This window comes from Amphibalanus amphitrite, unplaced genomic scaffold (genome assembly GCF_019059575.1).
Source record: "Amphibalanus amphitrite isolate SeventyFive unplaced genomic scaffold, NRLGWU_Aamphi_draft 000495F_arrow, whole genome shotgun sequence".
Taxonomy (NCBI): domain Eukaryota; kingdom Metazoa; phylum Arthropoda; class Thecostraca; order Balanomorpha; family Balanidae; genus Amphibalanus; species Amphibalanus amphitrite.
This window is the reverse complement of record NW_024881989.1, coordinates 1-54716: the sequence shown is the minus strand read 5'-3', so window position 1 is coordinate 54716 and position 54716 is coordinate 1. Positions and strand designations below refer to the sequence as shown.

The 54716-nt window shown below is 52.5% G+C and overlaps 1 protein-coding gene across 3 annotated transcripts; it reads left to right on the top strand.

Annotated features, from left to right (window-relative positions):
* The first annotated feature begins 27613 nt into the window (after window positions 1-27613).
* LOC122392646 (methanethiol oxidase-like) lies at window positions 27614-49940 on the top strand. Of its 3 annotated transcripts, none has more exons than XR_006258563.1 (10): window positions 27614-27946; window positions 39146-39328; window positions 40130-40289; window positions 40711-40907; window positions 42108-42312; window positions 42844-43031; window positions 44722-44867; window positions 45499-45621; window positions 46399-46950; window positions 49849-49940. XR_006258563.1 is itself a non-coding variant. In XM_043387735.1 (10 exons), the coding sequence occupies exons 1-9, from the start codon at window positions 27794-27796 to the stop codon at window positions 46466-46468; spliced, it is 1425 nt and encodes a 474-aa protein (XP_043243670.1). In that variant the 5' UTR covers window positions 27703-27793; the 3' UTR covers window positions 46469-46473; window positions 46629-46950. The 3 variants fall into 3 exon arrangements, 2 of the variants coding, with proteins under 2 accessions (XP_043243670.1, XP_043243671.1); XM_043387735.1 differs by lacking the exon at window positions 49849-49940 and having other exon boundaries at window positions 27703-27946; window positions 46399-46473; window positions 46629-46950; XM_043387736.1 differs by lacking the exon at window positions 49849-49940 and having other exon boundaries at window positions 27703-27946; window positions 46399-46515; window positions 46609-46950.
* The last annotated feature ends 4776 nt before the right edge of the window (window positions 49941-54716 follow it).

Sequence of the window (54716 nt, the reverse complement as noted above, 5' to 3'; positions counted from 1 at the left end):
TTTTTATGACGTCACAATATTTTCGGTAGGTATTTGTGCTTGAAATCAGTCAGGAGTAATATTAATGATGCTAATTAGCCTATTCCTGACTGAATATGATCCTTTACGTGAGTAAAGTCATTTTTACGTAAACAATTGTTTTTCGTTGTAAACCGGTACAATTTGACCTTATCTGACCTTCCTGTGACATCATAGGTAAATAAATGGTCAATGAGGTTTCTGTGGTTGCATATTTATGACATAATCATAAACACTGGAATATTCACAATTTAACATGTCTTTCCTTACGATTCACGAAAGTGTTTTCTGATTGATCGAGGCTGACCTCTGTTGAAATGTCATAGGTCATATCCACTCAGGTGGCTATCCACATGCCAGATCACGGGTGGAGAATGTTTGAAAAAGTTACCCCGGCCGGCGACCGAAAGTCAGAAAGACGATGATGCTCAAATACCTATTTGTCAACGGTTATCAACAAACCCCTATTCTGTGGCATAGAATAATGGATGTCTGTCGTTTGTACGTTTTTAGGGAAATCTGCTGCACGCAGGTGCGGAAGATTTCGTAATTGTAACAACAATTTTGCAACACGCCTTAAAATTTCGGACGCATGTCACCTAGTGCTAGGTCAGGTCATCAGGTCAAATTTGCTGGATGATCGTGCTAAAAATGCCATCATGCCCTTTGCAAAGCTTATTCCGTGGAAGTTGCAACCTTCCCACACAAAACAAAATGTCAAATTTGACCGTTTTGCATGACCCTCTATTGATTTGAGCTCGCACCTGAAATATTATTCGCGACCGAGCCTTAACCCGCGCGGGGCTGGGGTCTCCAGCCGAACGCGCGGGGCTGGGGGGGGGTAAATTTTACCCCCCTGTTATCTCGCGAACTAATGGTCCGATTTGGAAAATTCAAACGCCAATCGAAAGCTCTCATCACGAACTACTAAAAACATGTACTTAATTTAAAGTTTGAGGTCAAGGTCAAGGTCAGGTCAAGGGTACAAATTGCAAGTTTCTACAGTATCGGCCTTACACCGTAGTTGCCGAAGAATGGAGTCATGGACTGAGACTGATCGCCCAAAACGTGTTCTTAGGCTACCAAGACAATATTCGTTGCATACAATATCATTCAGAGGTCAAGGTCAAGGTCAGGTCAGGTCAGGTCAGGTCACCAAAAAACAAAATATAGAAAAGGGCATGTGCGACACATGTTTTATGGGTCATTTTACTCATAGAATTCAATAGGCACACTCAATAAGTGATATGGACCACCTCTGGATGAATTTCAGGTCGAGGTCAGGTCAAGGTCAGGTCAAGTGAGGTCAAATTTTGAAGTTGGTTGTTAAGGCCTAAAAAGGTGTCTATCTGATGCAGTTTTTCACGGCGAATCGAACGGTGCTATTCTTATTTCCGTACAAGGTCTAGAACTTCCAAAAAAGTCATTTTTCAAAAAAATTGTGTGTCGTGACGTCATAAAATTTTGAATAACTCCCACATTTTTGAACCGATTCTTCTAAAATTTGGTATGTAGGTGCACATAGACCACTTCTCTGACATATATTACGGTTTTTTCGATAGACTCAAAATTTTGGATTTTATAATGATTTTCCCAAAAAAGTCAGTTTTTTGAAAAAATTTAGGCCAAAATCCAAAATTTTCAAAAAACCGAGATAGCCATTTGATAGACAAAGAAAAATTACGTATAACCTTTTTTGTTACGTCTTGATTCCTTTAAAAATGAAGATGTTAGCGGCGTTTGAACTTTTGCCGTTTTTGAGGCGAAAATGGCGAACATGACGTCACTAAAACGTCAATTTCTCAAAAATTTTCCGACGGATTTCGCTCAAATTTTCAGGGAACGTGTCAAATTGATGTAAGAAAAGGTACTGAAAGTTTGGCGGCGCTGCGCGCCGCCGTTTTTGAGCTATCGCAGAAATTCGCGAGGGGGGGTAAAATTTACCCCCCCCCCAGCCCCGCGCGGGTTAAACGAGTATGCAATCGAATGTTTTGTTTGCAGTGTTTAAGCTCCGTTATATTCATGAACTGTGAGAAAAGTTGTCGGAGAACGCTAAAATCAGAGAAATTTGGCATTTGATGATCTATGGTGATTTTATTATTGAGCTTGCCTAAAACATGACCAGATTTCTCTGATCACGTTTGTCGCTCTCTCAAACGTCGTTCCGCTTCTCGCCTCGTAGCCCAGTAACCGAGTTAGAAGGAGCGTGAAAAGCCCACCTCTCGACTCAACGTTTACGATAAGGCCACCACCCTGGCGCGGGTTAAGTTGGGGGAGCCTTGAGCCCCAGCAGCTCGTCCTTCTATCTCACTGATATTAACCTCGTCCTGTCTTGTGATGTTATTACAGTGCCATCTTACGATAACGGCCCTTAATATGATTTAGGGGAGAGTGGGGTAATTTGGCCGGTGGTGTAAATTGGCCGCCCCCACCTGTACGCTGTCTAATAAAAGTGAGTGAAATAGCTCTAGTCTCTATTCATTTGTCATGGGTAGAAATAACTGGAGGAGAAAGGTCAAAACTTTTCCCCTCGTAGTTTTATTCAAAATTAATAAAACGTTAATTTCATTAGAAAATGGTAACTTTTACTTCTGTTTACTAAGTTGTATAACATGTAGTATTTGGGCTCAAAACGAATTCAGACATTATAGCGCCATTCTTGGGGGTGTTCAGCGGTTCCAAGAGCAATTTTATCTAATTCCGTACAGCCGTGATGACTTTATAGACAACAATTTTCAGAATGACAATATGGGGTAATTTGGCCGGGACTAGCGGGGCAACTTGGCCGGTGCGCTCATGGTCTATATGCTGGGACGGCCGAGTTTTCATGGTCAATTGTACCATAAATGACATGATTCATGACCAGCTTTGACTATTTTGATGCCTTACTTCCGATTGGTCAACTGTAAGAGCATGTGACGTCATCAAAGGTTACCAAACGTTTTTTGCTAATAAATCCTTACATAAAAATGGTACAGCCGTACAAATGGTCTCATTCTGTTCAGCTCGCCAAGGCGCATCGAATGATATGCATGATGACCTTGAAAGCACGTGACCTTGAGGTCAAGCGACCATATGCAACGTGACCTGAGGTCAACCTTTGACCTTGACTTCTCAAGGTAAACACATATATCTTTCGATGCGGACTGACGAGAGAGTTACGATGGTACTCGAAGTTTTGGCCTAGCTTGATTACTTCAAAAGTTATTCGTAAAAAAACTGTCTTCGCATTTAGAGCCGCTAATTTGGCTATTTTGACCCCTGTGACCCCTGAGTCAACCTCCAAAATGCAGCAAATGAGTCATAGGACACACGTCATTGCTGGATCTGAAGCTGACTCGCAATATAACAGAAAATCCCGACTGCAGACTAACACCGGCCAAATTGCCCCACACACCCGGCCAAATAACCCTGCTAGTGGGGCAATTTGGCCGCCTTGCAGACCTTTGTAATACGTCACAATTTCAATATAAGTAATTACTCTATCATTTCAAGTTCACTGTCCAGCAAAGTAAAATGAATACGACACCTGCCAGCGTTGAGAAAATGCAGAAATGTGTCGTCAATTTTAAGTTATATCGTTTTCTAAAAAAGCGGCCAAATTACCCCACTCTCCCCTACTTCTGTTTGATGAAACATGTCGGGCTCCGCGATGAAAAGAATTAACCCGGCAGTTGCTGGGGCATTTCGCCACCCACCGTTTGCTGGGGGGGGGGGGGGCGTTAAACGCCCCCAGCCGATAACTCGAGAACCAATAGGCGCAGCGAAACGCACGAGGCGGCAAACGAAAGAGCGCGACGAGACGCTTCAGATGAGTACTTTAAAGTTGAATTTTGAGGTCACAGGTCGGGTCAAGGTCAGGTCAAACACCTGAAATCGGGCTTTCAGTAGCATGGACTTCAGGACTTCGCAATGGGCGCCTCTCGCTATAAACTCTGTCAAAACGGTGCACAATCCATCTTATAAGGCCTACGAGAGTGTCAGCTCCATGTAGGGGTCAGTCAAGCATAGGTCAGGGTCAAGGTCAGGTCAACCGGGTAGGCACATATCCCCGAAAATCAAAACTGATATTCGCAGCCTGTGACACATGTTTTTTAGGTAATTTGGGGCGTAGAACACGATGGTGACATTCATTTTATCATTATGTGTACGTGTTTGGCTCAAAAAGTTCAATTTAAGAAATTCATGTATCTTGGTCGTGAAGTAGTCACGAAAAATTGCCAAGATTCAGTTCAAGATTATGGAAAATGCGGAACGATAATCAATAATCGAAGATAGCCATTTGATTGATCATGGTATTGGCAGTCTAATGGCGTTTACGGCATGTCTGTATGTCTATTCTGTGATTTTATATGATTTTTTGAACATATGCCGTTTTTGGTCGAAAACTCAGAAATCATGACGTCACTAAAACCTCGATATCTCAAAAATTTTCCGACCGATTTTTTGAAACTTTGTCACAATAAACTTCAATCAATTCCCTACAGGTACCCAAAATTTGGCGCGCCTGCGGCGCGCCGTTTTTATGCTATGGCCCGGCGAAAAAAGTGGGGGCGTTTAACGCCCCCCCCCCAGCAACTCGCGGGTTAAAAACATAGAAGCTCCAAAATGAAAATAAAGTAAATTTTCAAGAACTTTTCAAGGTAGATAAGAATAATGAGAGACGCTTTTATAGATGGCAGTTTGTTTTCGTATGGAGACAGCTTTCAGGATTAACAAAAGTGGAAAAAGTTACCCCGGCCGCGCCGGGGTTGGCTGAAAGTTACCCCGGCCACGGCCGGGGTGGCCGGGGTAGGTTCTCCACCCATGTGCCAGATCTATCATAGGTATGCATTATATCCAATTCCAGACCCTCGGTTTTTCGAGAATACATCGCGCAAAAAGCGGCCGATCGCGACGAAACGTTTAGTAGGTACCTACCTACCCCCGAAGTCGAGTTCATCAATTTTACACCGCCTCTGAACATTTAACCCTCGCCCGTATAGGGGGGGGGGGTTGAACGGCCCCCTCGGTTTTTCGCGAATAACTCGCGTAAAAAGCGGCTGATCGTGACAAAGCTTTCAGTTCCCTCGAGTTGATCAATTTTACACCTACCTTCAAAATTGCATGCCCCTGACCCAAATGACCTTTGACCTGGCTGTGACCTACTTTTCGAGACCATATTTGGCCGGAATCGCGATTCGGCGTAGGTGTCGGCTCGCATTAGCCGCGCGTTTGCAGTCTTTTCGTGGTTTCAAGCGTTGAAACATGTGAAATGATGGTGGTCCCATGCATCAGGGAGAGTATCAAGGTCACCTGAAGGTCAGGTCAGGTCATTGACCTTTGATGACCAGGGTTCACTTTTTCGAGTTTTACGTGTTTCTAGGCCAGTTTTTGGAGCTGAGTTCGAATTTAGCAACCATAGGAACATCTACGAAGTAGTTTTGGTCCCTTCGTAACATGTTACAAAGCTGTCAGAGGCTGTTGACACCTACTACGAATACCTGGCAGGACCCCTACTGTTTGACCTGACCTGACCTGACCCGACCTGGCCTAATTGCATGGAGACATCATCTGTAATGAAAGCTAGCCTGATATTCGTGATCAGCACCCCGAAAACCCTATAGCAGCCACACTTTACGGCTTTCTAACAGGTCCCGATTTTCCCGACTTTGGGTCATTGACCGGACCTGGAAGGTCAACCAATGACCTAGGACCTAAAAATTGCATATCATCGGTTTTCTCTCGTCACGGGCAACACGCTCGTTTTTCCGCGAAGCTCTAGCTCGTTCAGGGGCGAGGATGGCCCCACTCCCCTGCCCGCTGTCCGGAGGACGGCCCCACTCGCCTGCCCGCTGTCCGGAGGACGGTCCCGCACCCTGCCCGCTGTCCGGGAGGACGACCTCGCACCCTGCCCGCTGTTCGGGGGACGGCCTCGCACCCTGCCTTCTCCACCGCCCCTGACACCGCCTCCAGGTGGGTGGTCGGGTCGGTGATGACTGATGTGATGACACCCAGAAATACAAACAGGCTCAGAGGCAGCCAGTTGCCATGTGCCCGCTCTGGGCGGCCGGCCTCCCGTTACCAGACGTCATTGACAGACACGCAGACCTACTGACGGACAGGTGCGTTGTGCGTGTATTCCTAGTCGTCACTTCACGGTGAGGTGGGTGCCTCTCAGACACACGGTGTCCAAACTCCGGACTCCATCAACACCAAACTCCAGCGCCTGCGGAATTGGTGCAGCCTCCGCAGTGTACACTGACACACTGATGTAGGTACAGTGTACCTGTATACGTATACATTGAGGACACACCGCGAGACGCGACAGCAACAAATACGACTAGGACTAGGAGATATGAATTAAATAATTTATTCCTTTTTTGACAAGCTAGGCATGGAAGAATAATTATTTTAGCAGCGACATCTTTTTGAAAAGCCCGAGGTAATCCATTAGAGAACCCCCGTCCGGTCGACTGCAGGGGTGTCACCCCGGTCCACTGAATATGGAGTGTCACCGGTCAGCGTCCGGTCAGCGTCCCTCGCACCCGCCGGCAGAGGACGCCGAACGCCCGGTCAGCGCCCGGTCAGCGCCCGTCGGAGCCGCCGGCAGAGGACGCCGAACGCCCGCCGGAAGTCGGCGCTGAAGAGGACGGTGGCCAGCGGGCCGCCGACGGCCGCCGCGCCCATGCTGGCCACCACCACCACCGAGACGAGCACGCGCTGCGCCGCGCTCAGCACGCACTCGGCGCGGGCGTTGATGACGCCCAGGCTCACCACGTACGGGAAGATGGTGACGAACAGCACCACTACGAACACCGACAGTGAGACCGTGGCGACCAGGTCGACCCGGCCGGCGGGCCGGCGGGCGGGCGCCGGCCGGCCGCCGCCGGGTGGGCCGAGCCGGGGCGCGGAGCCGCCGGGTGGGCCGGGCCGGGGCGCGGAGCCGCCGGGTGGTCCGGGCCAGGGCGCGGAGCCGCCGGGTGGGCCGGGTCGGGCCGCGGAGCCGCCGGGTGGGCCGGGCCGGGGCGCCGTGCTGCTGAAGTCCCCAGATCGCTGGCTCGCAGAGCTGGCAGGTGAAGGAGGCGCCTCAGAAGACGCAGACTGGGAGGACGGCTCCAGTGCTGTAGTGCGGGCTCGGTTTGGCGACTGGTGGGCGGGTGGTGCTCTTTTCGGCACGCTCAGAAGCGCGGGGCGCTCGGGTCTGGCAGCCGAGGGCTCCTGGACGGCCGGGCGGCTGGTGTTAGGGTTTGTGTTTGTGAGTGGTCCAGACTGGCTGGCCCTCATCGGACACGGCACGGCCGGGGCGTCAGCTTTCTTGGATATCACAAACAGCCGGACTTTGTCGCCTGTCCGCGTTGCCGGTGGTTGCCGGGGCGTCGGCGCGCTGCCACTGTCCTGTTCCGATCCCTGGGGGCGCCCCGCAGCTGGTCCACCAGACCCTGCCGCGGCCGCGCCGGGCTGGTGGGGCGCGCCGCCGGCGCCGGCCACGCGCCGCTTGGAGCGCACCACGGCGACCAGGATGGCCGAGTAGCAGAAGCCGAGCACCAGCAGGCCGACGGCGTACTCGGACACCGAGGCGGCCACCAGCACCGGGTCCAGCGCCCGCTCGAAGCGCGCGATGATCGGGAAGCCGTCCGGGGACCAGGCCAGCACCGGCTGGCAGCCGGCCTTATCGTCCCCCCTGCGCAGCAGCCACTTGCCCAGGCTGGGCAGCACGGCCAGGCCCACGGCGGCCGCCACGTTGCGCCGGCTGGCCGAGAAGCTGCGGTTGCGCACCACCAGCAGGTAGCGCAGCACGGTGATGCCCAGGATGGCCGTGCTGCTGATGCCGCGCGTGATGACGAACAGGAAGGTGCGCAGGCGGCACTGGACGGGCGCGTTGCGCCAGGCGGACAGGTGCACGGGCAGCGCCGCCCACAGCACGTTGGAGGCGCACAGCACCACCACCAGCGCGTTGATGACGGTGTGCAGCCGCCGGCTGGAGAGCACCGTCACCACCACCGCCAGGTTGAGCACCACCACCAGCGGCACCAGGCAGCCGGTGAGCGCCACCAGCGCGCCGTACAGGCCGGCCGCCCGCTCCGGGCCCGCGGTCGAGGCGCACACCAGCCGCCAGGGGCCGCCGTCCGACCACGGGCCGGCGCCCGGAGCCGCCGGGGGCCACGGGCCGGCGCGCTGCCGGTAGCAGTGCAGGTGCGGGCTGCTGAACAGGCAGCTGGCGTTCCCAGGCTCCGCACTGAGCTGGGCCATCGCCTGCCGCGCTGCGGTCGCTGCTGCGGACAGTCGGCTGCTGTCCGGCTGCCGTCCGGCTGCTGTCCGGCTGCTGTCCGGCTGCTGTCCGGGCGGCGCGCTGCTGTCCGGCTGCTGTCCGGACGGCGCGCTGCTGTCCGGCTGCTGTCCGGACGGCGCGCTGCTGTCCGGCTGCTGTCCGGCTGCTGTCCGGGCGGCGTCGGACGGCCGTCTGATCCTCCGCCCTGCCCTGATCACCCGAGCGCAGTCGCTGTCCGCGCCGCCGACGCCCTGCTGCACCAATCAATCAGGAGGCCGCCCGCTCGGACCATCCTCCAGCCACCTCTCTGCCTGGATTGGATATGCGCTCTGGTGACCGGTGATAACCCACGGACTGGGACTGTGGGACTGCCACCGTTAAATGCCTTGACGATGATCATATCACAAAAGTCCCTCAAAGACCGAAGACGACTTAGCAGGCTGCTATCATCGAATAATATACCGACAGGGAGATGAAATCAGAAGCTCGACTTTATGTAATAGCTGAATGCTTTTAAGCAAATCATTTCAAGGTGCATTATTGTACGTACAGCACAAAAAGTAGGCATGCTTCCCACCATGGCTTAGGACGGTCTCAAATATGTATTCAGTATTGTATTATTCGTCATGGGCAGCGGTTAAGTTTCGTTGAATTATTGCACTCCGTGGAGACGGAGGTGCTATTTGGAGTAGACATCGGGAAAGTATGTGCTTTCTTAGCGAGTCGTTGGCTGGACGACCTTGTATAACACGGACACACCGCAGCGGGCGGACAAAAGGCCCGCAACACTCGCGCCGATATTGAGACGGCTCACCAGTCGGCCACAAAGTTCGCCGGAGCTCCGCGGGGCACCCTGCGGGACACCCTGTCTCCGGGGGAGGCACTGTGGGACAATCTTTGGGACACTGCCTCCGCGGGACACCCTGCGGGACACACAGTCTCCGTGGGACACCCTGCGGGACACCCCACGGCCCACAGTATCCGAGGGACGCCCTGTGGGACACACAGTCTCCGAGGGACAGCCCTGAGGCCTGAGGGACGTCCTGTGAGACACCCTGTGGGACAACCTGTGGGACGCCTTGTGGGACAGTCTGTGGGACACCCTGCCTCCGCGGGAAGCCCTGTGGACCGCCCTGTAGGGCATCCCATGTGGGACAATCTGTGGGACATCTTGTGAGACAATCTGTGGGACATTCTACCTCCGCTGGACGCTCTGCGGGACGTCGTTTCTGCCATGGTCCTCAGTCCATCAGTCTTATGTTCTGCCCGTGTAGGTACTCTGCTGTGTCCTGTCCTCAGCACTGTGTTCGGCTCCGGTGTTCTATCCCCCAGTGGTGCGTTCGGCCCCGGTGTTCTATCCCCAGTAGTGGCAGTGCGGTGATCCATCGGCGTCTGACAGTGCCGACCTGGGCCGTGTTGATTCAATGGCCAGTCACTGTGTGTTGAGGGTGTCTCTGTGTCTGTGAGTGCCACGCTGATCCAGTGGCCTACTGCCAACAGCCAGACTGCCGCCTCTGAGTCGGACTTCTCGGAGACGTTAGACTGCGGTCCACAGACTGCCGCCTCTGAGCGTCACTACTCACAGACATCAGACTGTGCGGTCCACAGACTGCCGCCTCTGAGCGTCACTACTCACAGACATCAGACTGTGCGGTCTACAGACTGCCGCCTCTGAGTCGCACTTGCTCACAGACATCAGACTGTGCGGTCTACAGACTGCCGCCTCTGAGTCGCAATTGCACTGCTCAGAGACGTCAGACTGTGCGGTCTACAGACTGCCGTCTCTGAGCCTCACTACTCACAGACATATAATCTTTTCCAAATTCAAAAAGCCTCTTCTCCTTACTGTGATTGCGGGAGCCCAAAAGAGACCGTAGCACATTTCGTACTAAATTGTCCCCATTTCAACATGCTGCGGTCTGAACTCTTTAGTCAAATCTCTTACATAACCTCAAAGTTCCAGCAAGCAAACAACTCAAAGAAGCTTGACATTCTTCTCAGTGGTACCGATCTAAGTTTGAAAGACGGCATCCAAATAGCTTCTCTTTTTCAAAATTTCCTTATCAATACAAAACGATTCCACCTAACTGCGCCCAGCGGCGGACGACGGACCGGGCGGTGCGTGGCGCCCCCTGGGGGCGGCAGGCTATGAGTGACCCGGTGGGGCCTGAGGTGCCCCTGACAGGCCCGTGGTGCCCTTGCTAGGCCTGTGGTACAGTCCACAGCAGAAGTAATGTGGGGTTTCAGTCATGGGTATGTTCTGCTTCTGAAGCTTAGGAACGATTAGCCAGACTACAATGAAACTTTGAATGTAGCTTATATGTATCGTCACCCTTGCAGCTGCAACTTTAGCTATTGACATCTTCTTTTCAATCACTTCGCATTAAACAATCGCCAGTCAAAGCCAACCGTTGAGTTTGGTAAAACCCTACATTACTTTAGCGGTGGGCTGTACCTCTGGCGGGCCTAGGGTGCCCCTGCTAGGCTGCTGATGCCCCTGGGACCTGACAGGACTGTGGTGCCCCCGACAAGCCTAAAGTACCCCCAACAGGCCCGTGATGCCCCCGACAGGCCCAAGGTGCCCCTGCGTGATGCCGTGATGCATGCGAGGCCGGTGGTGCCCCCTGCGAGGCTGGTGGGGCCCCTGACAGGCCAATGGTGCCCCTGCTAGACCGGTGGTGCCCCTGCTAGGCCGCTGGTGCCCCTGGGCCCTGACAGGACTGTGGTGCCCCTGACAGGCCCAAGGTGCCCCTGCAAGGCCGGTGGTGCCCCTGTAAGGCCTGTGGTACCCCTGCTAGGCCTCTGGTGTCCCTGACAGGCCCATGGTGCCCCTGACAGACCTGGGGTGCCCCTGACAAGCCTGTGGGGCCCCTCACAGGCCCGTGGTGCCCTTGCTAGGCCTGTGGTGCCCCTGGCGGGCTGGTGGTGCCCCTACTAGGCCGGTGGTGCCCCTGACAGGCCTGTGGTGCCCCCGGGCACCAAGGGGGTCATGACCCATGTGGCCCCCCTTGGATCTGCCACTGATGCATAATATATTGATCTGTAAAGGCGTTATGGCTTATGCAATATGCAATTGCAGGCACTTGGTATCCCTCACTTATCCCTCATTGGGGCTCTGGCGGGCTCCTGAGGGCCCACGTCTATCTCCGGGAGCCCATATAGACAGGCTCCTTTGGGTCCTTTCAGTAAACTATAGCATAAGAGGTCTCCATGCGAGTCCTATGCATACATCTGAGGGCGTACCCTGATGTCTGAGGTACCCAACTGCAGCTCCAATGGTCTCTTCTTACACTGGCGGATCCAGGGAGGGGGCATTTAGGGCCATGCCCCTTCCCAGAGGCCTAAAGTGGCCCGTTTTCCCCCTCCCCCAAACGATAATGAAACATAGTTCAATCAGGGCGTGGCCCAGGAGCCGAGTTAGACAGGGCTGTTTTACCACCTCTCGGCCCGCAAAGGGACCCAAGCACTGATTCGAAGCGGGTTAAAGAGACCCTCCCACCTTCAAAAAAGTTAATGAATTGGCATGAAAGTGATGTCGCTAGTTTCAGAAAGGGCGAAAACGAATATCTACCAAATTTTATCGAAAAATATTCACCGGTTTTCAAGAGATTAGACTTTTATTTTTGTTTACTTTTTGGGATATCCGCTGCTGTTCCTAGCGACTTTATTCGAAAGTGCGGCATTTGTTGCGCGCAAAGCAGCCTATACCACCGCATGCTACCAAACGTTTTAGTAAAATATTAAAAATCATTAGATCTCCGCTAACGTCACACATTCAGAGGGGTATCCAAAAGCATTAGCCCCTCTGAATCAAAATGCTGCAATTTTGAAATTCAATATTTCCGATTTAAGGCATTTCTCGATGTTGTGAGTGCGTGCCGAAACCGGTAATTGTGAGCCAGGGACCCCATTTTGGCTATCTCAGCTCAAATCTAATGTTAAGGTGGGAGGGTCCCTTTAACTGGTCGATAAAAACAATGGTAAGTGTTTACAAAGTAATATAAAGGCATGGGTCGGGTGGGCTACCATTTATATATTTTTCTTTTTAGTTAAAAAAAATGCATAGTGTCAGGGCTGTGACGAAAAATAAGTGGCCTAAATCCGATGAGAAAACAGGATTTGGGGTACCCTAGGTTTGGCTCCTGCATGAGTTGCCCCCCCCCCCCAAAACGCAAGCCTGGATCCGCCAGTGTCCACAGACTGCCGCCTCTGAGCGTCACTACTCAGACATCAGACTGTGCGGTCTACAGACTGCCTCCTCTGAGTCGCACTGCTCAGAGACGCTAGAGTGAGCCCCCACCACAGACGTTTGGTGGGACAGAGGGACCGCGATGGGACAGAGGGGCTCACGCCGCGGTGGGACAGAGAGGCTCACGCCGCGGTGGGACAGAGGGACCGCGATGGGACAGAGGGGCTCACGCCGCGGTGGGACAGAGAGGCTCACGCCGCGGTGGGACAGAGGGACCGCGGTGGGACAGAGGGGCTCACGCCGCGGTGGGACAGAGGGACCGCGGTGGGACAGCGGAACCGCGGTGGGACAGAGGGTTTCACAGCGCGGTGGGACAGAGGGCCCGCGGTGGGAGAGAGGGCCCGCGGTGGGACAGAGGGACCGCGGTGGGACAGAGGGCGGCGGTGGGACACGCCGCGGTGGGACAGAGTAGATCACACCGCCCTGAGCCGCTGACGCATTGACCCGTGATACAAATAAAACGGATATAATCACTGAAATGGAGCGGAATCAACAAAAAGCTCCGCCGCCGGCGCCCGCAGCTGTTTCAATAGGAGCATGTGGCGTATAAACCATACAATCTGACAGGAGTGCAGACCCTTTCAGAGAGATAACCTATAACTACCTATAACTGTACAACGTCTGTAACGGAGAGGAGGTTTTTTTCTGTGAGCCGGCCCGCGGGACTCCCCGGTACCCGGTGGCTGACATAGCTCATCAGGCAGAGAGCCGCCGACAATCCGCTGCCGGTGCTCTCAGCCTCGGCGCTGAATCCTGTGCCTCCTCTATATAAAGTAGTAATTGGGAACTCAGAGCTGGTTCATGGACCGGTGTCCTGGGCAGGTGGGACCCGAATAGCGCGCCAAGCCGTCGACATGATATGTAAATAGGTACGGATTTAAGCGGTGCAGTCTGTGCGTCCGGACGTACTAGTACTTACGCCGCGCAGTTTTTGTGTCAGTCCGGAGTACGGCTCCAGGTAGACCTCGTAGTAGTTGATGAAGGGCAGCAGCTGGACGGGCACGCTGGCGCCGCCGGGCGTCACCAGCGCGACCAGCGCGGCGGCCAGCAGCGCCGCGGAGCGCGCCACGCACCGCCGCATGGCCGGACAGTGGACACTGCCGGGCAGCGGACAGCACCGGACAGCACCGGACAGCGGACACTGCCGGACACTGCCGGGCAGCGACGGACGGTGGAGGGCCGACGGTCGGAGGCGGTCTGCCACCGCCACTCGGCTCACCGACCCCTGATTGGCTCTGCTGCGCTGGGCGCCTCGCTCGTGGTCAAACTCAGTCCGCGCTCTCAGTCTCTCGGACCAGTCTCAGTCCGCGCTCTCAGTCCGTCGGGTCAGTCTCGGGCTGTGCAACTCGGGTCGCTGCGGCCGTCCAGTCGCTCTCCACTGAATCTGTCCGCTGTCACACTGAGCCCGAGTCCGCCTCAGTCCGCCTCAGTTCGCCTCGGTTCGTCTCAGTCCGTCTCAGTCCGCCTCAGTCCGCCTCGGTCCGCCTCGGTCCGTCTCAGTCCGCAGTCGGTGCTCGCGGTGCGGGCAGTGTTGGACCCTCTCTCGGCTCTCCTTCCCTCCGTACTGTCCACCTGTGACGCTCGCCCGGCTCTCCTTCTCTCCGGACTGTCCAATGGTGACGGTCCCGGCCGGGTCCGGTGGCAGCGGGAGGCCGTGACGTCACTCCCAGCCGCGGGCCGTGGCCGGGTTTCACCGGCTACAGCACACGGACCCAACACTGGACAGCAACCGACCGGCACTGGACAATGGACATCAGCTGACTGGCAGTGGACAGCAGCTGACCGACACTGGACATCAGCTGATCGGCAGTGGACATCAGCTGACCGACACTGGATATCAGCTGACCGACACTGGACACCAGCTGACCGGCAGTGGGCATCAGACAATGGATATCAACTGGGAGACAGTGGACATCAACTGCCCTATAGCTGGTCATCATATGCCAGAGAATGGACATCGACTGCCCTAGACTGGACATCAACTGTCCGTCGCTGAACATCAACTGTCTGACAGTGCCAGTGGAAACCAACTGCCCTAGACTGGAAATCAACTGCACATGACAGTGGAAATCAATTGTTTTAGACTGGACATCAACTCCCAGACTTGACATTCTCTGGCAAATGAATGGACAGCGTGTTTTAGACTGGACATCAACTCCCAGACACGGGACATGAACTGACAGACAGAGGCCATCGGATGGAAAGGTTTGAAGACCACCGCTCCACTGCGGCTCCAGAAGCCGAATAGAATACGCTGTGAATGCGATAATCCTCGCTCGGGCTGGCAAAGGCACCGTGTTGGTAATGGGTTCATGTATTGCCTAAATGCCTGGGTATGTTGTAAGCACTTCAAACACGGCGAAGGAGGAGGGAAGGCAGGTGGCGTAGCTGCTCAAGCAGCTAACTCGGGCAGAACGTACCGGTCAAGCGGGCAGAGCCCATGGCAATGACCGGTGGATATCGCGAGGCGTTTTGAAACAGGTGCCGCATAGGCGGTGCCATCTCTCGCCGCAGAGAGATTCGGGAAGCAAGTTTCCAATCCAAAGCGTCACATTGGGTATGTTCGACACAGCTTATGAGTGGCGCCGAAGTAAGCCGAGGTTGTCTGGCGTTATGCAGCATTGGTAAGCAAAATGCCCGCCCGCGGCTGAAGGAAGAAATCGGCGGCACTAGCGGATCAAGAGCAGAGGCATGGGGTGCTGCGGGGTAGGGGTCTCCCAAAAAAAGTTTCCATTTCTAAAAAACCTTTCAAAGCTGGCTTTCTTATGCCCAACAGACTTTCTGTGACTTTCTATTTGTTTCACCCGCGCCGGGCCGGTTTTCACCTGAGGCTGGGATGAGTTACAAACGGCGGAAATGGTTTATCGAATCGACCGGGAACTACATAAAGCAATAGAGGCAAATACGCAATGATCAAGAATGAGCCAAAACACATCAGAAAAAGCCCGGATTATTCAAGGACAACAAATCATGCTTAACCCGCGCCCCGTTGGACTCTGCCGAGCAACGCGCCCTGTTGGGGGGGGGGGGGCAAATTGGCCCACCCCCTAAGATCTCGAGAACCACGCAACCTAGCGACAAGCGGCAAACGGTGTTGGATAGCCCTATCAGGGAACTACCTTGTGACCCAATTTTATTCACCTAGGTCAAACCGATGACGTCACAGGTCAGGTCAAAGGTCGAATTTTCACCGTTTACAGACATTTCAAGAAATGCGTTGTAACTTGTAAAATCGAGTAAAATGCATTTCATTGAAAATCATCGATGGGGAAATGTTCTTCAAACACATATTTTGCTATTTGAGTTCACTGATACCAGGTCAGGTCACAGAGGTCAGGTCACTGGTAGGTCACAATATGAAAGTGTCGTGTGATACATGTTTTTATGGTCTATTTTACATGACAAATACGATTATGTGAGTCAGGTAGCCTTTGGGGCCAGCTTAGGTCACGTTTTGGTCAAGGTCAGGTCAAGGTCAGGTCAAAGTGAGGTCAAATTAGTTCAAATTTCAAAGTTGATATTTTTGCATAAAATGGGTATCGATTCGATGCAGCTCGTCACGGAGAGTTCAATGGTGGTCTTTGTTTTGCCCTACGTGGTCTAGAATCGCTAAAAATTGAGTTCAAAAATTTGACGTCATCATTTTTGAACAGTTTTTTTTTCGCAATAACTTGGCCAAAAACGAGATATCGATCTGAAATTTGGTATGTATATAGAAGAGCGCAGGGACTATCACATATATTCTGTTTTTTCGAAATTCGGAAAATTATTTGGATTTTTTTAGTTTTTCTAAAAAATCAATTTTTTGAATTTTTGGGGGTCAAAAACCCAAAATTTTGAAAATCCGAGATAGCAGTTTTGTAGCGCCGCTTTTTGTCTACTAGAACATATAAAGAACTTTGAAATTGCTTGGTAACTGTAGATTTGGTGAGCGTTTCAATATTGCATGTTTTTTGCTCATTTTTGCTCGAACATGACCTCAGTTTGACATCAATAACTCCTGACCTAAGGTGACCTAAGACTTGAAATTTGGTGTGAAGGTGTCAAATTAATGCCCGGGAAGGTACTGAAAATCGCTGCGCGCCGCCGTTTTCTTGCTATTTAGGAAAAACCACAGGGGGGGGGGGCAAATTGACCCCCCCAACGGGGCGAGGGTTAAATGTAACAAATGAGCATCTCATGTGCTTTGTCGAAGGCCATAACGTATGGTGGTGTCTTTAAATGTCATACAAAAGATCAACTTAAAGCTCGTGACCGCCATAAATTGGCCAAAGGCACGGCCCAACCGTGCCAGAGCCTTTGACGACGCTTCCAAACAAATGTCCAAAAAAGGACCGATAGCAATCACACAAATCTGTTAACGCTCTACAGCTTGCAGCAGATACAATGCGCAGTGGAATGATACCTCGTTTGTTTGAATCGATACATTTTTACCGAAGGTAGGCAGCCTACTAAACTTTGTCTCAATTTTTAGTGAACACATATTAGTATATCTCTAGCAAAGCTTATTGCCAAAAACTGCTGGGGACCTGTTATGACCTATGACCTCAGAGGCATAAGGAGGGTCACGGGTGCAGTTTCCGATTCAGTGTGTCAACTCTACCGGCAACCCGATGTTTGAGAGTATTTAGAATGAAGTTTCATTACAAAAAGCGCTTTTCAATTTTCTCCCATCGTGACCTCATGGAGAGGGCGCGAAATTGACCTGACCTTTGGTCACCGATGTAAAATTCCGATCGTTTGATCGTTTTGAACATATTTGTTACTCTCATCAAACATATCAAACACTGAAAGTTTCAAGGCGATCGTTCAGTCGATGTAGCTATGACGAGCATTCCAACCTTTTCTGAAGTGAGGCCACTTGCTGTGCCGTGGCCTGACCTCGAACGACCTGAGTCTGATTTTTGTTTTATAACATGTGCAAAAAAAGATGCATGAACAGATGTACAACGGCGAATTCTGCGAAACACCTCGGGGGTGGATGTCCGAACATCCCCTCCCCCCGACCCGGCGAGGGTCAAAAGTTACCCATGCTTAGTTTGCAGGCTCGGGGTGCACTTTTCGACCCCCCCCCCCGTGACAAATATTCACGACAACTTCCGAACGCTTAACCCTCGCACGACCAGGCCATTTCTCATAACACGAACGACCAGGGGGGGGGGTTGTTACGACCCCCCCCTGGCGTTTCGAAACGGAAGGTCGTAGAGCTTAGCGGAAAAAACCAACGGATTGCTCTCAACGAGATCTCGCGATTGGTGGTATATTTTTTGGTCCTAGGTCAACATTTGACCTACTTATGACCGGTCAAAGGTCAAATTTTCCGAAAAAAATCAAACTTTTTCAACTTTCCGCGGCGATTGCGGCAAAACGGTGGGAGATATCGACTTGAAACCTTCACTATCGTGTTCCTTGATCAATTCTCTATCGTTTGGTATGTATTTCGTTTCCCTAGCTCTAAAAATGGCGCGTTGGGAGCGCCGGAAGTCGGCAAGGTCACAGTCGGCGGCAGAAATTCGAAAAATCAAAATTTAAATTTTTGAAATCTGATTGTATTTTTGGATTTGGGAGGTCCATTTGCTCCCTATAGAAGCTAATATTGCTGCATATTCCCATTGAGGTGACAAGAATTAGCAAAATAGTGGTTCGGGCGCTTTTCAAAAATAGTACCGGACGCTGTTCCTTTTGTGACGTCATAGCTCCGTGACCTGACCTGACCCGGTTAATTCTTGCACCACACGATAGCCAATGCTTGCCCCAACATGCATGGGAAGTTTCATCATGATCCATCAAACAATGTGGGTATCACCGGCAGAAAACCTAGGGATTCGGCGCACACGTTTGGTAACTGTCGGCCGGAGGCTGTACCTCTTATGACGTCATAACTCCGTGACGTGACATGACCCGATCAATTTTTTTTCGGCAAAAGATGCGCAAAGGTTGCCCCAGAGGGTATTGAAAATTTCAGCCCGCTACGACAAGCCGTTTAGCGTGCACTTCGAAAAAACCTCAGGGGGGGTTGATACAACCCTGTGGCGCGCTAGCGCCGGTAATTTAGCTGCGGCGTGTCCGCCCAGCCCGGCCGCCCTTTGCGCCGCCAATCGCCGCCTCGCGCAGTGTTTACTATTTTATCATGAACGTTTGTTTTCCTGCTTTATATTATTGTAAATTCGTTATTATCGTCACTTCTGTTTTATAGTTTTCAACCGTATTTAATATTTGTCCTTGCTTTAATTTGTTGTAATTTCTAGATTGACTTTTCGCCGTTTCTATATGCTCGATTCGTTTTTGATTATGTAAAAAAGTGTTTTAATTTTTGGCTGTGTAGTTCCGCCCCCGTTTACTTCCTGTTCGTTTTGATCTCTATGGCTTTTGGCACGTGCTCTCAGTTAAAATATAAATTTAGTATCGTACGCGGAGTGTCAGAGAGGCTGAGTATTTCGACGAGTTCCTAGTTTTATTTCTCACGTTTTTCTCCCAGTTTCAACCCATATCTAACCATCGTTTCACTGTTTATTTCGTTCTTTCATTGTGGGTAATTTCCTCTCCTCCGAACACGCACCTATTTACCCTGAGACCCACATTCTGGTGACCCCGACGTGATTTGAAGTGATGAGTTTAACCTGTTGATATATCCTGTGCTTTTGTTGCCATTTTTTTGTGCTTTTTGTTGCTAACCTTGACCTTGCCTACCTACTCGTCATGCCTCACTCTGATGATGTGCTTGTGGCTGAGTCCCTGGCCCTGCCTTCTGCTGTTGGTGCTGTTTTCGCACCCGCGTGCAGCCTGACAAACCAGCTGTCTCGCACTTCCGCTGAGCAGCCCCCCGCCGTCAACCAGCACCAGCAGCAGGACGAGAGAGGCGACCAGCAATAAGTCGATACGACCCTGCTGCACAGGATGACGACCCTGCCGCGCAGGACGCAGCCGCCTCTCCTGGGGCCTCTGTCAAGCCGCACCTGGCAGGAGCTCCGCCGGTTGACTACCAGTTGACTGCCTCAGCTGCTGGGACACCAGTCAACGCCGTCACTGTGGACGTCACCGACCTGCACGCCATCTGAACCACAGATGAACGACCTGAAGACCGCCTCATTCTTCGAGTGCAGGAGACATCCTGACTCCTGACGACTGACGTTTGTTTCCTCATGTTGACCTTTCCATTATTTTCCTATCCTGGCCCGCTGTTGTTCCTTCCAGTGTATGTTCGCTGTTGCTGAGGTCTCTGTACCCCTTCTGGCTCATTTCCTGTCGTCTTGTGGTTGACTGTGCTTCCCACTTCCCAGACAATCCAGGTGCGTTCCCATGGTCAACCAGTCCTGACCAGCCACCTCCAGTCCAGACTCTCCTGTGCCAGCGACCCCTCCATCTTGGAGCAGTTCCAGCCTGGAGAGACCTCGGACGCCTGCCTGATACCTGCCAGCCACCACATCGACACTGGCAGATCGCCTCCAACTTGCCAGCCCAAGATGACTGCCGCCTGTACCAGCTTCACACCTGCGAACGACACTGCCTGGACTCGGTGCTGTCCGCAACCACCTGGACCGACGAGCTGCTGGCCGCCACCGGACGCCGAGCCGCTCGCCGTCGAGTCCCGCCGCCACCGGACGCCGATCCGCTCGCCGTCGCGCCGCTCCCGGCCGCCGGGTCACTGGTGACCACCGCGCAGGCCCCCTTTTGTGAATTGTAATGTGATGTGATGCGCTCCGCGACTAAGAGGGGGAGCAGTGTGGCGCGCTAGCGCCGGTAATTTAGCTGCGGCGTGTCCGCCCAGCCCGGCCGCCCTTTGCGCCGCCAATCGCCGCCTCGCGCAGTGTTTACTATTTTATCATGAACGTTTGTTTTCCTGCTTTATATTATTGTAAATTCGTTATTATCGTCACTTCTGTTTTATAGTTTTCAACCGTATTTAATATTTGTCCTTGCTTTAATTTGTTGTAATTTCTAGATTGACTTTTCGCCGTTTCTATATGCTCGATTCGTTTTTGATTATGTAAAAAAGTGTTTTAATTTTTGGCTGTGTAGTTCCGCCCCCGTTTACTTCCTGTTCGTTTTGATCTCTATGGCTTTTGGCACGTGCTCTCAGTTAAAATATAAATTTAGTATCGTACGCGGAGTGTCAGAGAGGCTGAGTATTTCGACGAGTTCCTAGTTTTATTTCTCACGTTTTTCTCCCAGTTTCAACCCATATCTAACCATCGTTTCACTGTTTATTTCGTTCTTTCATTGTGGGTAATTTCCTTTCTTCCGAACACGCACCTATTTAACCTGAGACCCACAACCCCCCCCCCCTAGGCGTTCTAGGGTTAAAGATGGGAGCATAAAGCTTTCAGTACATTTTCCCCATCAATATTCAATAATCAATCTTTAATCAATCTTCAATTTTTTGGGAAAAAAATAGACCATGCTCACTTGCCGTCACCGGATATATATTCTTTAGCATTTTTTTGCAGCACCCTTGCACGACAACTTTGTACACGGCTCATGTGACCTCGAATGGCCGTGGATGGCCTTGACCACAGACTTCTCTCTCTATATATACCTATTGGCTCTCTATACATATAGAGAGAAGTATGTGCCTTGACACACGACAGGCCTCATGTATTCGAGGTGACTGACCAATACAATATTTCTCTGGGACCCGCCGCCGGCGGCGCGCCGCCCGGTCGCGTGCCGCGGTGGGCGCTGGTGGCGTGTGGCCGCCCCGGGCCCAGATCCGGCGCTGGTGGCGTGAGGCCGCCCCGGGCCCAGATCCTGGCTCCGATCGGGGTCGGGGATTTCAGCTGTGAGCGGTACACGCGCCGCCGGGTGGCTCCACGGTTTCACCGCGGCCCAGGCGGCCGATCTCCCGACTTTTTGTGGGCTGCCGTCCGTCTGCTCTGCTGACTGAAGAAACTCATCTAGATGGGACATGTCGCTGCCAGCATGAAACACTCGCCGGCCCCACCGCCACGGACTAGACGATCGCCTCGAAATGGTCCTTGATTGGTCGGTGAGAAGATGTGTGGGGTTATGAAACGTTTCTCCCGGATATATTATAAATATCAGACATCAGTGGCCTTGAGCCCTTCGTTCAGGTGAAATCGCCAGGATTAGATACCTTTGTATTGTATTGTCAATTAGTTAATGAGAAATGTAGCATAACACCTTTTTCGCAAGAGTCTTTTTAAGCATTCTCAAAACATTAAGTGGTCTTCTGTTGCATGCTGAGTTGATAAATTGCACCCGTGACCCTACATCTCTAAACTCGTACGAAGTCATCAAAAGTATTTACAACAATTATGTTTATAACAACGATTTTTTACTTTTAAGCCGCGACGGGACTGCGGGGAGGTTGTTTGGAGTTTGGACCCCCTGCGGTTTTTTGCAGATGCCTGAAAAAATGGTGGCGCTTACAGCCGTTTACATATGCATCTTTTCTGCACATGTGAAAATTTCAGACCCATGTCTCCCAAGGTCAGGTCACCAGCTCACGTTGAGTGACCTTTGATCTCAGAAAAAGTTAGCATGCTCGTCATAGCTACACCGACTTTGCTACCGACTTTGCTCGCGTCTCGACGAGAGGAACACGGTGCTGGCAAAAGTAATGTCATGCTTTTCTTGAGTCCAAAGTTATCACATAAAGACATTATAGGCTATTCGGTAAAAGGGCTGTGTATTCTGTGCTCCCACGGGCGGTGACCCGAGTGGGGCGTTTGTCCGCGCGAGTCCGGCGAATGGGGCGGCAGAGTCTCCCGGTGCCGGCGGAGTCTCAGTCTCCCGGTGCCGGCGGCAGAGTCTCCCGGTGCCGGCGGAGTCTCAGTCTCCCGGTGCCGGCGGAGTCTCAGTCTCCGGTGCCGGCGGAGTCTCAGTCTCCCGGTGCCGGCGGCAGAGTCTCCCGGTGCCGGCGGAGTCTCCCGGTGCCGGCGGAGTCTCCCGGTGCCGGCGGCGGAGTCTCCCACCACACGCCGGCCTGGCCCTGTTCCCCCGACCGACTCTGTGCGGCGGACACCGACCGACTCTCGGCGAACACCGGCCGACTCTCGGCGGACACCGACCGACTCTCGGCGGACACCGAGCTCACGGAGGCGCCACGGAGCGCCAACACCGAGCTCTCTCCGCGGACACAAAAACCGCCGCGCTGCGCCGCCGGCCCACATAAGCCGCCCGCTGACAAACGCAGCGCGCTGACAAACCCGGCGCGCGCCGACGAATCAGGCGCGGTGCGCTCGTCGCCATAGTTTACCCAGCACTACGTAATAGTGGACCCACCGCGCCAACGGTGGACCACCCGCCGTGCTCCGGCTAGACGCTGTCTGATCAGCGCTCTGTTTTGTTTTGTTTTGAATTGGGTCAGGCACTTTCGGTCTGACGAGACCATTTCAGGGCCGGAAGGATGATAGGAATTACATAGGAGGAGACATTGGTCTGGGCGGGCACCCTGTAGAGAGTCACCAGGGCTGAGCCCGTCCAAAGGACAGGCAGACCAGCCCCCGGTACTCACTGCACCCGGTTACGGGTGTACTCCCTTGGGAGCTGCTGTGCGCTCCAATGGGAGCCGCCCGCTGCCCGTCCAGCCCGGAACAGGGGAAGAGGCGTGGAGGAAGCAGATTTGTCTGTCCTGAGGATGGCAGAGAGAGAGAGAGAGAGAGAGAGAGGTGCGATCGGCGCTCAGCGTTGGCCCACTTGTGTCAACAGTGCGGCCAGCCGCTCCCCGCAGCTGTGAGTGGCCACTCAGCTGGGCGCCGTGCCACCCTCCCCATCCGCGCCACCCGTCCCATCCGCGCCACCCGCCCCATCCGCGCCACCCTCCCCATCCGCGCCACCCGTCCCATCCGCGCCACCCTCCCCATCCGCGCCACATGTCCCATCCGCGCCACCCTCCCCATCCGCGCCACCCTCCCCATCCGCGCCACCCTCCCCATCCGCGCCACATGTCCCATCCGCGCCACCTGCCCCATCCGCGCCACCCTCCCCATCCGCGCCACATGTCCCATCCGCGCCACCTGCCCCATCCGCGCCACCCGGCCCAGGGTATATTGACCCGGCCCATCTATGTGTGGACAGAGATGGTCAGCACGTCCAGTAGCTGAGCCGCCGGGCCCCGGGGTAAGCTGTCAGCCTCAGCAACACAGCTACCGGTATATCTTTGGGAAAACATACACTGAGAGGCAGCTTCGGAACAGAGACACGGTTTGTTTGTTTGCTTTGTTGGGTTGGGCCCTTTCGGCCTGACAAGACCATTTCAGAGCCGGAAGGATGATAAGAATTAGGGGGAGACATTGGTCTGGGCAGACACCCTGGAGAGTCGCCGGGGCTGAGCCCGTCCGAATGGACAGGCCGACTAGCCCCCCAAGCACTCTCTGCACCCGGCTACGGCGTGCGCTCCCTCGGGTGCAGCGGTGCCGCTCCAAGGGAGCAGCCCGGATAAGATACCTAAAGGTGCCTGTTCAGCCCGGAGTGGGGGTTGCGACGTGGAGGAAAAGGATTTCAGATACCTAATTTTATGGTCTTAGGTCATCAGTTGACCTTCCAGGTCAGGTCAATGACCCAATAGTCGGGAAAATCGGGACCTGTTAGAACGTCGTAAAGCGTGGCTACCATGGTTTTTTTCGGGGTGCTGAATATCATGAATATCATGTTAGCGATGATCACAGATAATGTCTTTATGCATTTAGACCAGGTCGGGTCAGGTCAGGTCAGGTTAACCGGTAGGGGTCGTGACGGGTATTCGTAATACGTGTCAACCGCCTCTGACAGCTTCGTAACGTGTTACGAAGGCACCAAAACTACTTCGTAAATGTTCAAATGGTTGCTAAATTCGAATTCAGCTAAAAAAAAAACTAGCCTAGAAACATGTAAACCTAAAAAAGTGAGCCGAGGTCATCAAAGGTCAATGACCTGACCTGGCCTTCTGGTGACCTTGACATACACCCTAATGCATTGGAGTAACATCAAATCACATGTTTGAACGCTTGGAACCACGAAAAGACTGCAAACGCGAGCTAATGCGAGCCGACATACGCCGAATCGCGATTCCGGCCAAACATGGTCTCGAAAATTAGGTCACAGGTCAAAGGTCATTTAGGTCAGGGTCATGAAAGTTTTAGGGTAGGTGTGAAATTGATCAATGCGAGGGTACTTAGAGTTTTGTTGCAATCGGCCGCTTTTTACGCGAGTTATTTGCGAAAAACCTTGGGAGGGGTTGCATCAACCCCATGTGCCGGCGAGGGTTAACCCGCGGTTCCTAAGAAGGGAGCACATCCGTAGCCGGGTTCAGTGAGTTCAGTGAGCTTGGAAGGCTAGAAGGCCTGTCCAATTGGACGAGTTCCGCCCCCTTAGACTCACTAGGGTGCCTGCCCAGACCAATGTCTCCCCGTAATTCCCATCATCCTCTCGGCTCTGCAATGGTCTCATTGGACCGAAAGGGCCTAACCCAACAAAACAAACAAACAAGCCGCTGGTGTCCAGCGCGGCCGCTGTCCGCCGTTTGTCGTTACCAGGCAGAGGCCCTCTTCTCGGCTGCAACTTTGCAAGTCACTCGGCTCGGGCGATTCAGGTACTGCGTGGCTCAGCGGCCGGCGCCGGACACCGGCCGGTTCACGGCCATCGCACAGTAGGCGATTTCGCTATTCTAGCACGTCATGGCTTACATATATCTCGAGTTAGACTCGAAATAACTGAGCTTGTTACCTCTCATTTTTGTAGAACATTTCATTGCGCTTCACCTGAAACTACTCACCAGTTGACGTACCCCCTTTATCGACCAGTTATGTGTTACAAAAACTTCAATAACTCAAAGAGTCGCAAAAAGTGGGAGCTAATTTCTACAGGACATTGAGAACAAGAGCTATGCTATACGTTAATGGGATTTTTAATGCCGAATCGTGCGGATGGCAAAAGTTGCGCATTGTCAAAGTATTCTATACAGAATCGGAGCGATGCGTTTGAAAGGATTGATATAATGCAAATGATATACAAATGCATACGCAAGTTCAAAACAAACTTATTTGGCACGCATGATGCTTGAGAAGGTGTAAAGTACAAACTTCAATTACATTCAAACGCGTTCTGGGCGATATTCATGAGTAACAGAGCACAGAACAACAAGGGTCGGGCCACGGCCATACAGGGCATATTTTAAGGATTTTTTACTGCGTCCCAAAGGTGGCGTAGGGCACATGCTTCGATCGGAAAGGGCACATCGCAAGCGAAATATTATATAATGCAAGTGAGATAATGTACAGTCTACAGATACCGTGGTCATTGTGTACTCAGCATAGGCGCGGGAGCCGGGGGGGGGGGGCAGTGGGGGCAGCTTGCCTCCCCAACTCTGGGGCCGTGGGGGCGGTGCCCCCACAGCTTTGAGACGGAATACCACACTTTTTTTTTGCAAATGTTTTCTTTTTTTGTTGAAAAAGCCGAGGGGTGAAAAATAAGTGGCCTAAAACCGGTGAGAAAACTAGATTTGGGGGTACCCTAGGTTGACCTCTATTATGGTGTGCACCCCCAGTCGGAAAGTAGTTCCCGCGCCCCTGGACTGTACTGTGCTGGTGGAGGGGCACTGCAAGCGGGATATTGTGAGCGGGCTGTGATTGCTTTTGGCCAGTCCCGAAATTCGCCCAGTCGTGACGCATTATTTTTCCGCAAAGGACGCACCGAATGTGAATGCGACTGTGAATGGGCGGCGGGCGGTGCCACAGGGGAGGGGAGCGGAGGGGATTAAAGCTGCCACTTATATTGCTTGTGATTACCCGCCTCGCCTCTGTCGGTTCCGCCCAGGCTCAGGGATGTATGTATGTATGTATGTATGTATGTATTGACGATCAAGAGCAATCCACAATCGGTGTGGCGATGGGATAGTCTTACTCTTCTCCAGTTTTAGCTAAAGTCTTATGCTTTTATTTTTTATCAATATAAGTACCTTCTGGATCTGAGGGCAGGGCAAGGAACAGGACTAGAGGTGTCAAAATTTCCCCGAAATCCGGGACTAGCACCGGACCGGCACCGCACCAAGTTTGGTTGGGCTCAGCATGAAGCCCAGCACTCATATAATTATGAGTGCTGAGTGCAAGTATACTTGAGCCCGGCATCAAGCCCGGCGGTATATCCTTTCAGCATTACGCTGTTCATTCTGCAAGCCCGGCATGAGCCCGGCAGCATCGCGTTCAGGCCATGGAAAAGCCCTGCCGGGCCCGATGGTCTCGACCTTGACATCTCTAAACAGAGCCTCAGGGAAGGGCAGGACACAGAGTCTGAGCCCTAAGGACAGGGCAGGCATTGGCCATGAGGCTAAGATAAGACACATTAGGCGCTTCAGGACTGGGTAGGATGCAGGGTCCAAAGGCAAGGCAAGGCGCTGGTATCGGGTATCGGGTATCATATAAGGTATCGGGTTTGAGGGCAGGGCAGGGCGGGGCACAGGGCCTGAATGCAGAGCAGGGTGCAGGGCATGAAGGAAGGGCAGGACAAGGTACAAGACCTACGGACAGGACACTGGGCAGGGCACATACCCTAGGGGTATATGTAGTTAGGGAAGGATATAACAAAGTGAACGACCTTAGAATAGGGCAGGGCAAAAAGGACTGGAGAGGGCATGTATGTGCTACGGCACATAGTAAAATTGTTTTGTGGCGTGCCCTGATTTACTGTTAACCAGAAAGCAATCGGAAAGGCAGCATCTGTTACGCATTTAAAGACCGAGGCATGTTACTTGCTCGCGGTTTTCGGCTGAAACCGTGGCATTTCAATGTGGGACGCAGTGGTCCAAATTTCGCGAGGGCTACGTCCCAAAGGCAGGGGGCTGCGTCCCAAAATGGGACGCAGTCAGTATGTTAAAATATGCCCTGACGGCCAAGGAAAGATACCTATTTCAGCTTATCGAGCTTGGGTGGCGTTCAGATGGGTATGGTTTGGAAGTGCCTTGCATAAGTCAAAAATAGTATTGCTTTTCACCTGCCAGGATATCTGACTACACAATAAACCATCATTCGGCTATATTTTTCACTTTGGTATCCTGGGTCCCTGAAGCGCTAGACTATGTAGAACGCCTGGATGGCCTACTGTGCGTCGGCGGCCAGCACCCCATGGCCCGGTGCATGTGCACAGCGGCGGCGTGTAGTGTGTACTGTGTATGTCTGGGCCGGGCCCGCCGCTGACCTCTGACGTCCTTGGCGCGGTGTGCAGCCCCGGACGGGCGGTCGGGCGGGTGGTGCAGCCAGTCCGTGGACGCCCGCGGCTGTGGACGGAGGGGTCGGCCAGCAGCAGCACACGGTCCGTCCGGTCGGCACACAGACGGCAGCATGTTTCGGTTCGGCGCCAGGACGGGGCCCGGCTACGCCAGCCCGCGCGACGCCATGACCAAGGGGCCGCGCGAGGAGCTCATCTACGTGCCGTGCATCGCGCCGGCCGGCAGACACGACTACCTGGCCACGGTCGACCTCAACAAACAGCAGGTGAGCGCCGAGCGCGGGCGGCGAGCTCCCAGCAGCGGCGAGCTCCCAGCAGCGGTGAGCTCCCAGCAGCGGCGAGCTCCCAGCAGCGGGGGCGAGCTCCCAGCAGCAGTGAGCTCCCAGCGGTGAGCTCCCAGCAGTGGCGAGCTCCCAGCAGCGGCGAGCTCCCAGCAGCGGTGAGCTCCCAGCAGCGGCGAGCTCCCAGCAGCAGTGAGCTCCCAGCAGCAGTGAGCTCCCAGCGGTGAGCTCCCAGCAGCGGCGAGCTCCCAGCAGCGGGGGCGAGCTCCCAGCAGCGACGAGCTCCCAGCGGCGGGGGCGGGGGCGGCACACACGGCGGCACCAGCGGCTCCGACCTGGCGGCCAGCGCCGCTCTCGTCCGCAGTCTCTGAGGCCGGTCAGCAGCTGAACTGCCTCTGTTTACATCAGCGAGGACGCTAGCGAGATCAATACTAAAAAAAACAATACCACGAATGAGATCGCAGCTAATGAGGCATGCCGTCAAAACGGTTGCAAATTCCCCGCTTTTCGGATCCACGTTTACCTTTGCATTTTTCGGTAAATTATTTTTGCAGCCGGGACCGCATCTGACCCTGCCAGGACCGGCGAACCAGATTACAACTGACTCGAATGGAACAGAGCTAGTCAACTGTTGGCCTAGAGGAGTGATGCATAAACGTAACTAGTAGTTGATTATTTAGGGACATATTTGTGTTATGAGGTTATCGGTGGAGCCAACAAATAACTAAACGCACTTACTTTTACTGACGTTTCGGTTTCAAACAACCTTCGTCAGAATAGAATTACAAGTTACGTCTCATATTTCAAAAATGCACATATTTCAAACACACTGAGAACATAGCAGATATGTTCTCTGCTATGTTCTCAGTGTGTTTGAAATATGTGCGTTTTTGAAATATGAGACGTAACTTGTAATTCTATTCTGACGAAGGTTGTTTGAAACCGAAACGTCAGTAAAAGTAAGTGCATTTAGTTATTTGTTGGCTCCACCGATAACCTCATAACGTAACTAGTAGTCTAGTCTAGTGGAGCCGAACTAAATCTGCCCTCAGATTAGCACTAGATTCATCGCATCGCTTTGGTAACCGGTATTGCTAGGGCAATCGCTTCAGATGTGGCTGTTTCCTTCCATTGAATTTCACCTCGGGATGTGCCCCAGGTCCCAGTCCCATTACGGGATATGTCCCGTATCATTCCCTCCATTGAATGCCACCACGGGATGTGTCGCACGGTCCAGTTGCGGGATCATGGCAGCTGTCTGGTCCATTGCTGCGGGTTCGACTCGACCTGATAGCGGCCGCGGAGTCGGCCTCAACTGAACTCAGTCCCACGCACAAGGGGGAAAAGCTCAAAAAATTGAGCGCTCAAAAAATTGAGCGGGCCCCATTATGAAGGAATAGGCGAAACGATGGTATTTTACAATGCCTTTAGCGTCACACTACGGCAAATATCGTATCCAAATAAGGTATCAATGGCAAGAGAGAGCAACAAGGTTTCTTCTCGAACACTCGCCGTGATAATTTATATCGGTGTTTTTGGAAAGAAAATGCCCTAAAGACGCTCAACTTTTTGAGCGCCACTTGTCGTTCGGGACCGCGATACTCAATAAATTGAGCGCCACGACAGACGACAGTCAGCTGGCGCTCAAAAAATTGAGTGCCGGCCAGCATCTACATTCAATTTTTTGAGCGTTCTCCGTGACAGGTGAAGCCGGTACTGGCTGCCATTTTTGATGTTATGTTCGTTGAAATACGTTAAAATGAGTTGAAACAGAAATGCAGGAAGTTGAATGCTACGTGGTACCTAAACTTTTCACAAACCCATGGCATCATGTCACATTTTCCGCTAGTAGTTTTATCGGTCTTTCGGATTCGGCACACCTCAAATAATTATACAAGGCTTGAATAATCCGTATGAATACTGTAATTGATATTCTCTGACTGTACTGGGAGAAGGGAATACGTGAATACAGAGATATCCACCCACCCTTGAATATTGGAGAATTATAGCAGGAAAAACTGTATTGCCACGGTTACAACTTACAAGGCCATCGGCCGCAAACAAACAAAAATACTATACAATGTGGGTTAGATTCACAAACATCATCAAGTGTGGAACACAGAGACGAGCAAAACAACATCACAATTCACATTATCGCATGCCAGCCCGACCACATTGGAACCGGGTCCGGGTGACCTGCGACCGGAACCTGCGTCTTGCCAGCATACATCACAAAAGCAGGAGGCAGTGTCGTACTGCTTTGATCCAAAATATGCCATATAACAAATGATATAAGCGACCTAAGCTCGGACTAAGCTTATCATTATCAAATCCTTAACATGTAAAAGACGAATGGAAACATCGAGTCTCGGACCAGCAGTAGCAACGATCACAGTAGCATTATCACAAAGAACACGCGGCATTATCAGACAGCCGTTTTGCTATCGGGCTACAGGCGGCGACGGCGTGGTTGTAGACCAGCTGCGAGGTAGCGGCGTGCGGGCAAAAGGCGCGGGCACACCTCCATGTGGCCGTGCGGACAGTGCGCGGTCGGCGTCGCATAGTGGGCGGCATCGGGCTGTCCCGAGCCGTCGAAGCCGCACAGGTTGTCGGCGCATGTGGGCGCGCGCGGTCACCACGGCCAGCTGCTCACCGCCAGCACAGACTGCGCAGCGTCGCCGCTCCGCCGGCCAGAACACGCAGACAACCCTTCTTGCAGTCGCACAACACGTCGCCAAACTCATTCACCTGCTCCACCATGTTGTTGATGTCACCGAGTCGTTCGAGTTGTGGCTCGTGCCGTCGAGCATGACCTGCCCGATCGGACACGGGTTAGCGGCTTCTGCTCCAGCGAAGTCTTCATCTTAGTGACGTCTTGCTGATCTCCACAAAGGCTGAGCAGATGACCTTACCCACAGAGACGGCCGACGTCCTCGCCAGCGACCGCTTGGTTGTGCAGACCTGCCAGAAAAAGAAAAGCTGTTTGGTGATCTCAAACGATTTTTTTTCTTTATGCAGTGGAACAAAACGGAAAATATGTCATACAACAGGAACTAAAAAAGAGATGCAGCCTAGGTCGTCTAAGAAATGGGTGCAACATTGATAAAATTCTTCATTGAATGAATTCTGCAAATGCTTTTGATAAAATGTGTGGTGATTATAAGGAGACCACTTTACTATAAAATTGCTCAGGATTCCCTATCTGGACCTGTCAAAAAATCCTGACTGCACACCAACAATGAGCATTAAATCCAAAACCTCTACCAGGTACCTAGGGATAATTAAATTCTGATTCAGGAAAATATTTCACATCATACAAATAAAAACCTTTACTATATTGAAACTGAAAATGTGATGCTGATCCAGTGACCTAAGGGTCTCAAAGTATAATAATGAATTAATCGATTATAAATTTGGTGGTGACTGCCGACTGGCGTCTGGCGGCCTAGACCTTGAGGCTTGAAAGTGGCCTTCCTTTTCCGTTGACTCCGATCCTCCAGATGGAAATGATATAAAGGATCATTTTTATCTTATTTCATATGAGCGAGCCAGTCAGCAAAGTGGCTATCCTGTTTCAGCATTCACCCACACAATAGTTGACTGTCAGTCTGTCATGCTGTCAGTGTTGTGAAGTAATGAAGGAGTGAGTTTTGTTGATTATAAATTGTGATGTTATGTAAAGGACTGGAAAATGAATGTGAAAACTATGGAAACATATTGGCAGAGTATTGTCACTTACTATCAGGACATATGGATAGAGAATACATTCAAATTAATAAGAAATGCCAAATATCCAGGTACTCAATCACTGATAGCAGTGGACTATCATATGTTTTAATGTCAATTATATGAAAGTTAAGACTGAAACTACCTTTTACCTCATCATAACTAATGAAAAATTGTGTGAAGAAAACATTCACAGCCTCTTTGAAGCACTTAGACCACTAAAAAACAAAAATTTTCACGTAAATATGTTGTGTCTCCTTCCTTCAAAACATCATATCGGATGGCGCCACTTTCGTCGACAGTTACTTATCTGCACGCAAATCGAGGAAAACGTGAATTGATTGACGTTTACGTGTTTCCAAATTTAAAATCACAGCATATTCAAACTTTTCAGTGTACCTTTAAACATCTAAGTACAACTAAAACGATAAAAACTTACCCTCAACACAAGGACGACGACAACCACGCGACCGGAGACGTCGCGACGAAATAAACAAACGGCGCCGCCAAATGAAAAATATTCTCCGATATGGGTAATGTGAAATTGAATCGCAATCATTTTGGGTAGTATGAAAAATGCTCTTTCCAACAGAACCCTAGTAAAAAACGTGAATGGACAAAAAATAACTTTTATTTCGACATAAATATTGGCCTGTTTTTAAGTCATCCTGGTATGCCGTAAGATTTCGACCTATAAATTGGTGTTCCCCCAATCATTGAAGCTTGAGCAGTGAAAAATATGAAAGCCTAATCTGTTTTGCATCATTAGTGATTCTCCTAGGGTGTTGCCATTTCTCCCTAGGTGTTGCGAGTTGCTTTTGCAAAACGTGTTCCTGAAACGGCTCAATTTTTTGAGCCCTCAGCATTACGCCTATGGGAGCCTCTGACGTCACACGCTCAATATTTTGAGCGCTCAATAATTTGAGCTTTTCCCCCTTGTGCGTGGGACTGAACTGGTGACTCTCCTCCGGCCGCCACAGGCACAGTGCGGGTCTGTGCGCTGGCGGTGACCGCTGCGGCCGGTATCTGGCCGTATCTGTCCGGCATCTGTCCGGTATCTGTCCGAATCTGTCCGGTATCTGGCCGTATCTGTCCGTATCTGTCCGAATCTGTACGGTATCTGTCCGGTATCTGGCCGTATCTGTCCGGTATCTGGCCGTATCTTTCCGAATCTGTCCGGTATCTGTCCGTATCTGTCCGGTATCTGGCCGCATCTGCCCGAATCTGTCCGGTTTCTGGCCGTATCTGGCCGTATCTGTCCGCCGCAGTGGACGGGAGTGGACGGCCGAGGCAGTGGACGGTTTTCCGCTCACAGGGGGATAGGGGATAGGGAGGAGATGGCTCGCAGTCCTCGTCACCGCCATCACTGTTAGTGTTTACATTATAGGCTTGGAGCGCCGCGGTGCCTTTGGCCCCGCTGGGTTACAGCGCTGTCAACAACAGCCAGTTGTATGTACCACAGCTCAGTGAACGCAGGCCACTTCCCGGTAACACGGGGTCAGATTGACGGGGACGATTACTGGGCCCGACGGAGCAGCGCGCCCCGCTCAGAGCCAGCAGTACACGGATCAACAGGCACCAATGACGCGTCGAGTTCCAGGTGCGATCCAGTGACGGATGTGAGTATCAGCAACAGGAGCAGTGGCAGCAGCAATAGACGGATGTAGCCACACGGGAGGCGAGTGGCAGCAGCATTAGACGGATGTACCCACACGGGAGGCGAGTGGCAGCAGCATTAGACGGATGTAGCCACACGGGAGGCGAGCGGCAGCAGCATTAGACGGATGTAGCCACACGGGAGGCGAGTGGCAGCAGCATTAGACGGATGTAGCCACACAGGAGGCGAGCGGCAGCAGCATTCCCCATTGGTGTAACGAACGGGAGAGGTCACCTACCACGGCTGTACCGCCCACGGACACAGTAGGTACTCTCCAATGTGCACCGCGAGAACGGTGCCGTGCTCGGTACCTCGGTACTAAGACGGCTGCCGTGAGGACAATCGCAAACAAAACGGACGGCGATGGCTTCGCGCATTGACTGCAACTAAATTAAAACAGTATGTGCCTCCAATTAGGATATACCTAGACCTGAGTGGCTGCGTAGGGGAGGGTGGGGCAGAGCGGCCACCCGGGGCAAAGCGGCCACCCATCGTTTTAGCCCTTCATAGCTGACATCAGTTCCAATTTATGGTTTCCAATTATACTTCTCTTCACGGTCGTTCGAATGAGCCAGACCGGAGTTTCAGGCCCATCACCATTGTTCTGTGAAACAGGGAAAAGCATTTCTTGCCAGGTTACCAACTATTTTTACAATTTTTAAATGCTATGTTATTTCATAACCGTTTGGAATTTTTATAAGTGTTCTTGTCCATGCATTGCATGGTTATCGTACATGTATTCTACCAATTTTAATGTTTTTTACCCCACTAATAGCTAAGCTGGAATATTTTTGTCTCGGACGGTTTGCGCGGGGCAAAGTGGCCGGGGCAAAGTGGCCAACCCCCAATTGGCCATAAGTTGCCTCCATCTGGATAAAAAACATTACTTGTATTCAAATGTGTCGTCATGCATTCATCTTGGCCACTTTTCAGTTGCATGATTTACCAAATAATGCAATTAAATGTTTTTTTTTCATGAAAATCCTTTCTTTGTTTACCTACAGGTGGAAGATGATAAAGTAAACATCCATCCTCGCTTAACCTTGTCACCATCAAATACCCTCACGAGGCAACTATTTTGTTTCTCATATCGGGACTTGAGAAGACGTCGGTGGCCGCTTTGCCCCAGGGTATGGGGCAAAGTGGCCAATATGCATAGGTTTAAAATTTTGTCAATATCTTTCATATGTGAACGCCTTTGGAAATAAAACGCAGTTGAAATAAAAGGCAACTTAATAGGGATCACATTGGTATAGAAAGAATCTTTCCAAGTTTAAAAATCAAGCGTTGGCATCGTGAGAAACGTTAGGGTGGCCGATTTGCCCCACTCTCCCCTACTTAGTACCTACCAACAAAAACTCACTCCTACAGAAAAAGCGCAGTACCATGGTGTCCATTTGTTTTAAATTTCACCGCGCGAGCCGCGAGATAACCCCAACGCCGCTTTATCATCAAGTCGGCATCTCGGCAAGCTCGTCGCATGGGCCTATGTCGCTGATAGGATAGCTAGTTTTAACTGACCAAGACCGGTTATATCTGGCTATAACTGTTTATTTGACATTCAGACGCATCAACGTTGTTGGAGCTGCGTCCATGTGGGCTGATGTCAGGCGGCCGACATACTGCTTATTAAGCATGCGGGGCAAAAAGGACACTAGCAGGTATGGGAGCGAAAGTCCGCTCTCGCATACATTTTTCACTAGCTGCGCTTCAGTGTTGCGAAGTGGCATGACACGCAGTATCTGATCTGCGCCTCGGCGCTGCCTGGGCTGTAAATACCAGCGTCTGGTGGTATTAAATTACATTATATACTTTGTATATAGCGATAGCAGACCTCTAGCTGAGGATAGAATACATTGCTCATGACATTTGGACGTTTTCCAGCAAGAGCCAGTGCTGCAGTTTACATCATTTTTTACGTACGTTTCTAGAACTTGTCGCGGAAAGAGTACAACATGCAATTTATGCTTACTTGAATTTGGTCTGCCTGATTTTTAATGCAATAACCAAACTGTTACCAACCTTTGGTAAGGTCACTGACCCGTATAACGTCATACGTTCTTGGCGTTTTATGTTGTCAAAACATTGTGCTTTGAGAAATTGCTTACAACCTGATTGACAGAAGTTTAGTGAAGTCACGGAATATATAGTCTACGACAATATATGTCGACGGAATACGACGGAATATATGTCGTAGACTATATATTCCGTGGTGAAGTCCCAAGCTTTCACAACTTCTTTGACTGCCTGCGTGGGGGGGGGGGGGTGTTTTTGACCTCACCCGCCAGTTTTTTTTATAGCGTAAATAGCGCTGCAAAACAGGGTATAGCTTATCATGCATTAACTTCGCATCGTGTGTAAAATTATTGACCCCAGGTCACATAAGTCAGGTCACCAGGTCAAGGTAAGTGGCCATGCCTCTAAAACATTTTGTGATTCAGTTTTCCTACAGTGTACATCGCTGAAGCTTGAAACTCAAGCTATTGCATGAGATAATCAGTAGGGGAGAGTGGGGAAAGATGCCCAGGGTTTTACTATGTCATATATTATTCGAAAATGACGATGGGAAAGCAAAAACTTGGAGTTTCAACGGAAGTCGACATCATTTTTCTCCAAAAATATCACACTTTCGTGCCTGAACTAAGATAACTTTTTTTGCTATTAAGCATTTTCCTGAAGAAGTGAAAGGGGGCATCTTACCCCACAGGGTGGGAAAGACGCCCCCTGGCGTTGGGAAAGATGCCCCCTGCACTATAAGTGACATAAATGGGCACGTGAATCGCCTGAACGAATCAGTAGTCCCTTCGAGCCTGCAGTAGACACCAAACGTCATCATAAGGGCCCTCAAAAGTAGTCGTAAGGGGCTTCAGAGGTCATCGTTAGGGCCATCATAGTCCAGCGCGGCCAAACAAGCCTCCGTGGTGGCGTTCGGAGACCACTGTGGGGCTCTTATAGGTCTTCATGATGCTTGAGGGCCTTCGAGCCCATCTTGGGGACCTCCGATGCCAGCGCGGCCCGTGGGGCCAACGTGGGAGCCCTCAAAGGATGTCGTGAGGGGTCCTGGAGCCAATAATGGGGCCCACAGAGGCCGTCGTGAGGGCTCTCAGAGTCAGATGCCGCCCAAAAAGTCGCTGTGTGGGCCGAGAGACCGGCATGGGGAGCACCCGACCGTACTGGACTCTCAATAGTCCCAGATCGGCTTTTGTCTACATCACAAGTATGTAATAAATGATTTGACGGGCTGTTTGAAGGGCAGCCTACGGATTTAGGGGGGCGTCTTTCCCCATCAGGACAGGGGGCATCTTACCCCAAGGTACCGAAGTAACATTAAATCAGTACAATTTGTTAGCCATAAAACGACACCCTTAAACAAACCGTTTGGGACACAGTACACGCATGCTAATGTATCACGACTATAGCAAGGGACGCAAAAATTATTTAACTTCTTTGATATTTACAATGTTTTGACACCAAAATATTTTTTGAAAGCAGCAAATAAAAAACATGCAATCATCAGCCAGCCGTTGCCCAACTGAGCTTCGCAAATTTTTGTGCAGTTAACAAGGCAGGCTTCCGCTTTACGCTAAGAACATTAATTTCCAGGTTCGATTCTTTGTTTCGCCGCTAGAGGGGGTGGGGCGTCTTTCCCACCCTGGGCATCTTACCCCACTCTCCCCTACCTAAAATTTGTTTATCTCGAAATTTCGATATCGGTGACCTATGATTAGGTCAATTCATGACCTCAATTTATGACCTATAAGATATAAGTTAACTAATGGGAGAAAGTTGAAATGCTCTTCTTTTGGCGAAAACACCCTCAAACATCAGGACACAGGTGAACATGACATACTGAACTGGAAAATTGCACCCTTGACCTGCTCCTGACGTCATCCTCCTGAGGCTCTGTGCTCCTGAGGTCATCTCAGGTCATTAAACGTCCCCAGCCGTTTTTGACAATAACTTTGGATAGAAGCATGCTAGAGCGCTGGAAACGCCATGAATGTGTTCAATTAACCATTACAAATCGAATGATATGTAGCATGATCTTTTCAGTGACCTTGACCTGAGGTCAATAATTTGTTTTCAAGTTTTGTTTAGGTCAACTTATAATTCATTCTACGCGTCTTGACAAGACAAACGCGATGCCGGTAAAATCAGCGTACCTAATACAAGCTTGAACTGAAAATTATGAGCATATTTTTAATTGACCGAATCCTCAATGTAATCTGAATAAAATGACAAATAGCAAAAATTCGGGTATATTCGATCACAGATCTTTGTCAACCGATACCAGCAGGCGCCACCTATACCAGGTGGCCACCTATACCAGGTATACCTAACCGATACCAGGTGGCGCCTGCTGGTATCGGTTGACAAAGATCTGTGATCGAATATACCCGAATTTTTGCTATTTGTCATTTTATTCAGATTACATTGAGGATTCGGTCAATTAAAAATATGCTCATAATCATCAATATGATTTTCCTCACTACGCTAAACTCTCTTAAACTTGAACTGAAAACTTATGATACAAACACCTTTTTGTGAAAAACCGTTAAATTTTGAGATTTTTGCCTTCTGGAGCAAAAACTCAAACCGTTGATCTTAGGTCAAATCTGAGAACAATATGTAGAGACCTTTGAAGGAGCTATCGCTTTTACGCAGCGCTGTGGCTTTGTTGGTTCCCGAAGCTTATGCGCTGATTTGTGAGAAGTTCTCAAAATCGAGAACAATATTCCGAAAATTTTACCTCTGGTGACCTCCAGTTACCTCAGCGATGACCTGATAAAAAATCGCCTGTATGCTTCTGGAAGATGTTATAGCGAACTATCGATTGCTTTTTACTGCGTGTTTCTTGCTTGTTTACTTTTCGAGATAACCTGATGTAGTAAAAAACACCCCCCCCCCCGCCATGGCGAGGTTCGCTGCGAGGCCCACCCGCGGGCGCGGGTTAACCCTCGTCCCGCTGGGGAGGGGCCAATTTGCCCCCCCCCCTGTGGTTTTTCCTGAATAGCAGGAAAACTCCGCCCGGCAAATTTGTAGTTCCTTCCCGGGCATCAATAAGACACCTTCACACAAAATTTCAAGTCTTAGGTCATCTTAGGTCAGGAGTTATTGAGGTCAAACTGAACGTTCAAACATGTGATATGTTGTTGGCCCCATGCATTAGGGTGGATGTCAATTTCACGAGAATGTCAGGTCAGACCATTGACCTTTGGTGACCTCGGCTCACTTTTACGAGTTTTATAAGTTTCTAGCCTAGTTTGTTAGCTGAATTCGAAATTAGCAGCCATTTTAACAGTTACGAAGTAGCTTTGGGGCCTTCGTAACATGTTACGAAGCTGCCAGAGGCGGTTGACACCTACTTCGAATACCCGAAAGGACCCCTACTGGTTGACCTGTCTTGACCTGACCCGACCCGGCTTAGATAATGGAGAAATCATCTGTCATCAAAACTATCATGATATTCTTGATCAGCACCCCTAAAAACTCCATAGCAGCCACACTTAATGACATTCTAACCGGTCCCGATTTTCCCGACTTTTGGGTCATTGATCTGACCTGGTCAAGCAATGACCTTAAACCTTAAAATTGGGTGTCATCGGCTTCCTCTCGTAACGGGCAGCACGTTCGCTCTTTCCGCGAAGCTCTGGCTCAATCAGGGAGTGAATGCTGGGATCATCAATACCAGCAAAGTTTTGCGTGACTGCGAGTGTCCGAGTGTCCGGGTGTCCGAGTGTCCGAGTGTCCGGGTGTCCGGGTGTCCCTCCGGGTGACCGAGTGTGTGTCGGTGGCTGCAGGTGGTGCACCGGCTGGTGATGCCACACAAGAACGACGAGCTGCACCACAGCGGCTGGAACGCGTGCTCCAGCTGCCACGGCGACTGCAGCCGGCGCCGCGACCGGCTGGTGCTTCCCGCTATCGGCTCCAGCCGCGTCTACATCGCCGACGTCAGCCGGCCGCGCGCGCCGGCGCTCCTCACCGTGAGTACGGCGCAGCGGCGCGGCGCACCGCTCTGACCTCTGGCCTCTTAACCCCTGACCTGTGACCTGACCTCTTACCGCAGACAGGTGACCTGACCTCTGCCGCGGACATCTGGTTCTGACCTCTGCCCTGACCTCAGATCTCTGACCTCTGACCCCCTGACTTGTGACCTGACCTCTGACCTCTGACCTGGGAACTGACCTCTGACCGCGGACATCTGGTTCTGACCTACGACCTCTGCCCTGACCTCTGACCTCTTATCCCTGATTTGTGACCTGACCTCTGACCTGGGAACTGACCTCTGACCGCGGACATATGGTTCTGACCTACGAGGCTACGACCTCTGCCCTGATCTCTGACCTCTGATCCCTGATTTGTGACCTGACCTCTGACCTGGGAACTGACCTCTGACCGCGGACATATGGTTCTGACCTACGACCTCTGCCCTGACCTCTGACCTCTAACCTCCGACCTTTCACCTCTGACCGCTGACCTGTGGACTGTGACCGCTGACTTATGACCTGCGACCTCTGACCTCTGACCTCTGACATATGGCCTCTGCACTGTCACCTCTTATTGTTGACCTGTGACCTGTGACCGCTGACTTCTGACCTGTGACCTGTGACCTGTGAACTCTGACCTCTGACCGTCAGACGGTGGAGCCGGAGGAGCTGGCCGCTCTGACCTCTGACGCGCTGACCTCTGACCTCTGACCTCTGACCTCTGACCGTCAGACGGTGGAGCCGGAGGAGCTAGCCACTCTGCTCTCTGACCTCTGACCTCTGACCTCTGACCGTCAGACGGTGGAGCCGGAGGAGCTGGCCGCTCTGAATGTCTCCACGCCGCACACCACGCACTGCCTGGGCACCGGCGACATCATGATCTCGACCATGGGTGATCGGAACGGCCAGGGGCGCGGCACCTTCATCCTGCTCGACGGCAAGACGTTCAAACTCAAAGGTGCGCCGGCGCGCCGCGCGGCCTGCAGCCGGTGCTGACGTGGGGACGGTCACAGGGCAGCGTCCTGGCGGGGACACGGGGCCGGCCGGTCTCCGGGTACCGGACGGAGGGTATCTGACGGGAGGTGCGGGGTCCCGGCCCTGGGCTCACCGGACGGCCGCGGCCCGCGGGCTGTGCTCCGTGGGGGACGGTCAGCCCACTGCAGTGCCCGCCACACAGCTGTGATGCCCCCGATCCCATCAGGCGGCTCACAGAGAGAGCGGCCGCGCCCTGCGAGGTCCCACGACAATCGGACCAGGAGGGCCGGCCGAGTCACGACTGCGGCTGGGCTCACGCTGTACTAGCGGTCTGTTTTGGCCGGCTCAGACCGGTGAAACAGGACCGCGGATTAACCAGGTGTCACGTTGTGTCTGCTCGGCAGGGACGTGGCCGGCCGGGGACGCGGCGGCTCCGTTCGGCTACGACTTCTGGTACCAGCCGTACTTTGACGTGCTGATCTCGACTGAGTGGGGCGCGCCGGCGGCGTTCAGCCGCGGCCTGGACCCCGCCGACCTGGCCGCCGGCCGGTACGGCACGCACCTCAACGTCTGGGGCTGGACCAGCCGCCGGCTCCTGCAGGTACTGTGTACTGACGGGGCGGGACCAGCCGCCGGCTCCTGCAGGTACTGTGTACTGACGGGACCAGCCGCCGGCTCCTGCAGGTACTGTGTACTGACGGGACCAGCCGCCGGCTCCTGCAGGTACTGTGTACTGACGGGGCCAGCCGCCGGCTCCTGCAGGTACTGTACACTGACGGGACCAGCCGCCGGTTCCTGCAGGTACTGTGTACTGACGGGGCTGGACCAGCCGCCGGCTCCTGCAGGTACTGCATACTGACGGGGCGGGACCAGCCGCCGGCTCCTGCAGGTACCGTGTACTGACGGGACCAGCCGCCGGCTCCTGCAGGTACTGTGTACTGACGGGACCAGCGCCGGCTCCTGCAGGCACTGTGTACTGACGGGACCAGCGCCGGCTCCTGCAGGTACTGTAATGTAATGTATACTGACGGGACCAGCCGCCGGCTCCTGCAGGTACCGTGTACTGACGGGACCAGCCGCCGGCTCCTGCAGGTACTGTATACTGACGGGACGGGACCAGCCGCCGGCTCCTGCAGGTACCGTGCACTGACGGGACCGGCCGCCGGCTCCTGCAGGTACTGTGTACTGACGGGACGGGACCAGCCGCCGTCTCCTGCAGGTACTGTATACTGACGGGGCTGGACCAGCCGCCGGCTCCTGCAGGTACTGTGTACTGACGGGACCAGCCGCCGGCTCCTGCAGGTACTGTGTACTGACGGGACGGGACCAGCCGCCGGCTCCTGCAGGTACTGTCTACTGACGGACGGGACCAGCCGCCGGCTCCTGCAGGTACTGTATACTGACGGGACCAGCCGCCGGCTCCTGCAGGTACTGTGTACTGACGGGGCTGGACCAGCCGCCGTCTCCTGCAGGTACTGTGTACTGACGGACGGGACCAGCCGCCGGCTCCTGCGGGTACTGTGTACTGACGGGGCCAGCCGCCGGCTCCTGCAGGTACTGTGCTCTGACGGGGCGGGACCAGCCGCCGGCTCCTGCAGGTACTGCATACTGACCGGACGGAACCAGCCGCCGGGTGACACAGTTACCGTTTCAGGTACAATGCATTAATATATCACTCGGCGGAGCCGCCTGCCTGCCCCCGCAGCGGATTGACCTGTGCTCCCCCGGCAGCGGACTGACCTGTGCCCGCCCCCCCCCCCCCCTGGCAGCGGACTGACCTGTGCTCCCCCCCCCCCGGCAGCGGATTGACCTGGGCGCGGAGGGTGTGATGCCGCTGGAGATCCGGTTTCTGCACGACCCGAAGCAGCCGCAGGGGTTCGTCGGCTGCGCGCTGAACGCGGTCGTGTACCGCTTCTACCTGGAGCCCGACGGCAGCTGGGCCGCCGAAAAGGTCATCCAGGTGCCGCCCAAGAGCGTCACCGGCTGGATGCTGCCAGAGATGCCCGGTGAGTGAGTCCGAGCGGCCCGCCTGACCGCTCACCTGTGACACTGACCGCTGACCGCTCAGACCGCTGATCACTGACCGTTTGACCTCTGATGGCTGACCACTGACCGTCTGACCACTGACCGTCTGACCGCTGACCGTTTGAACTCTGACGGCTGACCTCTGACCGCTGATCACTGACCACTGACCATCTGAACGCTGATCGTCTGACCGCTGACCGCTCACCGCTGACCGCTGACCGATCACCGCTGACCGCTGACCTGTGACACTAACCACTGACCGCTCAGACCGCTGACCACTGACTGATGAGTGCTGACCCATCTGATCGCTGACCACTGACCAATGACCGTCTTGCCACTGACCAATGACCGTCTTGCCACTGACCGTCTGACCGCTGCACTGACCGCTGACGGCTGACCACTGACCGCTGACTGATAACCGGTGACTCATCTGACCGCTGATCACTGACCACTCTGACCTCTCTGACCTCTGGTGACTGACCGCTGACCGCTCTGACGGCCGGCCGCCGCAGGTGTGATGACGGACATCCTGCTGTCGCTGGACGACCGGTACCTGTACTTCTCCAACTGGGCGCACGGCGACGTGCGGCAGTACGACGTCAGCGACCCGCGCCGGCCGCGCCTGGTGGGCCAGGTGTTCCTGGGCGGCAGCATCGTCCGGGGCGGCCCGGTCACCGTCACCCGAGATACCGAGCTCACGGTGAGGTCACCCGCGACACCGAGCTCACGGTGAGGCCACCCGAGACACCGAGCTCACGGTGAGGTCACCCGCGACACAGAGCTCATGGTGAGGTCACAGCGGGGTCACGGCGAGGTCATAACGAGGTCACGGTGAGGTCATGATGAGGTCAAGTTGAGGCCACGAGAGCCCAGAGCTTATCCAAGCTGTCACGCCTTTTTGTTTGCCAGAGCAGCTATATGGCAAACGTGCTGGTTATCCTCCGACGTAAACTGCGCGCCTGTTCCATGCTCTGTGAGTCATGCGGTCCACGTAAGCCTACTCTGTTGGATGCCCGACTGAGGCGCGATGCCCGCTCGGTCTCTGGTGTACGCTGACGGGCCGGTGTGTCTCTGGTGTGAGTACGCTGACGGGCCGGTGTGTGTCGTGTGAGTACGCTGACGGGCCGGCGTGTCTCTGTTGTGAGTACGCTGACGGCCGGTGTGTCTCTGGTGTGAGTACGCTGACGGGCCGATGTGAGTACGCTGACGTGCCGGTGTGAGTACGCTGACGGGCCGGTGTGAGTACGCTGACGGGCCGGTGTGTCTCTGGTGTGAGTACGCTGACGGCCGGTGTGTCTCTGGTGTGAGTACGCTGACGGCCGGTGTGTCTCTGGTGTGAGTACGCTGACGGCCGGTGTGTCTCTGGTGTGAGTACGCTGACGGGCCGGTGTGAGTACGCTGACGGGCCGGTGTGTCTCTGGTGTGAGTACGCTGACGGCCGGTGTGTCTCTGGTGTGAGTACGCTGACGGCCGGTGTGTCTCTGGTGTGAGTACGCTGACGGCCGGTGTGTCTCTGGTGTGAGTACGCTGACGGCCGGTGTGTCTCTGGTGTGAGTACGCTGACGGGCCGGTGTGAGTACGCTGACGGGCCGGCGTGTCTCTGTTGTGAGTACGCTGACGGGCCGGTGTGAGTACGCTGACGGCCGGTGTGTCTCTGGTGTGAGTACGCTGACGGGCCGGTGTGTCTCTGGTGTGAGTACGCTGACGGGCTGGTGTGTCTCTGGCGTGAGTACGCTGACGGGCCGGTGTGTCTCTGGTGTGAGTACGCTGACGGGCCGGTGTGTCTCTGGTGTGAGTACGCTGACGGGCCGGTGTGTCTCTGGTGTGAGTACACTGACGGGCCGGTGTGTCTCTGGTGTGAGTACGCTGACGGGTCGGTGTATCTCTGGTGTGAGTACGCTGACGGGCCGGTGTGTCTCTGGTGTGAGTACGCTGACGGGCCGGTGTGCCTCTGGTGTACGCTGACGGGCCGGTGTGTCTCTGGTGTGAGTACGCTGACGGGCCGGTGTGAGTGCGCTGACGGGCCGGTGTGTCTCTGGCGTGAGTACGCTGACGGGCCGGTGTGTCTCTGGTGTGAGTACGCTGACGGGCCGGTGTGTCTCTGGTGTGAGTACGCTGACGGGCCGGTGTGTCTCTGGTGTGAGTACGCTGACGGGCCGGTGTGTCTCTGGTGTGAGTACGCTGACGGGCCGGTGTGCCTCTGGTGTACGCTGACGGGCCGTTGTGTCTCTGGTGTGAGTACGCTGACGGGCCGGTGTGAGTACGCTGACGGGCCGGTGTGTCTCTGGTGTGAGTACGCTGACGGGCCGGTGTGTCTCTGGTGTGAGTACGCTGACGGGTCGGTGTGTCTCTGGTGTGAGTACGCTGACGGCCGGTGTGTCCTCCCGCAGGCGCAGCCGGAGCCCGTCTATATCAAGGGCCGCCGGATCGAGGGCGCGCCGCAGATGCTGCAGCTCAGCCTGGACGGCCGTCGGCTCTACGTCACCGACTCGCTCTACTCGCCCTGGGACAAACAGTTCTACCCGCAGATGGTGAAGTAAGTGTCCACCCCGGGACAAACAGTTCTACCCGCAGATGGTGAAGTAAGGGAGCCCCCGGTACAAACAGTTCTACCCGCAGATGATGAAGTAAGTGTCCCTCGGGACAAATAATTCTACCCGCAGATGGTTAAGTAAGTGTAGGTACCCCCTGGGACAAACCGTTGTACCCGCAGATAGTGAAGTAAGTGTAGGTACCCCCTGGAACAAACAGTTGTACCCGCAGATGGTGAAGGAAGTGTCCACCCTGGGACAAACAGTTCTACCCGCAGATGGTGAAGTAAGGGAACCCCCTCCCCGGGACAAACAATTCTACCCCCAGATGGTGAAGTAAGTGTACCCCCTCCCCGGGACAAACAATTCTACCCACAGATGGTAAAGTAAGTGTACCCCCTTCCCGGGACAAACAATTCTACCCACAGATGGTGAAGTAAGTGTCCCCAGATCAGACAATTTTACCCGCTGATGGTGAGGCGTTCTCTGAAAAGTGCTCCCCGGACAGGCGCGGTAGCATGTGTGCTGTTGTGTGCTAATGTTGCTGATATTTGCTGTTGTGTGCTATTGTGTGCTGATGTGTGCTGCTGTGTGCTGCTGTGTGCTGACTGCTGATGCGTGCTCTGTGGACAACAGGCGCGGCACCATGATGCTGCAGATTGACGTTGACACGGAGCGCGGCGGACTGAGCCTCAACAAGGACTTCCTGGTGGACTTTCACGACGAGCCGGACGGCCCCGTGCTGGCCCACGAGATGAGGTCAGTACTGATCACTGGCCCACGAGATGAGGTCAGTACCTTCTGATCACTGGCCCACGAGATGAGGTCAGTACTGCCTCACGAGAGGAGGTCAGTACCTTCTGATCAGTGACCCACGAGATGAGGTCGGTACCTACCTTCTGATCACTGGCCCACGAGTTGAGGCCAGTACCCACCTTCTGATCACTGGCCCACGAGTTGAGGCCAGTACCCACCTTCTGACCACTGGCCCACGAGATGAGGTCAGTACCTTCTGACCATTGCTCCACGAGATGAGGTCAGTACCTTCTGATCACTGGCCCACGAGATGAGGTCGGTACCTACCTTCTGATCACTGGCCCACGAGATGGTCATTACTGATCACTGACCAACGAGATGAGGTCAGTACTGATCACTGGCCCACGAAATAAGGTCAGTACCTACCTTCTGATCACTGGCCCACGAGATGAGGTCAGCAATCAGCAAAATCACTGGCCCACGAGATGTGTGACAGGTGTGATTTGATATGATTGAGGTGAGACCGCAGGTACCCACTGATGTATGACTGATGTGTGACTGCAGGTAACCGCTAATGTGACTGATGTGATGTGACTGATGTGTGGCTGAATTTACCCGGTGATGTGTGACTGATGTGTGACTGGTGTGTGACTGATGTAACTGATGTGACTGATGCGTGACTGATGTGTGACCGCAGGCAGTAGGTACCACTGATGTGTGACTGATTTGTGACTGATGTGATTGATGCATGACTGATATGTGACTGATATGTGGCGGCAGGTACCCGGGCGGAGACTGCACCTCCGACATCTGGCTGGCTCCCGAGGCAACAAAGCCGTGCAGTCTCTGAGCGGACCGCGGACAGACTGGACAGTCTGTGAGCAGCCCGCGGACAGACTGGACAGTCTGTGAGCAGATCACGGACAGACTGTACAGTCTGTGAGCAGCCCGCGGACAGACTGGACAGTCTGTGAGCAGACCACGGACAGACTGGAGAGTCTGATGGGGACCCGCGGACAGACTGGAGAGTCTGTAGTCTGTTGGGGACCCGCGGACAGAAGGGTCAAACCAGTGAGCAGCGAGGTGTGTCCTTGTATGTACATAGGGCCCCTCGTGTGTCGATGGACCGTCTGATGAGTGAGGCCGGCCGGCTGTCGGAGCGGAGCGGAGGGACAGCCGAGCGAGCCCCGCCGACAGCGAGCGCTGCGGCCGGCCAGCGGCGCGACCGGGGCGACATCTATTCGGGTGCTGGTGTCGCCATCTGTGATGGCTGGGAGCTGGTCGCTGAGCCATCTGTGATGGCAGTACATACCTACTGGTGAATTAACCATGGATCGTGCACAGTGGCGGATCCTGGGGGGGGTCCACGGGGTCATGACCCCCCCCAAAAGGTCTGAGAGGGTCATTTGACCCCCCCCCAAAAGCCGAAGACCTAAATGCGTTATAGACGCCGTCTTGCATGCTCAAAATCACCCATGGGTGTAACTTTGGAAACGACATTGGGGGTGCAAACTAGGGAAGGGGCCTCCAAGTGGCGGGGCCTCCAGTTCGCAGGGGCCTCCTAAGGAGCATGTACAAATTTACATATGTACATACATAACGAGCGAGCGAAGATGGACAGTGCTCGACGAGTAGGGTAGGTTCTTTCGAAACTTTAACCCTCGCCCTTGTAGGGAGGGGGGGGGGGGGTCGGATCGACCCTACTCAGTTTTTCGCGAATAACTAGCGCAAAAAGCGGCTGATCGCGACGAAACTTTTAGTATCCTCGAGTTACTAAATTTTACACACACCCTTAAAAATCATAGGTATGACCCTACCTAAATGACCTTTAACCTGTTATCTATTACTCGAGACCATGTTTGGCCAGAATCGAAATTCGGCGTATGTCAGCTCACATTATTCGCGCGGATCCAGTCTTTCCAGTCGTGCATAACTACTGACAAAATATCATGAGTGCACTTGTTTTATTTCACCATTTTACATTGAATATTCTTGCTCTGTATTTGAAACAAAGAATTTTGCGTATTTTATAATTCTTAGTGCCAATAAAGGGATGACACATTGGGGGTGCAACATAAACATTGAGGGTGCATAATTTAACTTTGAGGGTGCAACTGCACCCTCAAAAGTATACAAAGTTACGCCCCTGAAATCACCTGTCAAACACTTATGAGCTAATACCTTTGTTTTTCTGGATCGTGTTGCGTGAAAAGGCGTATTGAAGGCCAGAATCTTACTCGTTTTTGTCTCAACCGTGCGAGCACCAGGGGATGATCCAGGAAAACTCCAAGGGGATGGTCATGAATTTAATTCCTGGTGCCCCTACCTATACCCAAAATTAAAAACTCAACGGATTTCGGCCACACACCACTCTGAAAGGGAGAGACCCTCAGTAGAGAGGAAGCCCTCTGTAGAGAGGAGGCCTTCTGTAGTTGAGAGGCCCTGTGAAAAGAGGAGGCCCGCAGTAGAGAGGTGGTCCTTTCTAGAGAGGAGACCACCCTGTGTTCTGACAAATGTTTTTGCAAATTTTTCGCGGCGCTTCGCGCCGCCGATTCATGTACGTACAGGTCAATACGAAATCGTGACTGTACAGGGTGTCCCAAAATTAATGTCACACCCTCTCACAACCTTTATTTTGCCTTCTACGGCGCAATATCAATATAATTTCGCCGTTACTGGCTCCCAGACCATATTGGCTACATTCTAGTCACGTGACCTTCAAATTTTTGTGACCCTGACCGGTCAAGGGGTGGACGGAGGTCATTTTCGGGGCAGTACCCAGCGCGCGCGGACCATGTGTCCAGGATGGCAAAACTGCAGAGCAAATCGTCCCGCAGCGGGGCAGTCGACATGGTTGGCGGCGGAATGACCCACGGCCTGGTAGCCGAGGCACTGGGCACGAGTTGCCGCACGATTTGGCGCTGGTTGTCTTGCGACAGAAGCGGATAGACGTCTGGGAACAAGCTAGGTCGCGGCAGGAAGACTTCCGCCAGCCGGGTAGTGCAGCTCGACATCGCGAACTGCGGAGCTAAATACGGGCTTATCCACAAGGAATCTGGCAAGGGGGCTGATTGCTAACAGTCATCCAGTCTCCAAGTTGACAATTCATCGGTACTGGAGGCTGCTTCTAAAGCTGAAGCCCACCAAGTCACGTTTCCAGCCGAAAACCTCTGCTGAACATGTCCAGGGCCATCTTTCAACAGGTCGGGGTCCCGGCTCATCGAGCTAGAACGACGCAGGACTGGTGCAGATCGAACTTCCCAGCATTCTGGGAGAAGGACAAATGACCGGGAAATAGTCCCGACCTGTCGCCGATAGAAAATCTTAGGGCGATCGCCCGGTAAGAGGTGATCAAAATGGCACCAGAATAATCTGAAGGCACGCTGACCAGGAACGTTCGATCTGTCTGGTCCAAGATCAGTCCACAGAAGCTGGACATGTTGATGTCTGATGTTCCGGAACATATCCTTGCCCGTATCAGGGAGAAGGTGGGATACATATGTAAGAAAAGCGCACCTCTCATGTTTGTTATTTTCATGCAATTGACGCTGGACAGGTGTGACATTATTTTTGGGACACCCTGTAATTACACCAACCAACCGTGTCAAATTCAATCAGAATTTATATGTGTACTGTGAAGGAACTCCGGCTTGTACTGCCATGCTAAAAGGGTGGTAAAATTTGTGTTTTGGAGCTGTGTTTTGACAAATGCTTTTGCAAATTTTCTCCGCGCTTCGCGCCGCCGATTCATACACCAATCAATAAGAGAGATCGTGAATGTAAACCAACCGTGTCAAATTGAGTCGGAATTCATATGTGTACTGTGAAGGAACTCCGGCTTGTACTAGCATGCTAAAAGGGTTGTAATATTTGTGTTTTAGAGCTGTGTTTTGACAAATGTTTTTTTTTGCCTAATGCATTAGGCTAAAAGTGAGGTAACTATGTCTACTTCTGGGTTTTTAAGTCGGTTAATCCGCCCCCCCCCCCCCCAGTACAAAATTCCCGTGGCGACGCCCCTGTATAGGTGGGTTTCACTAACTAAAACTACTGAGTCGAGTGACTTACGATGATAAAACTTCATCTTAGAAACGACGAAGATCAAATGTCATTTGATCTCGAGATACTCGCTCCCTACCCCCCCCCCCCCCCGGTCGTCAGAATTCATCTATCAGACCCGGCATGTCGGCCGACTTGTGACCCCCCCCAAAAAGTTCCCCTAGATCCGCCCATGATCGTGCAATTGTTCTACACATCGTGAAATATGAATTATTAAATGTAAGTTGACGCAATGTATATAATAAATTACGTAAGGGTTTATTTCAGACAAGTGATGTTGGCTGGAGCAAAGCGACATAGGTACCTACCTACATCACGCAGCCGGGCAGCCCCGCATCATTCAGCTTAAGTACCTACCTACCTACCAATCAACTGAAAAAGCTTACTGTTTTGTCTGTCCAGACCAGAGGTGTTCGATTCACCTGTGATTGAATCGATTGGATTGAATCCAACAAAATTTGCTGAATCAAAAAGGTTTGATTCACGGCCAGGATACTTCGATTCACAAACCATGATTGAATAGAACGCATCGGGAATCAGGATTCAGGGTTGATTGAATAAAAAAGTTAATGATTCGTGAACTAAAAAAAAATTTGAAGTGAACATAGTTCATTATCAACAATAATGCCACGTGATATAGTTGCATGACAAAAAAAAAAAAAACATAACGATAGGCACATCCCTGAATCAGGAATGTTTTACCTAATTGCAGCAAAAAAAAGATATAAATATGTGAAAATGATCAATAACATGGCAGAAATGTAAAACTTTTATTGTAAAATAGGCCAAATATGAGAATGAGCTTTCGCTTTACAGCATCATCAGATTCATTGTTTTATGACATTTAAAAATTCTAGCTACACACAAAGTCTATCACGCGCTCAATGTTAGGTGGGAATATCGCAATGCAGATACATACATTCTTGACACGGACAATTTCGAACATGAATCTAGCACATATGTAGAAGTGTACAAAGGCAAACAAATAGGTTAAAGAATCGAGAGGCACGAAAGATATCGTTCACATCTAGATATCTGATAGGTAGAAGAGTGCTGGGCCGACAAGGCTATCACAGGGCTAGCCAGCAACAAATACGAGACTCCAGCCTAGGTACCCTCATGCGTCCGAAAGAATGTGCTTAGCATTACAATTGAGTACCTTTGAGTGTGTTAAGTGTGTGTGTGTGTGCGGGTGTGTGTGTAAAGGAGAGGGTTGTGACTTGTAAGGGTAGAGGGTGATGAAGAGTGTGGTCCTGATGTTTGTGTGTTGTGCGGGGCGTGGCGAATGAAATGAACTATCTAGTCAGTGGCCAAGAGCTTTGCATGGTGTTCAAACTAGGTTTAAGATTGCGTATGTGAAGTGATTCTTTAATTTTGATGTCAGCACAGTCCTTACCTCTATCCAGTATCTCAATTCTAAACGCATTGTTGAGATCCTCGTTGGGAAGCTGAGAGTGAGCATGTAGCGTGTGGTCCCCTAATGGTGTGTCTAGTTTACGCAAACGTGCATCGCTCAGGTGCTCGTTAACCCTCGCCCGTAAACGGCGATCTGCCACCTTCGCCCATGCAGGGGGGGGGGGGGGGTTGGTGCGACCCCCCCCCCTTGGCGTTTGAAAACGGAGCGTCGTAGAGCTTCGCTGAAAAGACCAACGGATTGCTCTCGTCGAGATCTCGCGATTGGTGGTATATTTTTTGGTCCTAGGTCAACATTTGACCTACTTTTGACCGGTCAAAGGTCAAATTTTCGGAAAAATAGACTTTTTCAAATTTTCCGCGGCGATTGCGGCAAAACGGTGGGAGATATCGACTTGAAACCTTCACTATCGTGTTCCTTGATCAATTATCTATCGTTTGGTATGTATTTCGTTTCCCTAGCTCTAAAAATGGCGCGTTGGGAGCGCCGGAAGTCGGCAAGGTCACAGTCGGCGGCAGAAATTCGAAAAATCAAAATTAAAATTTTTGAAATCTGATTGTATTTTTGGATTTGGGATGTCCATTTGCTCCCTATAGAAGCTAATATTGCTGCATATTCCCATTGAGGTGACAAGAATTAGCAAAATAGTGGTTCGGGCGCTTTTCAAAAATAGTACCGGACGCTGTTCCTCTTGTGACGTCATAGCTCCGTGACCTGACCTGACCCGGTCAAGTTTCTTATACCATGTGATAGCCAATACTTGCCCCAACATGCATGGGAAGTTTCATCACGATCCATCAACCGATGTCCGTACCACCGGCAGGAAACCTCGGGCGTTGGCACTCAGTTTGTGAAAATCCGGCCGGAGGCTGTTCCCTTTGTGACGTCATAACTCCGTGACCTGACATGACCCGGTCAAATTTTTTTTTATCAAAAGATGCGCAAGGTTTGCCCCATAAGGTACCCAAAATTTGGCGGCGCTGCGCGCCGCCGTTTTTGCACTATTTCTGAAAAACCTCAGGGGGGGGGTTGCACCAACCCCCCCCCCCCTACATGGGCGAGGGTTAAATCGGTACCGGACTGGTCTGGTGCATTCTCCTATATAAGTTTCGTCGTGTTGGGTAGTTTCGCACAGCTTACAGACTATCCTGTACACTACGCTTTTTGTGGTGCACTTCCCCGGTAGTCCATTTTCACAAGTATGGCACTTTTTGTTGCCGGATGGGCAGGGTGGTCTGGTAAGGGCCGAGGAGATCAGTTTTGTTTGTTTCGAGTTTTGTTTGAAACTTTGTGTGTAGCTAGAATTTTTTAAATGTCATAAAACAATGAATCTGATGATGCTGTAAAGCGAAAGCTCATTCTCATATTTGGCCTATTTTACAATAAAAGTTTTACATTTCTGCCATGTTATTGATCATTTTCACATATTTATATCTATTCATCATGGCAAAAAGAACCATCTCACATGTATTAAAAAAAAAGAATCGTTCATTAAGTTTTTGGCTGAATCAAACGTGAATCATCCCTTTTTTATTTTCTTAGTCTCTGAATCAAAAGGAATTGATTCACCTTTTTTTTTGAAGGAATTGAACGGTGATTAAATCGAAAAAAAAATCAAATGAATCAATGATTTAATCGATCCAAAAAGGTGAATCAATAACCAGTCTGTGTCTGTCACCTTCCATCCAATAGGTATGTTTGTACCAGTAGAAGTGGTCGATTATCCAGAAGTCGTCCAGCAAAGCCAGTGGACCTCAAGCCATTAGGCAATGTTGCAAACAGCCCTCAGTGCAACTCTTCCTTGGCTATCATAACAGGTTGGCGGGCCAAATCACAATGTTGGAAGCAGTAGGTATTTCGCCACCTCAGCAGCGACTGGGCCGTATCAAATTTAGCCCTTCAGTGAGCTTACTATAGAGCTCTGCAGATCGGGACCAAGGAAGACAGATCACTAAAAGGTGTGTGCAAGGGAGTCGACTCAACTCGCTTTGCATAGAAGGCCAACGATGCATTCCGAACCTACCTCTCAACTTCGACGCATTAAATTTTACCTATACGCACGGTGTTGATGTAGTACCTATAGGTACGATGTAGGCTCTGCAGGTGTAGGTATAGTTAACAATGGTGCGTATCAATCGATCCGCACTGATATGATGAACACATTCCAGATGCTCTCAATAAGATGACGAACACATTCAATTAGAGTCGGTGAACCACTCGACCATGTATAGAGATAACCGTCAATATCGTTCTGGATATATATAAACAAGATACCTACCACGATCGAATTTCAGCCGCCGAGCAGCGTTGGTCGCAACACGCCGACGATTCGTCTTGTTGATGGTGGTAGCGTCAATGCGCGCATGGTACCTATTTGATATGGAGATGCAGCGCCGGGCGCCGCGGAAAATATGAAATTTGTTTCGGCCGGTGCCACTCGATGTTTTTTTGTATGTGTAAAGCAAAAAAAAAATACATCGCAAGGCTTCATTAGGCACAAGGACAAGAAAAATCAGCGGAAGCGCTTGATCTGAGACTAGAGGTGACGGGCCATGGCCACGGCAGCCGCACCCGCCCCTCAACCGACGGTGACCGGTCACAGGGGATCCCCCCTCCCCTCCCGATCGGCAACGCCGTCACCTGACTACAGTGCTGTGACCGGGCCCGCGCACCTCCCCGACTCACCGGTCGGAAGGTCTGCAGCACCTCGTACGGCTCTGGGAACACGTCGTAGTAGCCGATGAAGGGCAGCACGGCTGCGCGGCCGCCCGGGACGGACAGGAGCAGCAGCAGAGCGGCCACCAGCAGTCTGAGTCGGGCCGACAGAGCCATGGCACCGCGCAGCTCAGCGCAGTTCACTCGGCACGCTCGGAGTCCAGTGCAGTTCACTCGGCACCCCCGGAGTCCCAGCCGCCGGCGCTGGGAGCGGCGCGCTGCTGCTGCGGGCTCCCCGCTCTCAGAGTCGCTCCCGGGAGCGGCGCGCTGCTGCTGCGGGCCCCTCGGTCTCAGAGTCGCTCCCGGTAGCGGCGCGCTGCTGCTGCGGGCTCCAGTTCGCTCCAGCTGGGAGAGGGCCGGCCGACGCTGCGGGGACGCGCAGGGCGACTGACGGCTTACGGCTGACACCCCGCCCCGCCGCTCGGCGTAACTCGACCCGTGGCTGATGGGCGGCTGGCGTTCCTGTTATCAGCGCAGCGAGATCGCGGTGGAAACGGGCCACCGTCTTGGAAAGATAGGTGTGACCGAGGGCCCGCACCGCACCCACCAGTCCCAGAGGCCCCCACAGACTCCTTCACCGCACCTGCCAGCCACCCCCTCCCTCTACCAAATTCTTACACCGCCCCTCCCCCTCCCATAGACCCCCATACTGCACCCCACCAGCCTCAGACCCCACAGACCCCCGGTAGGTCGGCAGTAGGACAGAGTACTTCCAGGGTATCAGGGCGGCGACCCCCGGTGGGTCAGCGGGTCAGAGGTGATGGCCTCGTGGCGTGTTCCGTATCGGACGAACGGTCCTCCGGAGTGGCCCCTTTCGCCTCCTATATCTGAGGGACAGCACAGCTCCATCCGCCTCGTATCGAATGGGACGGCACGACCCCATCTGTCGGCAGAGGATTGATTGCTCTCTCTG

What these genes read in the sequence shown, in the direction of transcription:
- LOC122392646 (XM_043387735.1), top strand. Translation starts at nt 27,794, where the DNA reads ATGTTTCGGTTCGGCGCCAGGACGGGGCCCGGCTACGCCAGCCCGCGC. An exon ending in TCGACCTCAACAAACAGCAG is followed by an intron (nt 27,947 to 39,145) that starts GTGAGCGCCGAG and finishes CGGTGGCTGCAG; the next exon opens with GTGGTGCACCGGCTGGTGAT. An exon ending in CCAGCCGCCGGCTCCTGCAG is followed by an intron (nt 40,908 to 42,107) that starts GTACTGTGTACT and finishes CCCCCCCGGCAG; the next exon opens with CGGATTGACCTGGGCGCGGA.